The sequence below is a fragment of the Vigna unguiculata genome, chromosome 4, assembly GCF_004118075.2.
Source record: "Vigna unguiculata cultivar IT97K-499-35 chromosome 4, ASM411807v1, whole genome shotgun sequence".
In the NCBI taxonomy this organism is placed as follows: domain Eukaryota; kingdom Viridiplantae; phylum Streptophyta; class Magnoliopsida; order Fabales; family Fabaceae; genus Vigna; species Vigna unguiculata.
The window spans coordinates 18,865,658-18,937,746 of NC_040282.1; the positions used below are offsets into that span (position 1 = coordinate 18,865,658).

The window sequence follows — 72,089 nt, forward strand, 5'->3', positions numbered from 1 at the left end:
TTTATTTATTTATTTTTATATTTATATTGTCGTATTTTTTTATTTATTTAAAAATTTTGATTTTATATTTTTAAATAAAAAATATCTAATCTTATCCAAATCCAATTAAGTGAATTAAGATTTAGATTTTCAAAATCCAAAAAATTATTCGATCCAAATTCAACTAAATGAATTAGGTTTGAAATATAAAAAAATACTATTAGTTTGAATTTGGTATAAATCTATTTAATTGACTTAAAACAATATGGATTTGGATTGTATGGATTTCATCTCAAACTTTGACTTTTTTTTTTTAAGTCTTTTTTATTAAAATCTTTTTTTTTTGTATTCATTCAATTTAAACTTTTATACACTTATGATTTTATTGTGTCAATTCTTTTAAGCGACTAACAAATTATTAGATGAAAATCGTACGATATTATTTAAAACTTTGAATTCCTTGAAACTGTGATGTATTATTTATTTTTTATAAAAAAACAAAATATTTAAAATTTTCATCCTTTTAATAAGTTTTAAAATATTAGTTCTGTGAATTCAATATCTTACGCATATTTTTTTTTACATTTGCACAATAATAATATGTTACAACTTCATTTGTATCTATTTAAAATATAATCCTATAAAAAAAATCTTTGAAATGGGATTAAAATGTTAAACTTTTGACAAGTATTTATCCTATCAAATTTTACTAAATTTATATTTCATTAAAAATTTGAAAATTATTTATTTCTTAAATGAGTAAAATAACATAAAATTCACTTAAATCTTTCTAAATTATATAATATTAGATTTGTTTATATATATATATATTATTAAATTTAAAATATTGCACTTTAAAATTATATAAGATTAGATTTATATATATATATATATATATATATATATATATATATATATATATATTTGTTTAGTCCAGGCATTTATTTTTCTATATATTTCTTCTATATAACAAAATTTATTTATTTATCTTATTTATGTATTTAATCTATTTATATTTCTATCGATCTATTTACTACTATAAATAAATATAAAAGAGACAAATTAATGCAAATCTTTAATTAAAAATATGTCAGAATCTTCGGTCTCCTCTCAATTTTCTTTTATTTAATTTAAACTTTCATATTCTAATATTCTAAGGTGTAATTTCATTATTTTTTGGTCAAAATAATTTCAGTAGTTTTAAATCACTATATATTTTTAATGAAATTTAAAATGTTTTTTTGATATACTTTTTTATACATTTTTGTATTCCTAAAACGATGATCTTTTGAAAATTATACATCAGAGCCGCCACCGATCTCTATTACAGTAAACATTATCTACACCTTCCATTACAATTACCTGCCATAACCTAACCCACTCCCCACCTGACAATACCACCCCTCCCCAAACCCACAATTGGACCACCCCCTATATCTAATATCTCCAAACCAGCAACCCCCCACAAGATGCTGACAAAACTTGGCTGGCTAAGACCGCCAGGTATACCATGATAGGCGATGACCTCTACAAACATGGATACAGCCAACCGTTTCTCAAATGTGTCACTGCAGAACAAACGCAGTATATCATTAAAGAGCTACATGAAGGCCTTTGCGGCTACCATTCCAATGCACACACTATGGCCACTAGAATCCTTTGAGTCAGTTACTTCTGGCCGACTATAGAAGCAGACTACCAGGACTACGTCAGAAAGTGCAAACCATGCCAAAAACATGGCAACCTCATCCACCAGAAACAAGAACAACTCCATTCCATACTATCCCCATGGCCCTTTGCTAAATGGGGAATGGATATCCTCGGCCCCTTCTCCCCCAGCAAGGGGCAGGTGAAATTCCTGATAGTAGCCGTTGATTATTTCACCAAATGGATAGAAGCCAAACCACTGACCACTATCACAGCCCAGCAAGTCCAGCAGTTTGTGTGGAAAGATATTATATGCAGATATGGTGTTCCACATACCATCATCACCGATAATGGCCGACAATTTAAAGATTAGGAGCTAGCCAAGTTCTACACCGGTCTGGGCATCAAACACATAACAAGTTCCGTAGAGCACCCACAAACAAATGGACAGGCAGAGGCGGCCAACAAAGTGATCCTAGTAGAACTCCGCAAAAGATTAGATAGTGCTAAAGGCCGATTGCCCAAAGAACTGGTAGAAGTGCTATGGGCTTACCGGTGCACCCCTCAGTCATCGACAAACGAACTTACGGTGCAGACGCCATGATACCGGTCGAAATTGGCAAACCATCTTTGCGCCAAGAACTATACGACCCAACCCGTAACCATCAAAACATGGCTACTCATCTAGACCTCCTACCCGAACTTAGAGAAAAAGCCCAGATACGCAACTTAGCCGCCAAACAAAGAGCTGCCAAAAAGTATAACGCAAACCTATGTCCACGATCATTCGTAAGCGGAGACTTAGTATGGAGAATGGCCAGCAGTGCAAGAAAGAAGGATGGCAAGTTCTCCGCCAATTGGGACGACCCATACCGCATACATGAAGACGCAGGAGGAGGAGCATATCGCCTGAAGCATTTATCTGGGGAAGAAATACCCAATACGTGGAATGTGTCCCACCTTAAGTTTTACTTTAGTTAAACATGTATTGTATCTCATAAAAACACTTGCAACCCTGGATATACTCTTTTTCCTCACCTGGTCTTTTTTCCCTAAGGAGGGTTTTGGCTAGGGAGGTTTTAACGAGGCACCCCAGATTCAATGAATAATACAAAAGGTTCCCAACTTTACGACTACTCTTTATTTAACTTCTCATCATTCGTTTAAGTTCCCCACCCTTACCACAAGTAAGCGGCCTAGGTCGAACACCCTTAATTCGTGGTTAATTCGTTTAAGTTCCCCACCCTTACCACAAGTAAGCGGCCTGGGTCGTCCCTTAATTCGTGGTTAATTTGTTTAAGTTCCCCACCCTTACCACAAGTAAGCGGCCTGGGTCGAACACCCTTAATTCGTGGTTAATTCGTTTAAGTTCCCCACCCTTACCACAAGTAAGCGGCCTGGGTCATCCCTTAATTCGTGGTTAATTTGTTTAAGTTCCCCACCCTTACCACAAGTAAGTGGCCTGGGTCGAACATCCTTTATTCGTGGTTAATTCGCGACCTGGGTCAAACACCCTTAATTTGTAGTTAATTCGTTTAAGTTCCCCACCCTTCCATGTTCCCAGCCTTTTTCTCTCCTCCTCCCAACTCTCCCTTTCCTTCTTCCAAGCGGCTCTCTTCTCCTCGAACTTGTCGACCTTTCCCTGTAACTCCTCCAATTTTTCCCTACCTCCCTCCTTTATTTCCCGTCGATACAGAGGGCCAACACGACAGCTCAGTATCAACGCCTTACTTCCAAACTCGACCATCGTCCTCACAATATGATCCGCCTCTATACCATCAATAGAGTTGATGATGGTATCTGGGAGGTTGATCGCAATATCCTTTCTGACAGATATCTCCGGCAGCTCAATCAAGTCGGACTCCGGTCCCTTCACCCCGCTGACCCATTCCGCCCCACTAACCGACCCCACCCCGAGTAATGTCGCACTTACCTTCTTCACACCCTTCCCCTTGCCAGGTTGAGGCAGCAACTCGACCTTCCTCTTGGTCCCGTCGTGCACGTGTACCTCGACCAACGATTCCTGCAGGTTGGGAACATCAGTCTTCCCGGCTGCCTTGGCCTTAGCAGCCATTTCTTTCCTCAACATCTGGAAGAGCGCCAAATTCTTCTTTCCCGATTGCGCCATGTGCCCTACAATAACATATCAAAGCCCGGTTAAAACAACTTAGAATCATTAACACAATTTAAGTAATAAACAGATACCTTCAATATCAATAATTGGGTGCACCGAATTATAAACTCTAACTAGACCCTTAGTGGGCAACTTATCAGTAAACTTCATCAAGGTCTCGACCACCTCCTTATCCCCAGTGACAACTCGTTGGTGCCCATATCCTTATACCAATAGGGGGTTCCCGTCCAGCTAAACAGGAACTTCGTACTCCGATCTGCGTTCAAGAAATGGGACTCGCCCTCTTCCTTCACCACAACTTTAAAGTATCCGTCCTTAAAATTCTTGAAGGACTGAGAGAATGTGTCCAATCTGTTGATGCTGGGACGACTTATCAGAGATAGCCAAGTAGTCGGTTGGCGGGGCCTAGTATCGTAGAAGTATAGAAATGCATAAGGAGAAGGCTGCAGATATAGGGATTGGCACAAAACGTGGAAGGCTTGCATATAAGCCCAACTATTGGGGTGCAGCTGTGTAGGTACAACGTTCAGCGCATGCAACACACCCATGGTGAAGTCGTCCAGCGGCAACCGCACATGTAGTTGAGAGAAGTGGCACATGTACATATAGAAGAACTTTTCGGTTCCCCCTTCTTGCCCATGGCATATGCAGTCGATGGCGCTCACCCGTTCCAAGGAAACAATACCCCCGCTTACACCTTTCGCGATAACATGTGTACAATTTAGCTAGGAGTTCAACATACGAGACCACTGAAATAAGGACGACTGATTACGAACGTCAGCAGCCATCCACCCGTAGCCGCCCTTGGCCAGCCAATTACTCTCCGCTAACTCCTCCGGAGGGTCTTCTCGAACCTCAGTCACCATCTCCATAGTGATTCTGCCTACCATACCCCCAGAACTGGTGCTCTCCTCTTCAACATGTCTACCTCTACTCCTCCTAGACTCTATACTCTCACTACTAGATGTAGACAACGACACGCTATCACTACTAGACATATCTTTTCTTTTTTCTGGAAAGATGACGGCTGGAATTAGGAACAAGTCGGACACGAAAACGCACACAAGATCTCTAATTGGAAATTCTTGCGAATGAACCAACAAACCCTTACTCGTTGTAAAATCCACATTTATAGGCCAGAATCCCAAACGGTAAAACCCCTTCCCGCCAAAATAACAACCCATACCAATCGACACAATCATTCCAAAAGACATGAGTGTTAAAAATGATGGCGCAAAAAACCCCTTTGATTTGACCCCTGACATCCCTTCACCTGCCATAAACCCTTTCTCACCTTTAGCCTTAACATTGTTCATCACACTTAAAGGCTGGGGGACTGGTGTACCACACCTAGCCGGTCCCACTAGCATATTAACACATATCACCCTTGACCGACACCTATGTCAGTCAAGGTTGGGAGACTAGTGTACCACACCAAGCCAACTTAACAAAATAATAATAAAACGATCACCATACCTATACACCAAAGCATTCAAGTAACCGGCCTAGGCTGGGCCGACCTAAGCCTAGCCGGCCTAAACCGGTAACATAAACATCCAGAGGAATAACCTGCCTAAGACAGCATATGAACAACACCAACCGTCAAGGGAAGTAGTCGGTTTAGGCCGACTACCTTAGTACACTTAGCAAAAACCCCCCCTTATATTCAATAAGTCCACAGTAATCAATCTAAGGGCCTGGGTTAGGGTTAGGCCCACTTACAGCCCAAACTAGGGCCCAAGCTAAGGCCCGACCCATGGCATAACCACACAATTAATACTCTATAAATACACGTGGACCCTAGTAATTAAAGGTACACATTCATTACTCCATTAATCACCTGATTTGACTTTTTGAGAGCTTTAATTGACTTGTGCTTCGGAGTCCCTTCTGCAGGTAACCCTTCCTAGGTCCAAGCAAACATGTATCAACTGGGAAAAGACCAACTAAAGAGATAGCGGACTGCATAGGTAAGGTGACGCTCATGCCTAACTTATCTTGTTTGTTATCTGCAGGAACACAAGATAATATATCATGTTTTATTTTTGTATAATTTTATATGTATAGAATCTTCTAAGATTACAAGATAATACATCATATTTTGTTTTGTTTAGTTTTATATGTATAGAATCTTGGAAGATTACGAAATAATATATCGTGTTTTATTTTTGTTTAATTTGGTATGTATAGAATCTTGGAAGATTACGAGATAATATATCATGTTTTATTTTTAATTAATTTTATATACATAGAATCTTCGATGATTACAATATAATATATCATGTTTTATTTTGTTTAATTTTATATGTATAGAATCTTTGAAGATTACGAGATATTATATAATGTTTTATTTTTTATTAACTTTATTTACATAGAATCTTCGATGATTACAAGATAATATATCATGTTTTATTTTGTTTAATTTTATATGTATAGAATCTTGGAAGATTACGAGATAATATATTAATTTTTCATTTGTTTAATTTATATGTGTAGAATCTTTGAAGATTACGAGATAATATATCATGCTTTATTTTTCTTTAATTTTATATGTATAGAATCCTGGAAGATTACGAGATAATATATCATGTTTTTTTTTTTTTTAATTTTATATGTATAGAATCTTTGAAGATTACAAGATAATATATCATGTTTTATTTTTGTTGAATTTTATATGTATAGAATTTTTGAAGATTATGAGATAATATATCATGTTTTATTTTTATATGTATGGAATCTTGGACAATTACAAAATAATATATCATGCTTTATTTTGTTTAATTTTATATATATAGAATTTTTGAAGTATATGAGATAATAGAATCTTCTGATTGAAGTATATTACTATACTGATACGTAATATATTTTTCATATTATAAAACTAGACTTAAAAAAAACAATATGAATTTAAAAAAATAGATATTATTTATCATTTTAATTAATTTTCTTTTTGAAAGTTAGATTCTTGATAGGAGCGAAGCACTATGATAGAAACATTAACATAAGACACTTAAGACATTTAATGTTCAAAGTCACTTAGAAATATTCTCATATGATTATGTTTGCAATTTTAATTCACGAAATGTCAATTAAATACTTTTTTTTGATGATTTATCCATCTATTTTTGTACTTTTAGAAATTAAATGAAACATAAAAGGTTTTCACCATCTTCTATTCGAGTTGAAAGCCATGATTCCAAAAGTTATTTTATTATTAACTATATCAATTATACATAGTTCATATTCTCTTGTCTAATGTGTGAATATATATAGTTATTCTATATCTTGTTGTAAGATTTCATGTTTCTACTATTGTAACGATCCATATTTGTTTTTTCTAATACTAAAGAGAAAAGTGATTTTAATGTTGTAGCAATCACATATGAGTTATTGGACAACAAGGGTAACATTTTGGAAGTTGAAAAGTTACACTAATGAATGTGTTGTTCTATTAAAAGATAATTCTCAAAATCTTCTCATCAACTTTACTAATGCAACTGAATCAGGTTATTCTCATGAAAACAAATGAGGTTGAAAAGTATATTTTCTCAAGGTGATTTTAGGGTTTTTACATTTTTTAAATTTTTAATAAACATGATGATAATTTTTTATTTTTAATAGTCTTTGTCAGTCATTTTCTTTCTTTTTTTTCTATTTGTATTTTGAGTTGATATTGTATTTATGAGTTCATTTTGAAGAAAAAGAATTATGTTCATAGAAAAAAATTGTGAAATTGGTCCCTTGTATCGTAATGCCAAAAAATTTATTTTTAAGTTTGTTGCAGAGATGTTTATCATTAAAAAGGTTTTAGAAACTTTAGAATTAAATAATATTAACGATATGCTTGTCTTACCACTACAAAAAAAGTTAATATTTGTGACAGTTAAAATTACAAATTTTAGCGGTTAAAAACTGTCACAAATAAAATTTCTGACGTTTAAAAAACCGTCAAAATTACGCATGTCAAAAATAGATTTTGACAAAAAAAATCTAACTGCTGGTATTGCTGTCAAAAATGAAAAAGAAATTACTAGCAGTAAAAAACCGCTACAAAATTTACTTTTTTTTTTTATATTTTATCATATTTTGACAGTTAAAAACTGACACAAAATATATCAGATTTTGACGATTAAAAACTGCCACAAAATATATATCACATTTTTTACAGTTAAAAACCGCTACAAAATATATCACATTTTGACGGTTAAAAACCACCACAAATTAGATAATATAAATTAGGTACATTTAAGCTCATCTTTCAAGCATAAGTATAAAGTGTGAATAAAGAACTTGATACAAGCTAATGAAATGAAATGATAACTTTCTTTGCTATATATGTCTATAAACAGTAGATAATGTTTAATCAACATAAAAAAAAGGCCACATGCATTTAAATTTGAAGTATTTTCCTATTCACATACTGTTGGTTCATCGATTTCGCATCTCTACAAAAGCATATATACTGCGATATTTATGAAGTTCTCTGTAAAGGTATTCATCAGTGGCCTCAAGACAAGCAATCCTTTCCTTAAGACATCATCTGCATAAATAAATTGCTTTCGGTTTTCGTTACAAATGATGATAGTATATTATCATACAGAGCTAATACGTATGGTATGAATACTATATGATATATAATATAACCAATAGATATATAGTATATCGGTGACAAGTAGAGAGACACTATTGTAAAACAAATTTACACTTCAATCAATAACCCTAAAATCTTCATCTAAGTGAAATAATTCCAAATACAACCTCTTTGGCTATGTAAATCACCATGCAACTTTCACTTTTCAATAAGAATGAAACAATCTATTACTTTGTTTTTCCATTATATTTTTTCTTACCTTTCCTCCTTAATCCTTTTCTAAGCTTGACGAGATTTTATAAATTATGGATATAGGAAAATTAACCATCACCAATTAGAATTCTCATTCAATATTTTACTGTATATATATAAGATTTACCTGCACTTGTAATTGTAGTGACTTCAAATATTCAATTGTTTCATCTAACATTGAAGCTTTGAAGCTTTGTCAGACTATCAAATTCAGAAAACAAATAAAATTGAAAGAGCTATTAGAAGGCAAGTAAAACAAAAATAATGTCATGCAAAAAAAACAGGAAAAATAAGTACTGGGAAAAATAAGTACCAAATTGAGCTTTGCTGAAAGGTATTCTTCACCCATATCCTCATCTGAAGAGTCATTGGTGGTAGAAACAGAGTGGAGCTTGTGCATTTGTTCAAATGTAATTGTGAAAATGGCATAAAATACATATTAAATACTAAACAAAGAGTGTGTATTTTTTCGTAATACTCTAAACCAAGAGTGTATAAATCTAAGAATTCCCCTATCATATGTCCTGTTGCTCCCACCACATTGATAAAAACACTAATTGATAAGAATTTGTTGTAAAACTATATAACCTATCATGAATCAAAAACAAAGTAAACAATATAATTCAACTAGTATATCTACAACTGGAATATTCAACTCCTCACAGATAACCTTCTGAATCTTTAGATCCTTATCGTCAACAATATAATGCCACCTTGCATAGCCATGCCTTAACAGAAAATAATCAAGTTAATAGAAGTTACACCATTGCAGCACAACAAAATATCTTTTCCCAAACCAAATTCTTGTCTTACAAATCGTCAAATGAAATGGAAATACCAATACAAATTTATGGTATTCAAGCCTGAAAAACTCTTTCATGGTTTAATAACATGGAACTTGGAACATCTTTCCCAGTAAATTGTTTAAACTCGGAGAGAGACAAAGGCAGGGAAAATTATCTGTTAGAACTTTCTTTAACACGGCTTGCAGCAGCACTAAATCATGAACCTCCTTCCATATCTTTCTACCTTTCAAACGTGGATGGAGTGGTAAGATATCATCTGAAAAAAGTTATGTTCCAGGATTTTCTAATGTAAACTTCACCTGTCATTCCACATTCAAAGATAAAGAACACTTTCATCACCTACAGGTAATACTAACTTCCAAAACATAAACTCATTTTTAAACTGACACGAGATATCATATAAATAATGCCCGAATAGTATCTAAACACAAGCAATACATATACACTATTTTTACCATGATCTGCCACTATTTTAGAATTCATATGGGTTCAAGATCAGTAGCACTAAAAACAATCATAACATTAAATTATGAAAAAAGTAAATGGAAAATGTCAGATTAATACTCCTCGATTTCTTCATAACTCTTGTGTTTCATCCTAGAAGCAAACTCTTTCCAATCAAAATCACTAAAACCAAACATGTAATTGATTCGCCAAATCAGATTAACAACAAATATTTGTATGTAATAAGAACTTATTTTAAAAACATCTCTTAAGGTTGATATAACCTCAAAACATGTGGCCTTAGTAATATAATCATCTTTGTTATAAGTTTTATCCTGCAACACAAAGTAAAATTTGATAAGAGAATAGATCATTTCACAAAAATGTATCAGTTTAACAGAAAAAGAATGAAAGAATGAGGACATGTCATTGAGTGATGATATTTGTAGAAATCCATTGATGTAGACATTCAAATATAAGAGTAACTCTTGACACATCTAACAACATCAGATAAGAAGCATTACAAATATTGAATCGAGACTGATATTATTTTACCTTCTAATTTGCACTTCAAAGATCCCGTTGTGCTATTCGAAGAGCTTCGTGAAGAGTATTTTGTGACCTCTCAAAGTTAAGCCTGTCCTCTCTCTCCTTAACAAGAGATTCTACGGCTGCCTAGTGTTTTCAAAGATAATAAGTATAAATTATTATCAAATATAACCTTTCCCTACCATTTTGCTCCAAAGATTCACCCATTAAATTCTGCTGACTTGACTTGAAAATCTCACTTTTCTCTCTGATTCTTCCTTCACTAATTTGTCCTATAAAGAAGTACAATGTTGTCTCATTTCAACAATAATTGAGTTTAGTTCATCTTCCTTCATTTTGAGTAACAACTCTACAGTTAAATGAATCAAACTGCATTAGTCTAGGAACTTGATAATGGTTTTTCAAACAAAGAATAGAAAGCAACATAAATATAAAAATTGCCAAACCTTAACATCTGTCTCTCCAATTGGCATAAACTCCTCATAAATGTAGGATCCTTCACGCCTTACTCTTCTCACGTCTGTGTGAAATTCACTGGACCTATTTCCAACATAAGATAATGTTATACCCAAAATAGAGACCTGCATGATTTTAGACTAACTTCAATATTATTTTATATTAACTATAAAATATTATATTTTTAATATGAGAAAACAAATAATTAAACAAAATATAGTTAACACAAAAATTAAATATATTGACTTAATAAAAAGTTTGAATACTTAATAAAAAGAATTTATTTAAGATTCAAGTAAAAGTACTTAAATTTACTAGAAGTTTAAACTTAATTAATTCTTTAAAAGTTAATAATTTTCATTGTTTTTATTTATTGTGGCTTAAATATGTTTGTTTTACTCTTTCTTTTATATGTGATATTATTTAAAAAATTAGAGATCGAGAAACACAACTTTCATTATTAGAATCAGACTTCCCCAAAAACATGACTCTGCTACCAAGTCACAGTTTCTCTTTTGGATTGTATGATAAAAATCTTTTGGCTCTAGCTTACCCTTCTGTTGTTGGTTGTGTGCTTTGTATGTGTGGTTCTCTCTTTTGTGATGATCATCAACTTGTTGATGTGAGCAGATGCGAGGAACACCTGTAGCCAACAAGGAGGCGATGGTTCCACTGCTTAGCCATATGGGCTTGATCTTACTATTTTGGGCTTATCATTTAGGGCTAAGGCCCATGTATTGTTTTCTCTTAGGATTTATTTAAGTTGTTATTACTCTCTTACCTTACCTTGTATCCGGCATCATGGTGTGCCTGTGTTATTATCCTTTAAGTACTTGGGTTAGCTGTAGGAGTGACATTATACTCCGTGGACCTTGCTTCTTTTATTATATTGTGTGACATTTCCGTTAATTAGCTTTATTAATTAAATGGGGTGTTACATTTATGGTATCAGAGCGGTCATTCCTTAGGTTTGTGGACTTGGATGTCTGTTTAGCTTTCTCTGTGTGTTTCTGAGCACTCTTACTTAAATTCTTGTCTTATTAAACCTAACCAAGTGATTTCCTGTGTGCCAGTGAACGATGGCACCATCTTGTAGGACTCCGCAATCCTCCCAAGGCGATATGTGTAACGTCCTAGCCGGAAATTACTTATTAAAATAAAACAAAAATAAAATTTAATAAAACAACCTCATTTATCATTCAAATATTTCCTAAAACGCGGGAAATATTTAAAACCTTAAGTTCAACGCGCCAAAATAGATAAAATAATTCGCATTAATATCATTAAAATATCCAGGTTCTTGGAGATTGCCCTTCAGGATCAAAGATAAACCTGCAAAATACATCAAAGAGTTTCAACACAACTATATTATCCACAGTGAAACAAAAAGGAAAACAACCCCTAGTAATTAGAATAGAAAAAGAGTGTCCCTGAAATCCCTTAGGATTTGCATGATAGGACAAACAAACAAGCAGATGATTAAAGTCGGGTTCATGTTTTGCCCATGTTGTTGCTGCCTTTTCTATCATTTTTCTTCACCCCACTGCTTATGCCATTGCTCCTTAATGTATAAGTCTTCCCTAGGCATTAAGACAAAAGGGGAGGGGTTAGTAAGTGTTACCAATGAAAATGCAAAATCATGATGTGAATGGGAACAACAATTTAACGCATTATCATCCCCTTTAAGGATTTCATCTTAACCATGCATGTCAGGGGTATGAGGACAGACTCCTTCTCGTGTTTCTCTCTTTGTTCTTCTTCTTCTTCTTCTTCCTTTTCTTGTCGCTCTTTCTTCTTTTTCTCTCTTAGCTCATTCTCTTTTATTTCTATTAGCCCTTTCTTCCTTTGTTCCCTCTCCAAATTTTCCACTTGTCTTGCTTTTTCCAACATCTTAAATCGTTGGAGTCTCATTTGTACTCTCACCTCTATTGCTCTAACTCTTTCTTTGAGCTCTTCCTTTTGTTGTTCTATTTCTCTCATCTCTAGTTCTTTTCTCTCTTTTAACTCTCTCTCTTGTCTTGCTTTTTTCCCACATTTTCTTTAGTGTTCTTTCCGCATTTTCTCTCTCCCTTTGTGCTTGTTGTCCTTGTTTGACTTCGAGCTTTTTTCTAACACTCCTATTCACCTCTTTCAAGTACACAATGTAATCTTGTAGTTCCTAAAGAGTCATGTACTTGGTGTTCCAATTAGGACATTGATAATTTTCGTGTCCATAACCTTCACACTTGGTGCACCTAATAGGGCTTGTTTTGTCTTTTGTCAATGATCTTCTATCTTCATGTTGCTCCCTTCTAAGATTCCCAAGTTTTCTATTCAACTTGATAATTCTGGACACAATGAAGTTGATATCTTCTATCAAGGTCAAACGTGTATGGAATATTCTGGAGTGCTCAAAATTCCTAATTCTTGCAGTGAAAGAGAGGAAACAAGAACTAACACAACACAGTAAGTGGTTAGCAAAAGAAATGTAGATAAAGTTATCAAATGGGCCTCACCACTCCTTACATCCTCATTGTCAGTTTGGCTCATAATAGTGATGCTCAATAGTATATATCATAAAGCAAAGCCAGTAAATGGAAAAATGTGTTACAAGTGATTACTATCAATCAATGGCTAATATTATTTGTTTTCACAACTAGGATCTATTTCAGCTTTGAAGTTCCCTTAAATGCACAAAAGAGTTTCAACTCATCAATTTTAAATGTGATAGGTACTTAGATTTTTCCAAAATAACATCATGCTATCATAGCATTTTATTTTTCAGAACATAATTTATTTTTCAAAAATGAAATTGAATTTGATAAGTAGTAGTATCAGGCAACAAAGGTTAAGAAATGAAATTGAATTAACAGTAGGCAAAACTCACATTAATTTTGCTGAGAAAAAGTTCCTTTAAAGTTATAGGCTAGAACTTCATGGCATCATAAATTCCTATCTCTGCATGAAACAATTTAAAGTTAGAATCATTTAAAGTTAGGTTCAATTATGAGTCCTAGATTCTAAGCATTTGAGCTATATGGTTCGATCTAAGCATAATTTCTATCAGCTTTTAATGGTATAACTCTGTTCCTGCAGAGAACAAATAAGATGAGTTAGGCACAAGTATCACCTTACCCATAGTCCACCATGATAAAGGATTATCTTGCTTCCTTTTAGAGTTATGAATATGGTGAAGTTGTTTAAGAAAGCTTTTTGAAAATTCCCACTAGACATTAAGATAGCATGCTATCTAGATGTGAAGGTTCATTTCACAAGCTCATGAAAGGAAGAAGAGAGTTGGATCTAAGCTTAAACACACATGGCAATAACAACACTTAAAGAGGAAAATGAAAGAAGAAACAATAAAAATGGAAAGCATAGAAGATGAAGAATGGAAGAAACACGCCACTCATAGGGGGGATCTAAGCCAACCAAGCCCTAGAGATAAGTGATGGTGCCGCCACTTGCAAGCAAGATAAGGCAAAGGTGAGTTCACTTCTAGGAAGGAGAGCTCACAAAAATTGGTGGTTGAATGCACAAAGTTTATAACAAAATGATCAACCCTTTTACAAGACAAAGAGCACCCTTTAAATAGGAGTTCATAGGGGTCCTTTAGCAAATACAAAAACATGAAAAAGGATTAACTAACAAACCCTAAACCTAATGTGAGAGTGAGTCTTGGCCAAGTGAAGGGAGATGATTGGTGGAGGCATTCCCATGAGGATTCTAGGCCAAAAGAGGAAGGAGACCAAGTGACCTTCTAAGGCATAAACCACAAAGGCAAAAGGAGACAAGGTACATGTCTACTTTTGCTTTTGCTTTATGCTTTTTGCTTTCCTCTCTCTTCCACTTCATCCAAGTGCTCCAATTACCAAGTGCCACCTAGCCATGCTCTACTTTCTCTTAATTACCTACAAAACAAGACAAACAAGGATTAGCATGTTGGTTTAAGTTCATCTAATCTTGGTCAAAGGTCAACTTTGGATCAAACTCAACAAGTCAACCAAAATAAGTCAACTAGAAACTAACTTAGGAAATTAAAACTAAAGTAATGCAAAACAAAAATAAAGGTGATGGAATAGAAAACTTCCCTCTAAACATGCTTCTAGTGATCCTTCTTGAGGGAGCTTCTAAGGAGGTGGTGGTGGTGGTCATGCCTTCATCATCCTCCCCTTCTTGGAGAGAATTCGACCACGAATTCTTCAACCCTACATCAAAAGGAGAAAGGTCACAAACATTAAATGAGTTACTTATGTTGTAGCTTGGGGGTATGTCTAACTTATAAGCATTGTTGTTAATTCTCCTAATGACTTGAAAAAGGCATCCCCTCTAGGGAGGAGCTTAGACTTCCTTTGAGTAGGGAATCTCTCCTTTCTCAAGTGAAGCCAAACCCAATCTCCCTCTTGAAAGATGACTTACTTTCTTCCCTTATTACCATCCTCTTGTTGTTTTTTAACTCTCCTCTCAATGATTTCCTTGACTTGTGAATGCAAGTCTTGGATGTACTTGGCTTTGGCATCACCATCTTGGCAAGTCCATGCCTCATGTGTGGGTAGGGGAAGGAGGTCTAATGGAGTTAGGGGATTGAACCCATACACAACCTCAAAAGGGGAATGAGAAGTAGTGGAATGCACAACCCTATTTTAGGCAAACTCTATGTGGGGAAGAAGTTCCTCCCACTCTCTAATGCTTTGCACTATCATACATCTTAGCATTTGCCCTAGGGTTCTATTAACCACCTCGGTTTGGCCATCATTTTGGGGATGGCAAGTGGTGGAGAAAAGAAGCTTGGTGCCAAGTTTACCCCACAAGGTTCTCCAAAAATGGCTTAGGAACTTGGAGTCCCTATCACTTACAATGGACCTAGGTAGGCCATGTAGTCTTAACAATTCCTTGAAAAAAAGATTTGCAATATAAGTTGCATCATCAATCTTATGGCAAGGAATGAAATGGGCCATCTTAGAGAACCTATCCACCACTACAAAAATGGAATCCCTACCTTTTTTGGTTTTTGGGAGGCCTAAGACAAAATCCATAGATATGTCAACCCAAGGCTTGGAAGGGATAGGCAAGGGAGTGTAAAGACCATGGGGTTGGACTCTAGACTTGGCTTTCATGCATGCTATGCAACTTTTGTAATGCCTATCTACATGCTTCCTCATGTGAGGCCAATAGAAGTGTTCTTTCAAGACTTCCAAAGTCTTGTTTGGCCCAAAATGCCCCATTAATCCTCCCTCATGTGCCTCTTTAATGAGTGAGACTCTTAAGGAACCTTGGGGAATGCAAAGTCTCTTACCTTTGAAAAGATATTGATTGAAAAGGTAAAAGTCTTTGTAAGCCCCTTAGTGGCACTCACTAAGAATTGAGGAGAAATCAACATCCCTTAGATACAATTCCTTAATATGATCAAAACTAAGAAATTTAGTTTCAAGAATTGAAAGGATGGAATGCCTTCTTGAAAGTGCATCTGCCACAATGTTAGCCTTTCCTTGCCTATGTTTGATCACATATGGGAATTGCTCTAAGAACTCTACCCACCTAGCATGTCTCTTGTTTAACTTGCCTTGGCTTTTCAAAAATTTGAGTGACTCATGGTCACTATGTATCACAAACTCCTTTGAAAGAAGATAGTGTTGCCAAGTTTGCAAAGTTCTCACAAGAGCATAAAGCTCTTTGTCATAGGTGAAGTAGTTGATGTGACTCCCATTGAGTTTCTCATTAAAATAGGCTATGGGGTGCCCTTCTTGGAGAAGCACGACCCCAATGCCTACATTGGATGCATCACACTCAATTTTAAAAGTTTTGGAGAAGTTAGGGAGGGCTAAGAGTGGTGCATTGATCAATTTTTGTTTTAAAGTTTCAAAAGCCTTTTCTTGATCTTTGCCCCACTTAAAGACCACACCTTTCTTGACCAATTCATTGAGAGGGGTGGCTATGGTGCTAAAGTTTGGCACAAACCTCCTATAAAAACTAGCCAACCCATGGAAAGACCTAAGCTCACTTACATTCTTTGGGGGAGGCCAATCCTTGATGGCCATCACTTTTTCTTGGTCCACATGGACCCCATGTTGATTTATTTTGAAACCTAGGAAGATCACATGATCCATGCCAAACACACATTTCTCCATGTTAGCATAGAAGGATACCTTCCTTAAGGTCTCTAACACACTCCTTAAATGATGCAAGTGGTCATCTTGAGACATACTATAAATGAGAATGTCATCAAAGTACACCACAACAAACTTCCCTAAGAACTCTCTAAGAACATGGTGCATGAGTCTCATGAATGTACTAGGTGCATTGGTCAAGCCAAAAGGCATGACTAACCACTCATATAACCCAAACTTAGTCTTGAAAGAGGTTTTCCATTCATCACCTTCTTTGATTCTAATTTGATTGTACCCACTCTTCAAGTCTATTTTGGAAAATATGGTTGCACCATGTAACTCATTAATCAAATCATCTAATCTAGGAATAGGATGCCTATACTTGATGGTTATGTTGTTGATAGCCCTAATATCTATGCACATTTTCCATGTTCCATCCTTTTTGGGGACAAGAATCACGGGCATTGCATAAGGACTCATGCTATGTTGCACCCACCCCTTTTCTAACAACTCATTCACTTGTTTTTGAATTTCTTTAGCCTCCTCGGGACTAGTCCTATAGGCTGGCCTATTAGGCAAAGATGAGCCTTGTATGAAATCAATTTGGTGTTCTATACCTCTTAGGGGTGGGAGACCCTTTGGAGGTTCTTGAAAAACATCTTTGAACTCATCTAAGACTAATGACAAGTCTAAGGGACATCTAGAGTGAGGGTTTTGGAAGGAGGGGGAAGATTCACTAGGATAAGCTAGGAAGATGGGTTTTTGGGCAAGCATTACCTTCTTCACCCCTTTGAGGGTGATCATGCTCTTCTTGGACTCATTGCCATGCCCTTGCGCCTTCTCTTCTTTTCTTTTCTTTATCATTTGCAATTGGTCCTCATTGACTTCTCTTGGTGAAAGAGGTAGTAATGTGATCTTTTTGCCTTGGAAGCTAAAGGTAAATTTGTTGGCATGGCCATCATGACAAGCTTTCCTATCAAATTGCCATGGCCTTCCAAATAAAATGTGGGTTGCTTCCATGGGCACTAAGTCACATAATACCTCATCTTTGTAGTTTCCAATGGAGAAGTTAATAAGGACTTGTTTGTCCATTTTAATCTCACCTTCCTCACTAAGCAGAGAAAGCTTATAGGGCTTGGCATGAGGGATGGTTTTCAAGCCAAGCTTGTCCACAACCCTTGTGCTAGCCACATTAACACAACTTCCACTATCAATTATGAGGGAGCAAGTTTTGTTGTTGATTTGGCACCTTGAGTGAAAAATATTTTCTCTTTTGTTGGAAGCTAGACTCACAGAGCTTTCTTTTGATATAAAGAACGTTACTTTTGGACCACTGAGCTAGCTGCAGTATTTTTTTCAAAAACGCACACGTTGCTGCCAGCACTATTTTTATGTGGACCATTCAAAGATAGCTACAGAAGACAAGGTTAGAACACGAAAACACCATATTCAAGGACAACCAAAACTCTACATACCAAATGATGAAGGATTATCTTGTTTCCTTTTAGAGTTATGAATATGGTGAAGTTGTTTAAGAAAGCTTTTTGAAAATTCCCACTAGACATTAAGATAGCATGCTATCTAGATGTGAAGGTTCATTTCTCAAGCTCATGAAAGGAAGAAAAGAGTTGGATTCAAGCTTAAACACACACGACAATAACAACACTTAAAGAGCAAAATGAAAGAAGAAACAATAAAAATGGAAAGCATAGAAGATGAAGAATGGAAGAAGCACGCCACTCATAGGGGGGATCTAAGCCAACCAAGCCCTAGAGATAAGTGATGGTGCCGCCACTTGCAAGCAAGATAAGGCAAAGGTGAGTTCACTTCTAGGAAGGAGAGCTCACAAAAATTGGTGGTTGAATGCACAAAGTTTATAACAAAATGATCAACCCTTTTACAAGACAAGGAGCACCCTTTAAATAGGAGTTCATAGGGGTCCTTTAGCAAATACAAAAACATGAAAAAGGATTAACTAACAAACCCTAAACCTAATGTGAGGGTGAGTCTTGGCCAAGTGAAGGGAGATGATTGGTGGAGGCATTCCCATGAGGATTCTAGGCCAAAAGAGGAAGGAGACCAAGTGACCTTCTAAGGCATAAACCACAAAGGCAAAAGGAGACAAGGTACATGTCTACTTTTACTTTTGCTTTATGCTTTTTGCTTTCCTCTCTCTTCCACTTCATCCAAGTGCTCCAATTACCAAGTGCCACCTAGCCATGCTCTACTTTCTCTTAATTACCTACAAAACAAGATAAACAAGGATTAGCATGTTGGTTTAAGTTCATCTAATCTTGGTCAAAGGTCAACTTTGGATCAAACTCAACAAGTCAACCAAAATAAGTCAACTAGAAACCAACTTAGGAAATTCAAACTAAAGTAATGCAAAACAAAGATAAAGGTGATGAAATAGAAGACTCCCCTCTAGACATGCTTCTAGTGATCCTTCTTGAGGGAGCTTGTAAGGAGGTGGTGGTGGTGGTCACGCCGTCATCACGCCATCTCCTCAATAGGCATCTTCCCGGTTTGCATATGTCGCTTATATCTGCTTGGACCCGGGAGGGGTTACCTGTAGAAGGGACTCCGAAGCTCAAGTCAGCGAAATCTCTCAGAAAGTCAAATTTGGTGATTAGGGAAGTAATGAATGCGTACCTTTAATTTGTGGGGTCCATGCATATTTATAGATCATTAATTATGTCTGGCCACGTCATGGGCTGGGCCCTTGCTTGGGCTGTAGGTGGGCCTGGGCCTTAGCCCAGACCCCTAGTTCGATTATTGGGGACTTGTGACTTTTATTAGAGCGTTCTGTTTTTTTCTAAGTCCTTGGTTGTTTTCATAGACTTGTCGGCCTAAGCCGGTTACCCTTTAACGGCTTAGGCCACTATTATTGTTTTCAGCTTGTTTTATGAATGTTGCTTCTTAGTGGTTTAGTCCAGGTACCTTAGCATGTATATGGTGTTTGCTATTATTCGGCTTAGGCCGACTATGTGCGGTACAAACTCCTTGAGAAAACCAAGGCTAAAGATACACAGTGATCCCATTTCCTCTTAAATCATTCTGATTCAATCACTTACGAATCCAAAAGTAGAAGAAAACCAATGTCACCTCTTAAACAAATGAAATGGAGAAGATAATGATAGAATGTTAAGGTTAGGGTTTGAAAAATGCCAATTGGATGAGGTGTGGGGGTGCTTAGGGACAAAAAAATTAAAGATGGAGAAGAGAATGATAGAAGCTTTATCTCTCTCGATGACGAGGAAGGCCCTATCTCTCAACGGTGATGAGAAGATGATGAAGGATTATCTTGTTTCCTTTTAAGATTATGAATATGGTGAAGATTTTTTTTAAGAAAACTCAAGGAAATCTCCACTAGGCATTAAGATAGCAAGTTATCTAGATGTGAAGGTTCCTTTCCAAGAGTTCAATAAGAGAAGAGCTAGATTAGGGTGCTTAAAACAAAAATAACAATAGAAACACCAAAAACGAAAATGCAATGAAAGAAGAAGAACAATAAAAATGGAAGAGAAGAGAGTAGTGGTTATGGAAGTAGAGCACGCCACTCATAGAGGGAGAAAGCCAAACCAAGCTCTAGAGATGAGTGTATAGTGTCGCCACTTGCATAAGCTAGATAAGGCAACAGTTCTTCTACTCCTTTGGAGGAGGGATAGCTCACGAAAAAGTGGTTGAAAACAAGAGCTTCCCTTAAATAAATAGTCTTAAGGGTCTCTAAGAAAAATACAAAAGATGGAAAGGGCCAACTAGAAAAGCAAGGAAAACCCTAATTCTATAAGCATTTTCAAGCTAGGCACAAAATGAGATGGTGGTGTGTCTTCCCATGAGGATTCTGGGCCAAAGATTCAAGGAAGAGACAAAAGTGTCTCCAAATCTTGCAAAGGAGCATAAAGATCAAAAGAGACAAAAGGTACAATGTCTACTTTTGCTTTCTGCTTTTTGCTTTTGCTTTACTCTCTCCTCCACATCATTCATGCTCTCCAATCACCATGCACCACCTATCATGTTTCCTTCTACTAAATTAACCTACAAAACAACGTTAAATAAGGATTAGCATGTTGGCTTAAGTTTAATTAATTTTGGTCAATGAGTCAACTCTAGTCAAAGGTCATCAAGGCAACCAAAATTAAGTCAACTAAGTCAACTTAGGGAAATCACAAAATTAAGATGGAAAATAAAGAAAGAGACATATAAGAAGGATCCTCCCTTTTAGTCATGCTTCTAGTAATTCTCCTTGGGGGAGTCTCCTTGGTTCTTTGGGTGGTCAATCCTTCATCAGAAGATATGTCTCTCGGCAGTGGTGGTTAAAGAAGTAAAAATGGAGTGACACGTTACTTAGGAACACTATGAAAAAGTGAAAAATTAAAGGAACTAAAGTTTGGTGGTTCAATGCCAAGTTAACTGATAACCGTGAAGTTTTTTAAAATTGTAATGTTTTGCAGTTCACTTAAGTTAATAATATAAACAATTCAGTTTTTATTAGTTTTTTATCGTACAATTAACTGTCGTTTAGTATAGTTAAACTAACTTTACCCAACCATAAGTATAACATTTATATTAAAATTATATTTGGTCTCAGTTTGGAGAGCAACAAAATTGCTCAAATTTTCAAAAGAATTAGTACTAAATGGAACAAAAATAACAAATACCAAGACCAAATTGAGTATAAAAGCTAATCTTGACACTTGACATTGACCCTGACATGTGACACTATACTAGTTTAACACGTGAACATTTTTTTAACTAAAAACTAAAAAAAATTAAAAATTAAAAATTAGAAAAAAATCACAAAATGACATGTAGGAGTCATTGTTCACCATCCATTAATGATTTAAACAGTGTTAGATAAAATGATCAAATTGAACAAAATTGATGAATATTATGACCAAATGAAAAAAAAAAATATTAGGACCTAATTGAAAAAACTAAACAAAAATTATGATCAAACTAGTATTTAAGCTTAATTTTTATATAAATGTTATATTGATATTTTTATTAAAATTCACATTTTTATTAATATTTTTAACTTAGAGTTAGAGTTGGTTTAAAATTAAAATGAAAATTTTAAAAGTGAAAAATACCACCATTGGTTTAAAATTTTAGGAGGTTAAAAAACAAATAAAGTAGTACAATCAATTAATATAATGTTGTATGACACTTTTATATGATTTTTAATATTTTATGTGATTTTTAATATTTTATGTGATTTTTAATCTCTTAAAATTTTAAAAAGTGGTGTTATTCTCCACTTTAATATTTTATGTGATTTTTAATCTCTTAAAATTTTAAAAAGTGGTGTTATTCTCCACTTTTAAAATTTTTGTTCTAACTTTGAACCAGCTATAATCATAAATAAAAATTATTTAATAAAAATGTGAATTTTAATAAATATAATTAGTATAGCATTTATATAAAAATTAAATTTGATCTCAATTTGGAGAGAGACAAATTTGCTCAATTTAAAAAGAAAAAATTTGAACTAAACTAAACACAAATAACGAATATCAAGATCAAATTGAATATAAAAAGTTCATCCTAACACATGACATTGATATTAACATGTGGCATGATACTAGCTTGACACAACATTTTTATAAAATAAAAAAGATTAATTTAAAAAAAATCAAAAATAAAAAAAAAACTACAAAATGACATGTGATCATCACTGTTCACCATCCGTTAATTATTTAAACAACGCTAGTAAAAAAGACCAAATTGAACAAAATTGATGAATATTGTGATTAAATTAAATAAAAAATATATTAAGACCAAATTAAAAAATCAAAGAAAAAATAATCTTATGCATTTATTATTAAAGTTTAATTACTCTTTTGGTCTCTATTTTCGTCCAAAAATATCACGTTGATCCTCTAGTTTTTTTTAGTCTCAATTTGGTCCCAAATTTTAAAATTTGATGGAATTTGGTCTTTTCATTAAATCTATTAAAGCAAAATTGACACTAGGATTGTTAATTACACCATCAAAGCAAACCATCATTATTAACAACTTCAATTTTAGTGAAAAATCATTTATCTGTTTCAAGAAACACTATTAAAAATTCTCACGCAATGATGAGGTTGCTCCGTCGCGGATTCCCCGGAAAGACTCTCCAATTGGTGTTCTACCGATTGAAACTCACAGAATGCGAGGGAAATGCAGCAGAATACTCGAATATGGTGTTTAACGCTCCAATCTCACTGGTTTGAAAACCTCATCTAAGGTGAAAGGTGAGCTGACGAATGGGAGGAGTAATCTCAACCAATCTCTCATTCATCAAAGCTAAGCTTACAAAAGAATGCCTTGCCTTTTATAGATGAAGGCAACTGGAAATCAACAAAAACAGAAACGTCGTTTAACAAGATGTCCTAACGGCTAAGGGTTGTGGAAGAAACGTGAAACCCTAACGGTGTGAACCCTAGCAGAGAAAAGAACCAGAGTTGTGTGATGTAGGGAGAAAGGGATGCTCGCGTGAGGCAAGAAAGGGATGTGAAAGAAACCCTATCAACAACATGTTGCGTGATGAAGGGAGGGAACTCTAGCAGCATGTTTTAAAGAGTTGGGTTGGCTTTGTGAATGAAGAGGAAGCACTCCTGAATGCTGGTCACGCGGACTAGAATTTGGACTGCCACTTTCCAAGCCCAAAATGAAGGCTGAAAGCATTGTGCTTTCCACGCGAGAAAGGTATTGTTGGAAGGTGGTGCACGCGTGGACGAATTGGAAGAAATTGGGTCGTGGTAGTTCCAACATTATGGCCCAACAAAGCATGCTTATTACACACCAATATCCATGATGCACTAATGCAAAAATATGGGCTGCACTTGAAAATAAACCAATTAGACAAACAATTATTTAACAAAAGAAATAAAAATAAATAAAAGAATTAAAAGAAATGGGCCTAGCCAATGGCCCAAGCTATGAGCCTTAATGGGGTCACATCATCCATTCCCCCTTGAAGAGGATATGTCCTCAGATCAAAAGGATTGTGAAAGGCTCACAACAACTAAATTGTAGGTTCCACCAGGATCAAACACATATCTACAATAGTCATCAAATAAAATTGCATAAAAATCATAAGGACCATGTAGTATATTGGGCTGTGAAATATGTGAAAATGGGCTTAAGAAATTGGAAAAGGATGGTATTAGGCCCACTTCACAAAAATAGTGTCTTACACTTTGAATTAGATGATTTTTGAAAAAAAATTAGAGTCAAAGTGTGTTTTGGCACAATATGTTGAGGAGGATGAAATAAGTGAATGAGGTGGAGAACAAAATGTTTGAGAGGAAAACAAAACAAAAGATTTAATGTAAAAGTGAGAAGAGTTAAAATATGGGAGAACTCCCTTTGGAAACTGGATATTCATGGAAGGAATTGGTGAAGGATGATACACCAAATCCTTAACCATGAATGCCGTTTTTTCTTCTGAAATATTCTTTAACTCTACCACTTGTGATTGGATTTCAAGCTCACTCTCTTGTCTTATTTTCTCTCTTTCTTCTAATTCTTTTCTCTCATTCTCTTCTTTGGCTTTTCTAACACTCTCCTCTTTTGCCTTTTCTTCTTCATCTCTTTTCTTCTTTTCATTTTCTTATATTCATCTTACTCTCTTTTCTTTTTCTCGGCACAATACTTCTCGAGCTTTTCTTTTACTCTTTGCATATCAAGCTCTCGAAACCTTTCAAGCTTCTCTCGTGCTCTCTTTTGTTTTTCTCTCTCTCATTGTTCACTCAAGAGCAAGTCCAAATTGTTCTTCAAATCTTTTTTTAGTTTAGAAAACTTAGCAAGATTTTGAATGAATGCTTCACCTATGTCAATGAAGTCTTCTATCCTAGACTATTGCTCTTTAGTTATCCTAAACGAAGGGGGAATGAAATGTTTCCACATGCATGCTTTTAATTTAGAAAATATGTTGATGCATGATTTTCTCCCCTTTTTCACTTTATACTGCCTCTCTTGCCACCACTCAAATGCACGTCCTACAACCTAGAAGTAACATGCCTAAGAATGTCAAATTCACTATATTTACTAAACAATGATTGCACCAATTTCTCTATATCCCATATCCAATCTCTAAATGATATTGATCATATATCTTCCCCATAGAATGGAATGTCACTATGAATGGTATGATGCAACTAATTACTATTATGCCTACTTAAATGCACACTACTATCCTACCTAAATGCACACGGCTATAAGAAAGAAAACTCATTTTCAAATAAGTTGAAAACACTTTTGCAAAACAACTTTTTTTCACAAGATACTTGAAGAATTCCTAAAGAGAAAAAAGAAGGAAAGTGATCTAGAAATACTCCCAGGAAAAGGAGGTGAGTCTCTTGGACAAGCTCAAAAATCAAGCCTTTCCTAGCCAGAGATCTCTAAACACTTTCACAAAATTTCTCAATAAAAATTCTAAACAAAACATAGTGTAACACCCCATTTAATTAATAGTGTAATTAAAGAAGCGTCACACTAGAAATATATCTTAGCGCAATCCTAGAGTTTAAACCCACTCCTTACAACGTAAGGCATACCACGGTGCCACAGGAAACCAGACATAAAGTTAAAGGAAACATAAAGAGGTCACAAGTCAACGAAATACATGGGCCGTGGCCCTAAGAAAAACCCAACAAAATAAAACACCAACTCCAGCCCAGATGGGCTATGCAGCCGAGTCACCGTTCCCTTGTTGACCGCGAGAACCTCTCGCTTCTACTCACATCAATAAATTGATGATCATCGCAAAAGAGAAGTACCACACACAAGACAATCAAACAAACAAAGGGTAAGCTAGAGCCAAAATCATTTCATCAATAAAGTCAGATATATACATATTTACAATCCATTATACATACATTAAACAAGCATGTTACGACCTTCCAAGCAATACACTATGACTCGACTTGACTCATCCAGATACATATGACTTGGTCAGATTCAGCGAATGCTTACGCTTGTAGTGGATACCTATGCTCACCCCCGAGCTATGTGTTACAAGTGTTATAATGAAAACGCTACAGAAGAGTTAGTGGAAAGCTACAACGAGTTCGGAAATAACTTACATGGAGTGGAGAAGTTGAAGTTCGCTCGGAGAGGGTGACAGCTAACCCTAATAGGGCTTTGAAACAGAAGGACAGAGTTTAGGTACAAATTGGCAAAAGTGAGGCTGACAAGGGAACCCTGGCAGCTTTAGGGCCTTAGCACCCTATGGGCCACTCTTTAGGCCCAACAGATTAAGGCCAGCCCTCACTCATTAGGGCAGAAAAGAAAATTGGGCCTTACACATAGCTTGATTGTGGAAATTTTTTTTAAAGTGTGTGGACAGATTAAAAATCTAAATACCAAAAGAAGATCAACTAGGTGTTAAACGCATGGCACCTAGATATCACGGTGACCTAAAACATAAAAGCAAACATACAATTCACACAAAACATGATGAAGAATTATCTTGTTCCTTTTTAAGATTATTGAATATGGTGTGAGTTGATTAAGAAAGCTAAGTAAAATCCCCACTAGACATTAAGATAGAAGCTATCTAGATGTGAAGGTTCCTTTCACAAAACTCAAGAGAAGAAGATGATGGATTGATTCAAAATGAAAAGGAAATGGAAAGCACATAAACCATAGAAAACCAAGAACAATTAAAGGAAGAAGAAAACACAAAATGGAAAGGAAAGAAATGGTAAAAATGTGAGAAGCACGCCACTACAAGGCTAGGCTAGAAGCCATGGCAACCTTGAAGATGAGTGGATGTGTGTCGCCACTTGCTATCTTGTTTCCTTTTAAGATTATTGAATATGGTGTGAGTTGATTAAGAAAGCTAAGTGAAATCCCCACTGGACATTAAGATAGCATGCTATCTAGTTGTGAAGGTTCCTTTCACAAAGCTCAAGAGAAGAATATGATGGGTTGATTCAAAACAAAAAGGAAATAGAAGGCACATAAACCATAGAAAACCAAAAACAATTAAAGGAAGAAGAAAACATAAAATGGAAAGGAAAGAAATGGTAAAAATGTGAGGAGCACGCCACTACAAGGCTAGGCTAGAAGCCATGGCAACCTTGAAGATGAGTGGATGTGTGTCGCCACTTGCTATGCAAGATAAGGCTTAAAAGTATTCACTCCATAGGGAGGAAACTCTCACAAATGGTTGAGACACAAGAGTGTTTTTACTTCAAAATCTTCAACCCTTGTACAAGTGTTAGAGGTCCCCTTCAATAGACAAGTCTAGGGGCTCCTTAGCAAAACAACTAAGTTAAAGGATTACAAAAGAAACCTAGCATGTTCTAGAAAGTAGGTCATCTTAGGGTGCACATGGGTGAATTTTCGTCCAAGCCATCTAGGTGGCAAGTCTTCATGGCCAAGGCTCCCAAAGGAAGGTTCTAGAACATTCTAGAAGACTTGGTGTCCAAGGCATGTGGGCCTCCCCTTTCTAGATGCTTCTAGAAAGTCTTATTCCTTCTCTCTCTTCCTTAGGACGCCAAGTGTCTCCTATGTGGTCCTCTTCCTTTCTTATTCCTACAAAAGCAAATTAAGGAATTTATTAGCATGTTGGTTTAAGGTTAAGCTAATCTTTTGAGTCAACAAGTCAACCCAAAGTCAAGGTCAACAAGTCAACTCAAAAATAGTCAACCAAGCCAACTTAAAGGAATTTTAAACTAAAGAAAATAAAAGTAAAGGAAGGGATCAAGGAACTCCCTTTCTTCTAAGCATGTGCCATGGGCCATCATCCTTGGTAGGGATCAATCCTTTATCATTCTCCCCTTGTTGGAGAGAGTTTGACCTCAAATTCTTGAAGTCTTTGTTGATGGAGCTTGACTTGAGTTGATGAGAACTTTCTTCATCTTTAATGATTTCATCCCTATTCTTGGAGATGCCCTCTTTCTTTTTAATGCCACTCTCATTTTCTTGCTTGTGTTTTTGTTCATCTCTCTTTGTTTGGGAAGAGAATGAAGAGTGGTGTTGCACCTCTTGCTTTGAAAAACTCTTTTTGTAGGCAAGTAACTCCTTGGTGAATGCTTGCCCCTTTTCTTTTTCTTTTTCATCTTTTATTTTATTTTTGTCCTCATTTTCTTGTGGAGGTGGGAGAGGTAGGATTGTGAACTTCTTTCCTAGGGAGGAGAAAACATAAGTGTTTGCATGGCCATCATAAACAACTTTTCTATCAAATTGCCATGGCCTACCTAGCAAAATATGGTTGGCTTCCATAGGCATAATGTCACATAATACCTCATCCTTAAAATTGCCAATTGAAAAGTTAATGAGGACTTGTTTAGTTACTTTTATTTCTTCTTCCTTAAGCCATGATAGGTTGTAGGGTTTGACATGAGGAATGGTTTTCAAGCCAAACTTGTCCACCACCCTTGGGCTAGCCATATTTACACAACTTCCACTATCTATGATGAAGTGACATATCTTGTCATTGATAAGGCACCCTACATGAAAAAGGTTTTGTCTTTGAGAAGGATCAAGTTCTTTGGGAACTTGCCCTAGTTGGCGCCTTACCATTAACAATCCACTTTCAAAGGGTTTAGTCCTTTCAATTGAAGAAGAAGTGTGGGAAGAAGTATTTTGGGGGGAAGGGGAAGAAAAATGTTCACTTTCATCATCACTCTTCTTTAAGATCATTGTCCTCTTGATCGGGCAATTCAAAGCAATGTGTTTATACCCCAAACATTTAAAACATTTAATGGAACTTGATCTTTGAGAAGTGGAATGGTGAGTGTGACCACTTGGTAACTTATTTTTACTTGATGGTGCTTGGTGAGACTTAGAAGGAAATTTATCATGTTTCTCTTTAGCTTTTGCCTTCCATGAGTGACTATAGTAGTGGTTGGGTGAGTAACTCTTCCTTGCCCTATTCTTTCTTTTCAAATGAGTTTCAATCCTAAGAGCAAGTGTGAAAACATTTTGAAGAGTGGAGTACTCATACAACTCTACTTGGTCTTGTATGTCTCTCCTAAGACCATTCACAAACCTTTTCATTTTTTCTTTGTTAGTTTCTCTTATTCCAACCCTACGCATTTGAGACTCTAATTCTTTAAAGTACTCACTCACACTCATAGAACCTTGGTGAAGCCTTTGGAGCTTCATAATAAGTTCCTTCCTATAGGAGGGAGGAACAAATCTAGCGCGCATAAGAGTTTTAATGTCCATCCAAGAAGCCGCGGGTGGCCCTTGGTCATAATTCTTACAAACTTTATGCCACCAAGTATTGGCATACTCCAAAAATCCTAAAACTACTAGATCAACTTGTGCTTGATCCTTTACATGATTTTCATTGAAAATTTGATCAACTTTAGCTTCCCAATCAAGGAAGATTTTTGGATCACTTCCACCATAGAACTTAGGAATCTTTGGAGTTTGCTTCTCTTGTGATGGGTTGCGCCTAGAATGCCCACTTTTCCTAGCCTCTCTTTCTTGCTTTTTAGCTTCAAGCATTTGAATGTGCTCTTGGATTCTTAGGTCACTTTGCTCCTTTTCTTTTCTCAATTGTTCAAAGGACTCCTTCCTAGATAACTCCAAATCCCGAAGCAATCTCATCAATGTATTGTTTTTGTTTGGTGTAGGTCCATTTGATGAACTTGCCATGATTCCTACAACAAAACACTCAAATCCGAGACAAAATAAATGAATTAGGGGTTAGGCAACATGAAAACCGAGACCAATTCCAACCCAAAATGTGACCCAAGTGTTTACATCACTCTCCCAAAGTAACAAGGCAAGGCTACACTCAAAGCTCCTCCAAGGAGTGAAGAAAACACTTTGTTCAAAAATCCTTTTCTTGCGTACAAGTGGCTCGGTTCAAACACTCAAGAATTTCAAGAAGACAAACTTACTATGACAAAACCAAGAGTACCTAAAGACAAGCAAGAAAAGCACAAAAACAAGAAATGTTAAACTCTAAAGAAGAAAAGTTTGAGACAAACTTTTAACAAGACTAAAACAAGAAAATCACATTATAAAAATGACATGGAAAATACTTGAACATGCATTCCTAGTCCTAAATCATGCATACACCAAGAAAGATCATAACCAAGTCAAAGAATGAAACTAATTTGCCAATATCACCCATTTCTCAAGCATGAAAACTAGTAGCATAACACTTAGTGACAAACACACTTTTGGTTCATCAAAGAGCCATCTTGCTCTTAGTAAGATTGTAAAAGTGTACCAAAATTTTTCTTCTTTCAAAAACTAGTTTCACAAAATGATAAGAAAGGTGTTTTGGGTGGCTTGAACACTTAGTTCCTCAAGTTTTAGGCCAAAATCAATTTCATGGAGCATACATCAAGCAAGACATAAAGTGAAAGCAAGATTCAAATACTTGGAAAAACAAGAATAAGAAAACTTCAAGCTAACATATGACATATGACTCAAGCAAAAGTTAGGCACATTTAAAGACTTAAACATGTAGCTATCATGCATTTAAACTATTGGAAATGAAGGTCAATCAATAAGCACACAAAGACATGTTATCCAACAACATTAAGGAGTATGAAGAGTAACAAAAACAGTAGCCAAAATTGCCCAACATAACCTGAAAAACGTTGATTCACGGTGATCTAGGCAGCTCTGACCTTTGCTCACTATTTCATTCATAACTCTCTCCACAGAACTCCAAATGCATTGGTTCTTTTTTTGTTAAAAACTATACTAACAGAGCTTTCTTTGGACATCAAGAACGTAATTTTTGAAGCACTGATCAGGTGCAATTTAATCTTTTAAAATCGTGAACAGTTTCTGCCAACATTGTTTTTATGTGGACCATTCAAAGATAGCTACACAAGCCATGGTTAGAACACGAAAACACCATATTCAAGGACAATCAAAGCTCTAGATACCAAATGATGAAGGATTATCTTGTTCCTTTTTAAGATTATTGAATATGGTGTGAGTTGATTAAGAAAGCTAAGTGAAATCCCCACTAGACATTAAGATAGCAAGCTATCTAGATGTGAAGGTTCCTTTCACAAAACTCAAGAGAAGAAGATGATGGATTGATTCAAACGAAAAGGAAATGGAAAGCACATAAACCATAGAAAACCAAGAACAATTAAAGGAAGAAGAAAACACAAAATGGAAAGGAAAGAAATGGTAAAAATGTGAGAAGCACGCCACTACAAGGCTAGGCTAGAAGCCATGGCAACCTTGAAGATGAGTGGATGTGTGTCACCACTTGCTATGCAAGATAAGGCTTAAAAGTGTTCACTCCCTAGGGAGGAAACTCTCACAAATGGTTGAGACACAAGAGTGTTATTACTTCAAAATGTTCAACCCTTTTACATGTCTAGGAGCACCCCTTATATAGAAGAGTTTAGGGGTCTCTAAGCAAATAAAAGATACCTAAGGATGTCTCTACAAAAACCTAACCCTAGCTTCTAGAAACCAGGTCAAATAAGGTTACAAAAATGAGACACCAAAAGAGCCAACTATGGTGTGTGCAAGACTAATTTCGTTCTAGCACAAAAGGAGACAAAGAATGTGTCTCATATGTCTCCAAAAAGTGGCCAAAGTGTGCTAAAAACAAAGGAGACCAAAGGTACATAGGTACACTTGTTTTATGATTTATGCTTTATGCCTTTGCTTTACTCTCTCATCCACATCATTTATGCTCCCCAATCACTATGTGCCACCTAGCATTTCTTTCTTACTCCTAATTAACCTACAAAGTAAATAAACATAGATTAGCATGCTGGGTTAAGTCAAGTCAACTATAGTCAACAAGTCAAACCTAGTCAAAGGTCAACAAGTCAACTAAAGTTAATTCAACTAAGTCAACTTAGGGAATCAAAAATAACAAACACAAATGAAAAGGATGAAGGATTAGTGAACTTCCTTTCTAAACATGCTTAGTCTTCTTAAGCATGTGCCTCCATCCTTGGTTGGGGTCAATCCTTCATCAAAACATAACACAGAACCTCGACATTTAAAACAGAACATAAAAGCTGAAAACATAAAGACTGAAAACATAAACTAGACGAAAATTAAATCTAAGTGATGCAAGTGGCCTTTCGAACCCCTTAATGCTTTACACTACACGGTTAAACTATTACAATTCAATGTTAATGATGGGATTGCTCTAAAGCATTTTTTGACCTAAGCCAAATGAAACAAAAATAGCAAACTGAAAAAGAATTACAACCCAAAGTCTGTGACATCAAAATAGAATCAACACAAACAAAAGAATTATCCTATGTCTTGAGCTGCAGTGTCCTGTGCTATGCTCCCTCTCAATCCAGCCCCCAAAAATGATATTCTCTCAATTATTTTATCTTCCTTGGAGTCCCAGCTCACCCCACAATTTCTCTCGAATAAAGCTCCCACAAGAGATTCACTCACCACTCCTCCTCCAAGAAGAGACTTCACCTGTAACGTCCTAGCCGGAAATTACTTATTAAAATAAATAAGAAAAATAGTTTGAATAAAATAACATCATTTATTATTCATCAATTTCCCAAAAACGCGGGAAATATTTAGAACCTTAAGTTCAACGCGCCAAACCAGATAATATAATTCACGACAATACCGTATTACAAGTATAAATGTCTATAAAACTATTACAATAGATCCATGGTTTGACAAAATAAAATCAGTGAAAATTCCCAAGAGGTCCTCACTCCGTCTCTATGCATCAGCCTGCCCACCTGCATCAACATCTGCTCCAATGTAGCAAGTTACATGATCATCGCCACACACACACAGATAGGGTGAGATCTTTAAATAAAACCAAACAAATATCATATTAAGTACATCATCTCAAAATTATAACCCGCGTTAGTATTTTTTCCCTTTTTCCTTAGTTCTCCATTTCCAACACTTACAATAGACGTCTATCATTTCTATACCCCTTAGGTGAAATCAATGATCGATCTTTGGTGCACGAGTGTCTACTCGCCCCTCCGACTATAGGCCATCACCTAATAGTCCACACGTGGGAATAACTTTACCACAGCATCTCACCGTGACACTAAGTGGAGCTCCACAAAACAAACATAAGTTTGTAGTTGTTCCCAGACTACCAAAGCTCTATCAAAATACACTAAAGAGGGCAATCACCTGAAACCTCGCTGTACGAGCCACAACTTGCACACTCCATTGGACTTCCTAAACCACTAGGCTACAATCTAGAATGGTCACGTGTTACCCTAATACGAGTTGCACTTGTAACTAGGGCCCCCAGCCAAAGCCTCGCATCATGAACATCACCTAAAGTTGTGTAGAAACCCTTACTCGCGCACCATCACGGGACAAAAACTGCCTAGCGCGCATCTCACATCGCTAGGCAGAATCTGGGTCTATACCGCCTGGCAGAAATCACACACTGTCAGGCGCCAAGCGCCAAACATGAGTGTTGTTGCACCGTCACCGCCTAGCGGACCCTAAGCCTGCCGCCAGGCGCCTCGAACCCTCCAGAGCCTCTACTACACCTCTTCCGCCTAGCGGAACCTACACTACCACCAGGCGCCTCGCTCGTATAGGGACCACTGCCACTGTTTTTGAATTCTACCGCCTGATGGCTCACACCACGCTGTCAGGCGCCATACCAGTAGCGTAAAGCTACTGGTTTTTTGCACTTTAAACAGATCCCCAAGTGATCCCAATCATACAACACACCAAATTATAGAACAATTATGGCACTCCAAGCATGGTTCTATCGCTAGATTATCATCCACACAACTAATCATGCAAATACAAATTTTCAATATAGCACATATCCCTTACATATCCAAATAGTGAAGCATGCAATATAGACCACTTCCAAGTGTCAATCTCCTTCATACAAGCATATTCCCAACAACCAAAATTACACATTCTACTGCACATTCATCATTTTACTATTAGTCCAATCCAAAGTCATCAAATTAGCCTCACCTAATATCTTAATTACCGATTTCACATAAATACAGTCCTTATCATATTTCCATATACAACCTTATTAGTTCAGTGCAAATCTCCCTATTGTCACATTAGCATACATTCTGGATTATGGTTTATCACATACCGTCGACATTTAATGACAGCCACTACCTTGTATTTCCCTCCCTTACATACATTCGAATTGTCTAGCATAACACCTAAAATGTGTAATCACAACAGAAACACAAAGTAACCGGCAAACTGAGGTGTCGCCTAGCAGCAACCCCACACACCGCCAGGCGATGCTTATGAAAATAGGTTATGCCCAGACTGCTTTCGCACCAGTCATGACCCAAGTATCCCAATTTCAACACACACCATCATATTGTCATAAATTCTATTGCAGACATCATACAAAAATCATACTGTATTCATATGAACACTATTTATATACCATGACTCATCTATAAATTACCAATCCAATACTTATTCATCATGAACCCCAACATGAACCTTAAATCCCCAATTTCATGCAATATTCATACATTCAACATATAAATATTACCCGCAGACATTTATACTATAAAATTCATGTTCATGCATATAAATCATCATGGCAACATCACAAAGAACACAAAAATACCAAAACAACCAAAACTGGGCCTCCTTGTTCGCATCGCCTGGCGGATCATCCTTCGCCGCCAGGCGGTTCATGAAGAAAACCCAGAAGATTGGGTATGAAGCTTGTGTCGCCTGGTAGGTCGTGCGTGATCGCTAGGCGGTTTCTTGAAAATTTCAGAAACCTGAATGAAACTTAGATAAAATCGACAAAATGAAATCCCAAACCCTTGACACATCACGATTACATACAATGCAAATTAAACAACCAATAGGAACTCCCCTAACCTGGAATTCTTGCTTAAAATTTGGACAATTGAGTGTTCCACCACTTGCTCGCTAATGCCCTTCTTCAAACTCTCTCCCAATTTAGCCTCTAGTTTGCCTCACCCTCACAACACACTCTCCAATTTCGTTCTGTATCTCCTCTCAAACTGCAGAATAACTCCAGCTCTCAATTCACCCTCCTCTCACTCCTAATTTGCCTCTTTAATTGCACTTTAATTAAAGTTAATTTGGCAAAAACGAAAATGGTTAATGGTGAAGAGTAATTGCCATTCAATGGATGATAATGGATTGTTTTCAGCTTCCATTGGCTACTCCTCCATATAGGGTTTCCCTTACCCTTTCACATTCATGCCAAAAACTAAAATGGGCAAAAATAAAGTTTATTTTGTCCAAGCCAAGGCTTGAACCCATCACTACACAATTGCGATTCAAGTGCATAACCAAATCAACCAAACCATCTTTCATGATAATATTCATACATAACAAATTATATCCTTACTTATCACACTCAACCACATCTAAAAAATATAGAAAATTAAATAACGCGCAAATGGCATACATAAGACTCGAACCCAAGTCCTCTCTCACAATCAAAGTATTCTCAACCACTTGATCTAGTATCTCTCCACATCATAAAGGTTAGTATTTAAGGCCATAAAGGCTTCTCTTACCCGCATTTATTACATAATTATTTATTTAATTATTTAAATTTAGTGGGTCTTACATCACCTACAAGGGTTGTCAAAACAGTGAGAATGCAGGATCCAAAACAGAACCAAGTGCAAATCAACCTACTGCGTGAGAGTACAAATCAGAAACACAATAAAAGCTCAAACGGAAGAATTGGACAACATCAAGTGAAAGATTGAATGACAAACTCAAAGAATAGCCAAGAAAGACAATCAAGAAACCAAGCTAACAAAGGAAGAAGGCACACAAAAGGAACCTAAAGATGTGTCCAGAATAAGATGAACAAAACTAAAAGCAAACACAGACTCAAAAACAAACAAATTGAATCATACATGACAAGATAGGTGCAACTGAAATGAAGATAAAAGAATCAAAACTCAATGAAGCTCCCATACAAGCACAATTAGCAAGTGAAGAAGGCATCAAGAGTATTTGATGGAGTTGTGAAATGCACTATCATTTTCTTTTAATCAACAAGCCATCAAAATTTCTTTTCTAGATTTCTTTTTCTATTTGTATCATATCACAAGGCTATATAATTCACACTTATATCTTGAAATATTCTTGCTACAATTCACAACTTAAAGAATATTTATTTCACTCCAAAACAGCTAGCAACAACATGGTCAAGTTCAAAGCAAATAACTCAACTAAGAAATTGGAAAGACAAACTAGGAAACAGATCAGGCAGTGCATTTAAAATATGATACAATAGAAGCTTCTAAGCAAAGTGAGGCCAAACAAACTATTGCACTCAAGATACACATGAAATCTCAAAAACTCTAAACACTAGGCTAATCATAGACACAAAAATAGTGATATAGCAAATAGAATTGACCAAAACAGATTTAAGCACGAATAAACTGGAATTTGGTAAAATAGTAACAACACATACCAAATTAGCCAGGATTTTTCCAATTAACAAACTAAAATACTTTATCAAACACATATCGGTTGGGTAATTGGAAACAGAAATGGCCAAAACGACTGCACTCAACAACAAAGGCCAAATAGGATGTAGCAAAAGTAATGTGCTATAGCAAATTTGTAGATATAGAATATAACTACTATAACATTCAATGTAGAATGCATCATATTAGCATAGGTTCGACCAATTGATCATTAACATGATTTGAAAACACTCAAAAAACCATTAAACCAGCATTGGAAAGAGTGGAAAGCTAATGGTTGGTGTGTGAACCAATAAACATAGTCAAGAAATTGTACAACACCAAAAATAGTTTTCAATATACTTGGAGCACATGCACAAAATCCATAGTAGAAAAAATGACTCTAACACATAGCTAATGGTCCAAACAACATTGGAATCAAGCATAAAGGCACCACATCAAAGAATAATCACAAAAAACAAGAATTGGTGATGTAGCTTTCAAAGAAAATATACAAATGCATTTTTGAATTCAACTTCAAGGATCAAAATGAATTTACTGCAAACATATGAATATGGCTCGAATTCAAAGCACAATGACCAGCAAAACTGAAGCAGTTTTCACATAGCATAAAAGTCAGAGTGGAACGTAAAAACAACTAATGCAAACAAAACAGCAAAGACTCAGCCTATGTGTGGTCCAAACCAATAAGACTTCCACGTAAACATTGATATCATCACGGTATTGATTCAGAAAAATCAGAACAGGCAAACTTGAATCAATTTCAACAAAGGATTTAACAAAGTGGCACAAATTCAATCGCAGAAATTCAAACTCAAACACAAGCAATAATGAACAAGACATAATCAAAACAGATAAGAAGAAATAATAGAGATGAAACGAAGAATACTCATCTTTGAAGACCTCCGAGAATCGATTGGCTCTGAATACCACTTGATGAGGCTATTCCGTCACGAGATTTGCCGGAAAGCCTCTCCAATCGGTGTTCTACCGATTGAAACTCGCAGAATGCAAGGGAAAGGCAGCGAAATACTCGAATATGGTGTTTAACGCTCGCATCTGACTGGTTTGGAAACCCTAGGAGGAGAAATCCTCAACTAAGGTGAAGGGTGAGTGATGAATGGGGTGAGTAATCTCAACCAATCTCACATTCATCAAAGCTAAGCTTACAAAAGAATGGCTCTCCTTTTATAGATGAAGGCAACCGAAAATCAACAAAAACAGAAACGTTGTCTAACAAGATGTTTTAACAGCTAAGGGTTGTGGAAGAAACGTGAAACCCTAACGGTGTGAACCCTAGTAGAGAAAAGAACTAGAGGTGCATGATGCAGGGAGAAAGGGATGCTCGCGTGAGGCAAGAAAGGGATGTGAAAGAAACCCTATCAGCGGCGTATATGCGTGATGAAGGGAGGGAACTCTAGTAGCATGTATGAAGAGTTGGGCTAGCTTTCTGAATGAAGAGGAAGCATTCCTGGTTGTTGGTCACACAGACTAGAATTTGGGCTTCAACTTTGCAAGCCCAAAATGAAGGCTGAAATCATTGTGTTTCCCACACGAGAAAGGTGTTGTTTGAAGGTGGTGCACACGTGGAAGAACTAGAAGAAATTGGGCAGTGGCAGTTCCAACATTATGGCTTAACAAAGCATGCTTATTACACAGCAATATCCATGATGCACTAATGTAGAAATTTTGGGTTGCACTTGAAAATAACCCAATTAGACAAGCATTTATTTAACAAAAGTAATACAAAAAATTGATGAAGGCGTGACCACCTGTCGCAACCGGAATTGCGACGGGAAGGCGAATCGAAAAAAGAAATGGGTTTAAAAAAGATTTAGGAGTCGCCACCATAATTATTCTGGAAAACTATGGAAAACCATAAAGATAAGACAAGTCTGCGAAAAACCATATTTTGGATTCGGGAGTCGGTTACACGTAAGGAAGGTGTTAGCACCCTATCGCGCCCGCCCAAGGGCGGTACCTTTAATTAAAAAATGCAAAGTTGATGTGGTTTTCAAAATATTAACTTTTCCCAAAAAAAAAAAAAATAAGACAAAAAAAAAACTAAAAAGAAACAAAAATAATATTTTTTTGTTTTTTGGGCCCGACAAGGATTGACCTTGGTCCTACGTATTCTCATTAAAAATGAGAAATCAGGGTTACGTAGTTCTTAAAAAGATATCTTGTTTAAAAACGTTGATGTTTTTGTATTTTGAAATTTTATATATTTTTTGGTGTTTTTGAATTATTTGAAAACATGTGTCATACGATGCGAGTGATCGGGCAGACACTAAAAGGGAGAGAAAATTATTTTAGTATTTTTTAAATTATTTGGAAGAAAGTGTCACACGACGCGGGCGGTCGGACAAACACAATAAAAATGAAAGAGAACCATTTTTTGATTTTTTTCTATATTTTAATTTTTATAATGTTCGAATATAATTGTTTTCTTTTTTTTTAAATAAAATAAATAAAAATAAATAAATAAATAAGTAAATTTATAAAAGGATGAAAATATTTAAGATGGATAAAAGTGGAAAACAAAAAAAGTAAGGGTGCACGAGTAATTGGTGGGGTGCACAAAGCAAATACAACAACAAACCCAAAAACAAAAGACAAAGGCATGGGGTGCAGGAGTATCACATGTGAGAGGTGCGTGAAGTAACAGGTGGGGTGCGTGCAGTAAATAAAGGAATGTGCTAAGGAAACGCAAAGCAGAGGTGTAAGAATTAAAAAAGGGGTGTACACGAAGAAAAGAAAAGAGGAGGGTGGGGTTGAGGTAAAAGAGGGGGTGCGTGTGGTAACTCAAAGCCTGCAGCCCCCCCTTTTTTTCTTTTTTTCCAGAAAACCCTAACAAAAGGGTTCCTCCCCTCACATGGCAGCCGCTTCTCCTTGACACCACCACGACTCCGACCTCTGACCTCTGGGACCGCGCCTGCACCGCCTGACTCACCGGTGACGATGCCGACCACCGTCGCAAGCCCCGCCGGCGACGACGTCGTTATTCGATCCGCCTCGCGTGAGGTACCTCTGCGCCAACATACGGCCAGCTTGCCGGCGGCGTCAATCGACGCCGGAGACGTCGCTCTCGTTCTCGGCAGCGGCAGCGGCGTCCACCACAGACGTTGACGGCGAGAACCCCGAGACGCTCGACCTTCACTCTCCCTCTCTCAGGCTCGAGTCGCGCTGCTCTCGCGACACCTAGGGTCGCTGCGATTTCTGTTCAAAGCTCCGAACCGCCGGCGGCCTCCTACTCCTTTGCCTATCTCTGTGCTATGATTGGATGTGACTGATCGGAGAAAATGAGACTAGAATGGGGTTTTGATCCGATGCAGTATTGGATTGCATGGGTGAGGGTTGTGATTCTGATTTTTGTGCAGGTGGATGAACTTGAAGGTGAGTCAAGACAGATGTTGGCTCGTTCGTGTGCTAGTCGTGTGTTGGTGAAAACGAGTATGTGACAGTGATGATGACAAATGAATGTGATTCTAGTTGTTTGTGGTGTTGTGTTTGGGTTCTGGCTTGGCAGTCTTGCAGGTGAAGGTGATGAGGGAAAGATGATGGTGGCGAGAGAGATTGAGATTGAGGATGAGGTTATTTTCCAGCACTCACCCGGAGAACAGTAACATCCAAACAAGAACATATCTTAACAGATAAAATAAAAATAAAATAAAAGAAATTGTGCTCTGTTCTTTATTGTACCAGTTGCAATGGGAATAAACAAAAGAATAACCATGCTCATTTCAAACCATCCATACATTCATGAACATCAATATCAAATTAACATAAGCTCTAATTCATACACCCATGAACATCGACAACAACATCAAGTCACGGTAACATAAACTAAAGAGGAGTTAAGAACACTTACCGTGAAAATAAAACTTAATGCACTAACAGCTTTGTTTCCGTTTCCAAATTTGACTCCTTCTCTCCCTCACTGATTTCTAGTGCCCTCTCCCCTCTCTGTAGTAATTCAAAAAAAGACCCCTCCTCTCATGAATCTTCCCCTTTTTATTATGTAACCCTCTGCACCTTCCAATTTTGAAATTTGGGACCAGACTGAGAGCAGATGTTGCTTCCTGCTCCTTCAGCCATCATGACCATGCCACAGACCTTTCCCAATACAAAACCATGATAGCATAGCATGCTTGGGTCTGACAAAAGAGAGGCTTTACGTTACCTTTTTCTTTCCCCTTTCCTTTCTCTCTGTTTTTTCTTTTTATTTTTCTTTTTATTTTTTTTTTATTAAACTAGAATGAGAGACGTAAAACAAAAAAAGGAGCTGTAATAATAGAAAGAAAAATAATGTAATAATCAAAATAATAAGCCCAAATAAACAAATAAATAAATAAAACAAAACTAAAATAAAATATATATAAAAAAAATAATAATAATAATAAAATAAATAGATAATTATTTTTCTCAAACCAAAACATATTTTTTCTTTTCTTTTCTTAATTATTTATTTATTTATTCTTCTCAATTGAACTTTAATTAATTAATTAATTAATTAATTATTTTATTTTATCATTGTTACCCAGACGAAATTGGGTGTTGACAGCTACCCCTCTTTACTTAGATTTTACTTGATAGTATGAAATTTTAACTTTCATAGGTTATCAAAGTAAAAGATGAGTAAAGATAAAAACACTAATTTCGTTTGGGTTTTAAAGGAAAAGAGGAAAAAACAAAACAAGCATATACAAGACCAATTCAAAGAAAAGGGTCGTGATCAAAAGAAGAAAACAAACTCGACCATTCTAAAGGAAAGGATCATGATGTGACAAAGAAATCAATGACCATTCCATCGGAGAGGGCCTTGATGTGAAGAAGGAAAATCAATGACCATTCCATCGAAGAGGGCCTTGATGTAAAGAAAGAAAATCAATGACCATTCCATCGGAGAGGGCCTTGATGTAAACATAAGAAAATCAATGACCATTCCATCGGAGAGGGCCTTGATGTAAACATAAGAAAATCAATGACCATTCCATCGGAGAGGGCCTTGATGTAAACATAAGGAAATCAATGACCATTCCATCGGAGAGGGCCTTGATGTAAACATAAGGAAATCAATGACCATTCCATCGGAGAGGGCCTTGATGTAAAGAAAGAAAATCAATGACCATTCCATCGGAGAGGGCCTTGATGTAAAGAAAGAAAATCAATGACCATTCCATCAGAGAGGGCCTTGATGTAAACATAAGAAAATCAATGACCATTCCATCGGAGAGGGCCTTGATGTAAACATAAGAAAATCAATGACCATTCCATCGGAGAGGGCCTTGATGTAAACATAAGAAAACTAAGGGGAGAATGTCCATATATGAAAGGAGAACCCGAAGTTTGATTTTGATGTGTCAGTAAACACTGCTTGAATGCTTAACCGACAAGATTCAATCTTTAGGCAAAAGATGTAATGCGGTGAGGATGCATAAATGCATGGATGCATGGATAAAGTTCATATGAAGCTTTATTTTTTGCCTTTTTATTTACTAATTTTTTTTCCACGACACCCTCCAAAAATGAGTCTACTCTTAGTGAATGTACCCGTGATGCCTCGTTAGTATGCACATACTTTTATTCCCTTCTTTTTTGTTCATTATTCTCTTTACGAACTCAGCGTGACATTCATTGCTTTAAATTTATGGAGAGAAACAAATGGTGTTTATTGAATGAAAAACAAAGTAGAATACAACAAAATTTGGAGACAATGTCAATATCCCCTAGTAGCACTTCCTATCAAGGAATCATCATGTATAAAACTTTTTGACCGCATCAGAATTGACCGGTAACGGTAACTCCTCTCCATCCATCCTTGTGAGAATTAGTGCCCCACCAGAAAATGCTTTCTTCACCACATACGGGCCTTCATAATTTGGAGTCCACTTGCCCCTATGATCCTTTTGTATAGGTAAGATCTTTTTCAAGACTAGCTCGCCTTCAAGGAACTCTCTAGGATGCACCCTCTTGTCGAACGCCTTTTTCATCCTTCTTTGGTATAACTGTCCATGACACACTGCCGCTAGCCTTTTTTCCTCAATGAGATTAAGCTGGTCAAATCGAGCCTGAACCCATTCTACATCTTCCAACTGGGTCTCCATTAACACTCGTAGGGATGGGATTTCTACTTCGAAGGGTAGTACTGCCTCCATTTCGTACACTAGAGAAAAAGGTGTTGCCCTAGTTGATGTACGTAGTGAGGTGCGATACCCATGCAAAGCAAAGGGAAGCATCTCATGCCAGTCTTTATACGTGACCACCATTTTCTGTACAATCTTCTTGATATTCTTATTAGCAGTCTCGACTGCCCCATTCATCTTTGGACGATAAGGAGAAGAATTATGATGCTGAATTTTAAATCCTTCACACAATTCGGCCATCATTTGATTGTTCAGATTGGTGGCATTATCAGTGATTATCTTGCTAGGCAACCCGTACCTACAAATTAACTCTCTCTTTATAAATTTAGTCACAACCTTCCTAGTCACACTAGCGTAGGAAGCAGCTTCCACCCATTTAGTGAAATAATCAATTGCAACTAGAATGAAGCGATGTCCGTTTGAGGCTTTTGGCTCTATAGCCCCGATGACATCTATCCCCCACATTGAAAACGGCCATGGGGCAGACATTAAGTTTAAAGTAGTGGGTGCCGCATTGATATTGTCTGCATACTTCTGACATTTCTCGCACTTTCTCACGTGTGTGCAACAATCATTCTCCATAGTCAACCAAAAGTAACCAGCCCTCAAGATCTTTCTAGCCATCGAGTGTCCATTCATGTGTGTGCCAAAAGTTCCTTCATGAACTTCCTCCAATATTGACTCGGCCTCTTTTGCATCCACACATCGAAGGAGAACCATATCATGATTTCTCTTGTACAACACATTCCCACTCAGGATAAAATTTGCAGCCAACCTTCTCAGTGTCCTTTTATCATTCTCAGATGCTTCTTCGGGGTATTCTCTGGTTTTTATATAGCGTTTAATATCAAAATACCATGGCTTACCGTCTAACTCTTCTTCAATGAAATGGCAATATGCTGGCCCTTCATGACTCTTCATTTGGATCATCGGCATTACCCCATCCTGATTAATCTTGAACATCGATGATAAAGTAGCTAAGGCATCTGCCAATTGGTTATCCTCTCGCGGAATATGGTGGAATTTAATGAAATCAAAATACTCCACCAATTCCATGATATAAGTTTTGTAGGGAATCAACTTGTGATCCCTAGTTTCCCATTCTCCCCTTAGTTGATGGATAACCAACGCTGAATCTCCATATACATTCAAAAATTTTGCCTTTGACTCAATCGCGGCTTGGATGCCCATAGCGCATGCTTCGTATTCAGCGATATTGTTTGTGCAATTAAAACACAACCTTGTTGTCATTGGAATGTATTGGTTTTCTGGAGATATTAGTATTGCCCCTATACCATGTCCCATGACGTTAGAAGCCCCGTCGAATAATAACGTCCATTTCTTTATGTTCTCATCTTCTTGGTCATCTTCAAACAAGGTCATGATGTCCTCATCCAGAAATTCGGGTTGCATCGACTGATAATCGTTAACGGGTTGTTGGGCCAGATATTCAGCCAAAGCACTACCCTTGATGGACTTCTGAGTGACATACACAATGTCGTATTCTGACAATAGCATTTGCCACCGGGCTATCCTTCCAGTGAGAGCGGGCTTTTCAAAAATATACTTGATAGGGTCAGTCTTGGATATCAACCAGGTAGAATGACTCAACATGTGTTGTCTTAGACGATGGGCAGCCCATGCCAATGCGCAACAAGTTCGCTCTAAAAACGAGTATCGCTGTTCACATTCCATGAACTTCTTGCTCAGGTAGTATATGGCATGCTCTCTTTTTCCAGTTTTGTCATGTTGACCCAACACACAACCCATTGACTCATCAAGTACCGTCAAATACATAAGGAGTGGCTTCCCCGGTTCGGGCGGGCGTAACACAGGAGGATCTTGTAGATATTGTTTGATTTTATCAAAAGCAGTCTGACAGTCTTCATTCCACTCAACAACCTGGTTTTTACGCAATAGCTTGAATATTGGTTCACAAGTGGCGGTTAACTGGGAGATGAACCTAGCAATGTAGTTCAGTCTGCCCAAGAAACCCCGTACCTCCTTTTCTGTACTGGGAGCAGGCATTTCGATTATCGCACGCATCTTGTCGGGATCGACTTCTATCCCCTTTTGACTGACAACAAAACCCAACAACTTTCCAGATCTCACACCGAATGTGCATTTTGCTGGGTTTAGTTTAAGTTTAAATTTCCTCAATCTCTCAAATAATTTCCTTAGGTTGAGGATGTGTTCTTCTTCTGACTCAGACTTGGCGATCATGTCATCTACATAAACCTCGATTTCTTTGTGCATCATATCATGAAAAAGTGCCACCATGGCCCTTTGATAGGTGGCCCCAACCAACATTCTTAAGCCCGAAAGACATCACCTTATAGCAAAATGTCCCCCACAATGTGATAAACGTGGTCTTTTCCATATCTTCAGGTGCCATCTTAATCTGATTATATCCCGAGAAGCCATCCATAAACGAAAATAGCGAGAACTTGGCTGTATTATCCACTAATGTATCGATGTGCGGTAATGGGAAGTTGTCTTTTGGGCTCGCCCGGTTCAAATCTCTATAGTCAATGCACATCCGAACCTTCCCATCCTTCTTGGGCACGGGTACAATATTTGCCACCCATTGAGGGTATTTTGCCACAGCTAGAAATCTAGCGTCAAATTGCTTTTGCACTTCTTCTTTAATCTTTAATGACATTTCTGGTTTCATCCTTCTTAGCTTTTGTCTGACTGGAGGGCATTCCGGTTTGAGTGGAAGCTTATGTTGTACTATATCAGTATCTAAACCAGGCATATCATTGTACGACCAAGCGAACACATCCCTAAACTCCTTTAGCAGCACACACAATTCTTCTTTCACTTCTTTCTTCATACTCGTGCCAATTTTCACTTCTTTCTTTTCATCCCCCTCACTTAGGTCAAGCACTTCAACATCTTCTTGATGGGGTTTTATTTCCCTAGATTCTTGTTCCACTAATCTCATTAGTTCAGGGGAGGGTTCGGAGTCACCTTCATAATCATCTTCCATATTATTGACAGGGTGCTCGAAGTTAGGGACATCGACATTGTTATTTTCAAAACATTCATTATCATATCTGCATTATTTGAGTTTATAAAAAAAGATAAATAAACAAACAAACAGTGAAAAATGCAAACAAAGATAACAAAGGTAGCAAACACAAATTGATTATCACGCTGAGCATAAAGGAAAAGGTGTCATCCTGTTAAGTCATGAATCCTAAAGCTCCGGGTAAAGCAATAGGATAAATTAAAAATATTACATTTTAACCAAATTAAACATCACGGGTAGATCCAAAGTCTCCCAATTGTTGAGTAGCGCATTTGGAGCACAAGGCTGCACAAAAACCAAGCTTTCAGGTTCATCTTCATCTCTGACAGCTGCTATCTGACTAGTGTTGATCCATCCCGCGCTGCGAAAGCTATCTCTGATGTCACAGATGCGAATCTTTCCTAACCCCAGTCCTTTTCCTTGGATTCGAGCCACACCGCGCTCTCTCCTTTCTTCCGCCAGCCTCCTCTTATCCTCTCTAGTAGGCTTGTATCCAAGGCCGTATTTATTCTTTTTCTCGGTGACTTCTAAAGGATACATCAATCCTTGCTCGTACTTGCCTAGCCCCTTTCCGTACTCATATCCCTCTTTCAACATGACCTTGGCCGTCATAAGGGAAGTACGCGACAAGTGTGGGTTCATTGGAAAGGGCTCCACATAGGCATTTCCCACAATTTCCAAAGATTGGAAGGTTGTCTCGAGGGCTTCCTCTGCTGCTTCAATATAGCGAGAAGATGAAGGCCCACTTACTAAAATATCTTCCTCCCCTTAAACAATCACTAATTTGTCACCCATGACATATTTTAACTTTTGGTGCAAGGTTGAAGGTACTACGCCCGCTGAGTGAATCCAAGGACGACCCAACAAGCAACTGTATGCTGGAAGGATGTCCATCACTTGGAAAGTTATTTGAAAGACACATGGCCCTATTTGGATCGGCAATTCTACCTCTCCCATTACTTCTCTTTTACTCCCATCGAAAGCTCTCACTATCATTGCACTTGGTTTCATGTGAATACCTTCACACGGTAGCTTTCCCAATGTTGTTTTTGGCATCACATTCAGGGAAGATCCATTATCGATCAATACACGTGCTATGACATGATCCAAGCATTTTACAGAGACATGGAGGGCCTTGTTGTGTCCCCTCCCTTCAGTAGGTATCTCTTCATCGGTAAACGTCAGGTAGTTGTTAGCAGTGATATTGTTAACAATTCCCTTAAAACTGTCCAGAGAAATATTTTGCTCCACATGCGCTCCATTGAGTATCTTCATTAACAACTTTCTATGAGAGGTTGAATGCATGAGTAGTTCTAAAAGTGAGATTCGAGCAGGCAGGCGATTCAACTGTTCGACCACTTTATACTCGCTTTGTTGTATGAACTTCAAGAACTCGCAAGCCTCCTCATCAGATACTTCTTTCCCATCATCTTTTCTTAGACCCTCGTCGGTTTGGATGGTTTTCCCTTTCAAGAGTTCCTTAGCCTTTTTGGTATTCGCCGATTCATTATTGCCAACTCCATCTTTCATCAAGTTTGGAGGCGTAAAGATTCGACCACTTCTTGTAATTCCACCGATGCCTGATATATTTTTCACCACTGACTCACCACTGCTAGGTTGACCACCTACCCGTTGTTCCTCACCTAACACGTATGCACCATATTTCCATGGGACAGCTTTCTCACTTTTGTAGGGAAATGGGGAGGGTGTTTGGATAATAATAGATTGTCTTTCTTGAATTGTCGGGGTAGAGGTGGATCTAGTGAAATGAATCACCAATGGCTCTGGCAAAGTCACACCGGGTTCCGCACCATCTTGTGCAAATACTTCATCCTCCATGTGTCCGTGACATACTTGCACAAAGTTTCTGTCTATAAGATTTTGTAGAACATCCTCGAACTCTGTGCATTCATCGATAGAATGTTTAGCACTCGGATGGAATCCACACTTTTTACTCAGGTTATATTCTCCTTTTAACAAACCCAATTTTAATAGTGTCTCAAAAACAAACCGCTTGGAGCTTCGAATTTCATTCACATCCGTCACCAGTCGGTGTTTCTTAACCTCAATGGCATTTGTCGAAGGGTTCCCAAGACCAGAAAGGGGATTAGCCTCAACACTAGGTTTGTCTTCATGGAACTTTATCCATCCTGAGTTGATTAAAGCTTCCACCTTGTGTTTAAGAGACACACAATTCTCAATAGAGTGACCAACTCCCCCTCCGTGATAATCACATTTGGCATTTGGATCATAATTCTTGGGGAACGGAGGTTGCACAGGCTTCATCGGACAAATAGCCACCAAACGCTTTTGGAAGAGATGAGGCAACAATTCCGTATATGACATAGGAATAGGAGTGAAATGAACGAAGTTCCTCTCTTGATTCCTCCTTAGATTAGCGTTTTGTCCCGCGTTTCTGTTGAAATTCGAGTTAGGTTCGGTTTTCCAAGCACTGTTTGGAGCACGTTGTGGTTGATAAAGATTCGACGGTTGATAAAACCCTTGTTGCTGAGGTCGTGTTTGATGAACAGACATTGCATTGGCCACATAAGGAGGTTGGTTCAAGTGTGGTCGATAATTAATCGTAGGAGCCCGACTTTCCCACACAGGCATCACTGAGGCCGCTTGTACTTATGCTTCTTTCTTCTTTCCGGGAATAAAATTAGGTTTCTTAGGAGTTGCAGCCGCGAATGGGCCATATGCAATCTTTCCGCTTTTTAACCCGATTTCTATTCTTTCCCCTATGATGATGATATCAGCGAAATTGGAAGACACATTCCCCAATACATGCTCATAAAATGGTGATTGCAGCGTGTTTACAAACGTCGCCACCATCTCCTTATCAAGTAGAGGTGGCTCAACCTGAGCAGCCAACTCTCTCCACCGTTGTGCATATTCCTTGAAGGACTCAGTATCCTTCTTGGCCATGTTTTGCAATTGCAATCTATCTGGCGCACTATCTGTGTTGTATTTATACTGTTTCACAAAGGCGTCGGCCAAATCCATCCAGGAATGAATTCGAGATGGCTCCAAGTGTGTATACCAATTCAATGCTACCCCAGCCAAACTATCTTGGAAACAATGTATTAGCAATTTTTCATCATAGGCATAAGCAGCCATCTTTCTACTGTACATTGTCAGATGGCTTTTAGGGCATGTGGTGCCGTGATACTTTTCAAATTCTGGGACCTTAAACTTGTGTGGTATCATCACACCAGGAACCAGGCTTAATCTCGCCACATCACCGAACCCATAGCTTCCACTAGGGATGGCAACGGGGCGGGGCGGGCACGGGTTTCGCTATCCTATACCCATCCCCGTAAAAAAAATTCATCCCCATCCCCATACCCAAACCCAACAGGTATTAAACTTTTGACCCATCCCCATCCCCACCGGGTAACGGGTATAATCTCGTACCCATACCCATACCCATTTTCTTACTACTTCAATATTAATTTTAATTAATTTTTATAAAATAATAAAATTTTTATGATAAAGGAAACATAATATTATCAAATATTCAATATTAGAATGATGATTGTTTCTTCCATATCAAATACTTTAAAATAAATTATAATTGTTTACATTTTATATAATAATACCAAATAAAATTTCATTAGAACTAAAACAATTATTAAATTTGCAAATATTAATGAAACATAATTGATAAAATTTAAAAATATTTTTTTTAAAATATAAAAGAAAAACAAATATTCAAATTAAAATATATTTTAAATGTTTGTTTACTTCAATCTTTTAAATTCTAATAAATCTTTTTTTTATACACTAATAAAAGTTATAATACATCATTTGATCAAAATGATACAAAGAACATAATTGATATTTTAAATGTTTGTTTACTTCAATCTTTTAAATTCTAATAAATATCTTTTTTATACACTAATAAAAGTTATAATACATCATTTGATCAAAATGATACAAAGAACAAATAATAATCATAATAAAAGTTTAAAATAAATTATAATTGTTTACATTTTAGATTATAATACCAAATAAAGTTTCATGAGAACCAACACATTTATTAAATTTACAAACATTAATGAAACCTAGTTGATAATATTTAAAAATATTTTTTTAAAAGTATAAGCAAAAAACAAATATTCAAATTAAAATATATTTTAAATGTTTGTTTATTTCAATCTTTTAAATTCTAATGAATATCTTTTTTATATACTAATAAAAGTTATAATACATCATTTGATCAAAATGATACAAAGAACAAATAATAATCATAATAAAAGTTTAAAATAAATTATAATTATTTACATTTTAGATTATAATACCATAAAAAATTTTATGAGAACCAACACATTTATTAAATTTGCAAACATTAATGAAACCTAGTTGATGAAATTTAAAAATACTTTTAAAAAAATATAAAAGGAAACAAATATTAAAATTAAAATATATTTTAAATGTTTGTTTACTTCAATATTTTAAATTCTAATGAATCTCTTTTTTATACACTAATAAAAGTTATAATACATTACTTAATCAAAATGATACAAAGAACAAATAATAATCATAATAATAAAATTTTAACATAGATCTTGTATCTTTTGAACTTCAATTATGTTGGATGGTGATAAAAAAATATTAATGACAATTACATTAAATTTTTATATTGTAGTAAATAAAAGTTATTTATATAATTATAGTGAAAAAATTACAGTATGATTGATAATGAGTTAAAAAATAAAAAATAATTAAATAAAATATATCGAAATAGTATTATACATAATGAAAATAAACAAGAAATAAAATATTAAAAAATTAAAAAATGTTTACAAGCAATTTGAGAGACTATTGAAAGAAATCGCACAAAAGAAAACAAATGTATAATTAAGGATATGATAAGCTGAAAAATATCTTAGAGATCTAAGAAAACTTTTCAAATATCAACATATATACTCGGTATTTTAGAAATAACAAAAAATGTTTTAGTGAAATAAAAAAGTTATTCAAATGAAACAAAAACTAATAATAAGAATAATAAGTAAATGATTTTTTTTATATTACCTAGTAAACGAAATGTTTGTGCTATTAAATACTTAAATTGAGAGTATTAAACATTTTCATGTGAAAGAAAAATATACATTAAATAAAAATATTAAAAAATAATAGAAATATTCAAATGTGAGACATAAAATTTTTCAATTAACATACATATTTTTGAATATAATTACATAAAGATTATGATAAGATGAAAAATATAATTGAAATGTAAAATTAGTTTAATGACAAACCAAATAATTAGAATAAATAAAAAATAATATATATATATATATATATATATGTGGTTATTTAATTAATTAGGAATATTTTAATAATTTAAACGGGGACGGGTAATATGGCGGGGATATGTACATCCCCATACCCATCCCCATACCCAATTGAAAAAGTCGGGGATTCCCCATACCCATACCCATACCCAGTCAATGCGGGGATTCCCCGTCAAAACGGGGACGGGTTCGGGCAATACCCACAGGGATGGGTTTATTTGCCATCTCTAGCTTCCACCACCCTCAATGGCACGAATCCTTTCCTCAAGAATTTCAAGCTTACTCTTAGCCCCATCAACAACAGTGGATATTGCTTGGACTGTAGCGTGTGGTGCAGCTTTAGTCGCAGCATCTGCATCGATGAATGTTTTCGGAGGCTGGGGCGCCACAGTCATCCTCGGTCCTGTGAATGTGACTGTCTCATTCATCTCTGCTCCTATCACGGGTGTCGAAGCTAACATCGGCCCTTGAGTACCGTTCGATAGTGTGTTGTTAGCTGCAGGAAAAGAGAAAGAAGTTTGTTCTGCATCTGAATATTCTCCAACTGGAGGAGTGTATCCCGGAGGCAAGCCGTACATTGGGAACGGAACTGACGCGCCTAGAGGCGTACCATAAGAATGAGCATTCTCCTCGACCCTAGCGGATGAGGCCTCCCCTGAAGCCTTCAGTGACTTCAAAACCTCTAGGATTTGGCCCACTTGATCCTTTAGCTCGTTAATGTCAGCCTTCACAGCTTCATGGGCTTCTTCCCAATCTTCCATGCTTCTGTGGTTAGCTCGTGTGCGATAAGGGTGTCGTGGAAATTTTGCCGTCGTATTTGATTTTGCTCTATTATTTCGTTAAATGAAATGAATTATGAAGAATGAAAAGAAATAAAATGAATGCAAAACATTTATTCTAGTCGGAAATTTTAAAGCTGTGAGAACGTTAAGGTAAATATATCATAGAAATTAACACGAAACTGATACAACCCAACCATTAACAAGTCTTCTACATTGATTAAACAAGAAAAGAAATAAAACCTATTCCCTACCCCTGACTATCATGCTCTTCATCTCCCTCATCAACTTCTTGCAATGATTAAAGAAGGCTTCAATCTCCCTTGGCGGATTGAAGATCGGTAGTGCAGCCTCTGCTTCAGCTAATAATCGTGGGATTTCTTCAATTGCTCCATTCGCCAAGGCAGCTAGCTGTGAGAAACATCTCTTCCAATGTTCTATAGTCGTTTCCTGCTCGGCCGTGTACTCATTCATCCGACTGATCACCTCTCGATGTTCCTTTTCCAATTCAGCTCTATGCCAACGCTCCTCGTCCATCTTCACCTCATAGGTCGACACCACCTCTCTCATTTGTTGTTCAACCTCACTAATTCTCATTTGAGCATTGTGCAACCGTCTTAGTGCTTCAATTTTCTCTCTCTTAAATTCTTCACACAACTGATCCCTTTGGCGCTTAGATGCTGCTGCTGCATCTCTCTCTCGGTCCTTTGATTTTAATGCGGTGCTTGCTGCGGCCAAATCCTGTTTCACTCTGAAAGCATGATCTCGTTCTTCTCTTTGTTGCCTAAGAATCCCTTCATACGCTTTTGTCATTTCCTCATTATCACGCCTCAGATCCACATACTCATGTCGGAGACTTTGAAGCTCGTTAATTAATTTGGCATTTTTTAATTTCATCTTCTCGATCTCTTCTTTTAGCCCTTTCACCTCCTCAGACTCAACAGGTTCCAATCGCTCCGGAGCAGGGGAGTCCGATTTGAAAGGTAACTTGATCATATTAACCCTTTCCAGAATCCATCGTCGGTAAGATATTTTCCCGTCCATTACCCATGGCCTTGGGTCTTTTTCTGCACGCAAAACCTCACCCCAGGCACTCCTAACTCGTCGAATTAGATCTTGAGAAATTCCTTCTTCATAATAAGTCCATATGGCGACCAAAGATTCTGGAGTTGGAGAGCTCTTAATTGGACACCCAAACTGTCGTTGCGCCAGAACAGGGTTATAATTCACACAACTTCTGGTACCTATCAGAGGGACGTTAGGGAAATCCCCACAAGAAATGACATGCGACTTGGGCAGCCCAGGGACACACCATCTAATCTTTCCCCCATCCAAACCTGCACAGAATTGGGCCCATTCTTTCGCCCCTCGAATTTCAACGCCGCCATGTGGCAATTCCCAAATCTAACATTCAGCATTTACTGTACCCAAGCGGACTCGGGATATAAACCATACATACAATATAGGTACACAGCATAACATCTTCTTCCTCTTGAGTGCGTAGCACAAATTCAAACCCCCGTACACATCAGCTAGAACCGCAGTGACTGGACTTTCTGAATGAATCTTGTAAGCAACAAACACATCGATGGTCGCTTGATCAATAAAATTCTCCATGTTAGGGAAGAGCACGACTCCATATAGTGTGAGAGCCAACACATCCATGAACGTCTCCCCTATCTCTTTCTCAGCCAAACGACACAAGTGCCCTTCTAAATACCCTTGGGGGATCCCCCTCGAGTTGCCCTTGGAGGCCATTTTACTCTCTAGCTCAGCAGGGTGTACCTTCAAGATTCCTGCCAACGTAGAGATAGATGCTCGTTGCTCAGAATATCCGTAAGGGACTTTATCTTCCACCGACAAACCCAAAATCTGCTCGAACTCTTCTACTACTGGTGCCAACTGAAAATCCTGGAAGGTGAAACATCTGAGCGGCGGATCATAATATTGGGCCAAAGCGGTGACTGCCGACGCTTGGACTTCCACATTCAACAACCTCAATAAGTTCCCATACCGCTTCTTGAAAGCGTTCCTCTGTATAGTCTTCATTTGTTGCACTATTTCCCTTAAACCATTCAGATTGCTATCTATAACCCTGATAGGTAACTTCTTCTTCAAGGCATCCGACCCTAAATTCCCTCCGACTTGAAATCCCATGTTAATTTCTTCTGTTTCTTTTTTTTTCACAAACTCAATCACAGCCTTAAAATTTCTGACCTAGAACCACAAGAAATGTTATGGCATGGCATGACAAAGTACATGTTATGCATGAACAAATAATCACAATGCATGTATGATGATGCCGTGAAAGAAAGTACAGACACATGACTTCATTGCTAATTCAAATAAAGCGAGAAAAATAAGATGAGAATTAAGGTAATGCACATGTCTCCCCTTGTGCCTTATCAGAGGTTCGATGCCTAATGGTCCTAAAGTAAAATATATGCGCTCACCAGGATAGTTCCCTAATACTTAAGGATCAAGGTCACTAGAGCTATGGCCTACTTCTAGGCATTTCCCACAACAGTTGGTAGACAACAAGATGTGGGAGTACCAACGAAGTAAACAAACTCTAGCTGGGGTTCTCACAATGACCACTTGGGAAGTTCATCCACTGTGGCACTGCTACACAATCCCCTCTAACTCTAAGTTACACAGACCCGGGTATAGGGCCCCGCTCATGATATGCACAAAGTGTGTGTGTGTGGAGGGAGGATGATGCATACCATAACCCCCACCTGCAAAACAACCAGAAAACTTCCCAGGCGGATATATAACAAAATATGCGAAACAATTTACACACAATCATTCCAAGAGATAGATATAAATAAATTAAAATAGAGACAAGAATATACAAATAAAAAAAGAGACAAAAATAAAAATAAAAATAATAATGAAATAAAAGAAAGGGGAAAAAAAGAAATAAGAGAAAATAAATAAATAAAAAGAAAGAAAAAAGGAAAACCACATTTAGTCCGCATATCTAATTAAATAGCTTGACTCTCTAACGTCCCCAGTGGAGTCGCCAGCTGTCGCAACCGGAATTGCGACGGGAAGGCGAATCGAAAAAAGAAATGGGTTTAAAAAAGATTTAGGAGTCGCCACCATAATTATTCTGGAAAACTATGGAAAACCATAAAGATAAGACAAGTCTGCGAAAAACCATATTTTGGATTCGGGAGTCGGTTACACGTAGGGAAGGTGTTAGCACCCTATCGCGCCCGCCCAAGGGCGGTACCTTTAATTAAAAAATGCAAAGTTGATGTGGTTTTCAAAATATTAACTTTTCCCAAAAAAAAAAATAAGACAAAAAAAAAACTAAAAAGAAACAAAAATAATATTTTTTTGTTTTTTGGGCCCGACAAGGATTGACCTTGGTCCTACGTATTCTCATTAAAAATGAGAAATCAGGGTTACGTAGTTCTTAAAAAGATATCTTGTTTAAAAACGTTGATGTTTTTGTATTTTGAAATTTTATATATTTTTTGGTGTTTTTGAATTATTTGAAAACATGTGTCATACGATGCGAGTGATCGGGCAGACACTAAAAGGGAGAGAAAATTATTTTAGTATTTTTTAAATTATTTGGAAGAAAGTGTTACACGACGCGGGCGGTCGGACAGACACAATAAAAATGAAAGAGAACCATTTTTTGATTTTTTTCTATATTTTAATTTTTATAATGTTCGAATATAATTGTTTTCTTTTTTTTTAAATAAAATAAATAAAAATAAATAAATAAATAAGTAAATTTATAAAAGGATGAAAATATTTAAGATGGATAAAAGTGGAAAACAAAAAAAGTAAGGGTGCACGAGTAATTGGTGGGGTGCACAAAGCAAATACAACAACAAACCCAAAAACAAAAGACAAAGGCATGGGGTGCAGGAGTATCACATGTGAGAGGTGCGTGAAGTAACAGGTGGGGTGCGTGCAGTAAATAAAGGAATGTGCTAAGGAAACGCAAAGCAGAGGTGTAAGAATTAAAAAAGGGGTGTACACGAAGAAAAGAAAAGAGGAGGGTGGGGTTGAGGTAAAAGAGGGGGTGCGTGTGGTAACTCAAAGCCTGCAGCCCCCCCTTTTTTTCTTTTTTTCCAGAAAACCCTAACAAAAGGGTTCCTCCCCTCACATGGCAGCCGCTTCTCCTTGACACCACCACGACTCCGACCTTTGACCTTTGGGACCGCGCCTGCACCGCCTGACTCACCGGTGACGATGCCGACCACCGTCGCAAGCCCCGCCGGCGACGACGTCGTTATTCGATCCGCCTCGCGTGAGGTACCTCTGCGCCAACATACGGCCAACTTGCCGGCGGCGTCAATCGACGCCGGAGACGTCGCTCTCGTTCTCGGCAGCGGCAGCGGCGTCCACCACAGACGTTGACGGCGAGAACCCCGAGACGCTCGACCTTCACTCTCCCTCTCTCAGGCTCGAGTCGCGCTGCTCTCGCGACACCCAGGGTCGCAGCGATTTCCGTTCAAAGCTCCGAACCGCCGGCGGCCTCCTACTCCTTTGCCTATCTCTGTGCTATGATTGGATGTGACTGATCGGAGAAAATGAGACTAGAATGGGGTTTTGATCCGATGCAGTATTGGATTGCATGGGTGAGGGCTGTGATTCTGATTTTTGTGCATGTGGATGAACTTGAAGGTGAGTCAAGACAGATGTTGGCTCGTTCGTGTGCTAGTTGTGTGTTGGTGAAAACGAGTATGTGACAGTGATGATGACAAATGAATGTGATTCTGGTTGTTTGTGGTGTTGTGTTTGGGTTCTGGCTTGGCAGTCTTGCAGGTGAAGGTGATGAGGGAAAGATGATGGTGGCGAGAGAGATTGAGATTGAGGATGAGGTTATTTTCCAGCACTCACCCGGACAACAGTAACATCCAAACAAGAACATATCTTAACAGATAAAATAAAAATAAAATAAAAGAAATTGTGCTCTGTTCTTTATTGTACCAGTTGCAATGGGAATAAACAAAAGAATAACCATGCTCATTTCAAACCATCCATACATTCATGAACATAATATCAAATTAACATAAGCTCTAATTCATACACCCATGAACATCAACAACAACATCAAGTCACGGTAACATAAACTAAAGAGGAGTTAAGAACACTTACCGTGAAAATAAAACTTAATGCACTAACAGCTTTGTTTCCGTTTCCAAATTTGACTCCTTCTCTCCCTCACTGATTTCTAATGCCCTCTCCCCTCTCTGTAGTAATTCAAAAAAAGACCCCTCCTCTCATGAATCTTCCCCTTTTTATTATGTAACCCTCTGCACCTTCCAATTTTGAAATTTGGGACCAGACTGAGAGCAGATGTTGCTTCCTGCTCCTTCAGCCATCATGACCATGCCACAGACCTTTCCCAATACAAAACCATGATAGCATAGCATGCTTGGGTCTGACAAAAGAGAGGCTTTACGTTACCTTTTTCTTTCCCCTTTCCCTTCTCTCTGTTTTTTCTTTTTTTTTTCTTTTTATTTTTTTTTATTAAACTAGAATGAGAGACGTAAAACAAAAAAAGGAGCTGTAATAATAGAAAGAAAAATAATGTAATAATCAAAATAATAAGTCCAAATAAACAAATAAATAAATAAAACAACATGCTAATCCTTGTTTGTCTTGTTTTATAGGTAATTAAGAGAAAGTAGAGCATGGCTAGGTGGCACTTGATAATTGGAGCACTTGGATGAAGTAGAAGAGAGAGGAAAGCAAAAAAAGCATAAAGCAAAAGCAAAAGTAGACATGTACCTTGTCTCCTTTTACCTTTGTGGTTTGTGCCTTAGAAGGTCACTTGGTCTCCTTCCTCTTTTGGCCTAGAATCCTCATGGGAATGCCTCCACCAATCATCTCCCTTCACTTGTCCAAGACTCACTCTCACATTAGGTTTAGGGTTTGCTAGTTAATCCTTTTTCATGTTGTTGTATTTGCTAAAGGACCCCTATGAACTCCTATTTAAAGGGTGTTCCTTGTCTTGTAAAAGGGTTGATCATTTTGTTATAAACCTTGTGCATTCAACCACCACTTTTCGTGAGCTCTCCTTCCTAGAAGTGAACTCACCTTTGCCTTATTTTGCTTGCAAGTGGCAGCACCATCACTCATCTCTAGGGTTTGGTTAGCTTAGATCCCCCCTATGAGTGGCGTGCTTTTTCCATTCTTCATCTTTTATGCTTTCCATTTTTATTGTTTCTTCTTTCATTTTTCTCTTTAAGTGTTGTTATTGTAGTGTGTGTTTAAGCTTGAATCCAACTCTCTTATTCCTTTGATGAGCTTGAGAAATGAACCTTCACATCTAGATAGCATGCTATCTTAATGTCCAGTGGGAATTTTCAAAAACCTTTCTTAAACAACTTCACCATATTCATAACTCTAAAAGGAAACAACATAATCCTTCATCATTTGGTATCTAGAGCCTACGTTATCTTCAATATGGTGTTTTTCATGTGCTAACCTTGTCTTGTTGTAGCTATCTTGTTATGGTTCAAATCCACTTCCATGACACACAAAAACAGTGCTCGCAGAAAATGTTACGATTTTAAAACATTAAATTGCACCAGCTCAACGGCCCAAAAATTACGTTTGTGGTGTCAAAAGAAAGCTCCTTGAGTCTAGTTTCCAGAAGAAAAAGAACCAACACATTTAGAGTTTTGATGAGAAAGTTATGATTAAATTAGTAAGCAAAGGTCAGATTTGCCATGAATACGGGAATCAACGTTTTCAGGTTATGTTGTAGAAGTTTGGCTACGGTTTTTGCAACTCTTTAAACTTCTAAATGTGGTTGGATAACATGTCATTGGGTGCTTAGTCTTTGAGCCTCAAATCCATGAGTTTAAATGCATGATAGCTACATGTTTGTGTCTTTGTGTATGTCATGTTGAGTCTTTATATGTGCCTAACTTTTGATTGAGTCATATGTCATATGCTTCTTTGAGTTTTCTTGTTCTTGTTTCTAAGTATTTGAGTTATTGCATGAGATCTACGCCTTTTGTTATTGTATGCTCCTTGAAATTGATTTTGACCTAATTTTTTTTGGTAACTAAGTGTTCAAGACACCCTAAAATATCCTTCTCATCATCCTAAGTACCTAGTTTTGAAAGGAAAAATTATTTTCATGACCAAAAACAGTTTGGCCGAGAGCTAATGTGTTGCTTGGTGAATCCATTTGGCCATTTTTACTAGGTGTTATGCTACCAAATTTTATACTTGGATTTTGGGTGATATTGGCAAATTAGTTCCATGCTTTAACTTGGTTCTGATCTTTCTTGGTGTATGCATAATTTGAGGTATAATCTTGGCTTGTTCAAATGCTTTCCATAGAGTCTTTAAAAGTGATTTTCATTGCTTTAGTCTTGTTCAAGTTTTGTCTTTAAAACAAAATTTCCTTAGAAGTTAAACTTTCTTGTTTTAGAGCTTTGCTTGGTTGTCTTTAGGTGATCCTTGTTTTGTCTTAGTTGTTTTCATTTCCTTGTTTTCCTAGAGTGTTGTGGTCGAGCCACTTGCTTTGCTTTTGAAAGGTTTTCATCTCTTTTAAGGTGTTTTCACTTGTTTGGAAGGATTTTTGAGTGCTACCTTGCTTGTGTGCTTTGGGAGTGTGATAAAAAAACACTTGGGTGCTTGTGAAGACCACACTTGGTATCGGGTTTGGCTTGTTTTATTATCTAACATCTTGCTTGTCTCGGTTTTTGGTGATTTTTGGTGTAAGAACATGAATATGGATCCAATCTTGGAGGTAAAAGAGGAGGAAGAATCAGCTTCACCTTATTCCTCTCCCATGGTGACTCCAATGGCCCAAGAAAGTGAACAAATCACCTTTGCCAACATCCTACGTGAGATGGAAGTAAGTAGAAGGGAAACTTTTGATCAATTGAGGGTGGATAGGAGACAAAGTGAGATCTTCCTACAAGAGCACATCCAAAGACTTGAGTTTAGAGAAGATGAGAGGAGAAGGAGGAGGTCCTCTTCCGAGGACTCTGGCCATGGTGGAAGAAGAAGAAGGCACGACCATGATCGTGGTGGAAGGCGCAATCAACTCCCACAAAGACAACCTCCACCAATCAAGATTCCAAAGTTCAAGGGGGAAAATGATCCAAACCTCTACATTGAATGGGAGCAAAAAGTGGACCAAATATTTAATATTCAATTAGTTAGTGATCAAGAGAAATTAGACTTAGTAGTTTTAGAATTTGAGAATTATGCCATGACATGGTGACATCAATTGTGTATGGACAATATTAACCAAGAGCCACCCGCGGCCTCTTGGATGGACATAAAAACTTTGATGCGCGCTAGATTTGTTCCTTCCTACTATAGGAGGGAGACTCTTTTGAAGCTCCAAAGGCTTCAACAAGGGTCCATGTGTGTGAATGAGTATTTTAAAATGATGGAGTCCATGCTTCTCAAAGTAGGACTCCAATTTGACAGTGAAGAAGAAAAGGTAGCTAGCTTTGTGAGTGGTCTTAGAAGAGAAGTTCAAGATGTAGTTGAGTTGTATGAGTACTCTACTCTTGACAAAATTTTACACTTGGCCTTAAAAGTTGAAAGTCAATTGAAAAAGAAACAAGAGGCCAAGAGGAGTACTCCTTACAATGACTACTACTCTAGGACTTGGAAAGGAAAAGAAAGAAAAGATGAGAAACCTCCTTCCAAAGACCACCCACCTAGGACCAATTCGTCTAGAACCTCCCATGAAAGTGCAAACTCTTCCCAAGGTTCAAGAACTAGTTCCATACAATGTTTTAAGTGTTTGGACTATGGTCACATTGCTTCAAATTGCCCAACAAAAAGGAACACTATCTTGAACCCTAAAGGAGAGGTTGAAAGTGAACATTCTTCTCCCCCCTCCCCAAAAAGTTCTTCCCCCCACACTTCTTCTTAATCTTCAAGTGAGGATGAAATCAAACCTAATGAAGGAGGTTTGTTGGTGGTTAGGCGCATGTTAGGCCAAGTGTCTAAAGAATTTGAAAACCTAAGAGAGAATATTTTTCACTCAAGGTGCCAAATCAACAACAAAACTTGCTCCCTCATAATTGATAGTGGAAGTTGTGTCAATGTGGCTAGCACAAGGGTTGTGGACAAGCTTGGCTTGAAAACCATCCCTCATGCCAAGCGCTATAAGCTCTCTTGGCTTAGTGAGGACGGTGAGATCAAAATGGACAAACAAGTCCTTATTAACTTCTCCATTGGAAACTACAAAGATGAGGTGTTATGTGACTAGGTGCCTGTGGAAGCAACTCACATTTTACTAGGAAGGCCATGGCAATTTGATAGAAAAGCTTTTCATGATGGCCATGCCAACAAGTTTTCCTTTAGTTTCCAAGGCAAAAAGATTATATTACTATCTCTTTCACCAAGAGAAGTCAATGAGGACCAAATTCAAATGTTAAAGAAAAGAAAAGGAGAGAAGGTGCAAAGGAAGGCGCAAGGGCATGGCAATGAGTCCAAGAAGAGCATGATCACCCTCAAAGGGGTGAAAAAGGTAATGCTTGCCCAAAAACCTATCTTCTTAGCTTATCCTAGTGAATCTTCCCCCTCCTTCCAAAATCCTCACTCTAGATGTCCCCTAGACTTGTCATTAGTCTTAGATGAGTTCAAAGATATTTTTCAAGAACCTCCAAAGGGCCTTCCACCCCTAAGAGGTATAGAACACCAAATTGATTTTATACAAGGCTCGTCTTTGCCTAATAGGCCAACCTATAGGACTAGTTCCGAGGAGGCTAAGGAAATTCAAAAACAAGTGAATGAGTTGTTAGAAAAGGGGTGGGTGCAACATAACATGAGTCCTTGTGCAATGCTTGTGATTCTTGTCCCCAAAAAGGATGGAACATGGAGAATGTGCATAGATTGTAGGGCTATCAACAACATAACCATCAAGTATAGGCATCCCATTCCTAGATTAGATGATTTGATTGATGAGTTACATGGTGCAACCATATTTTCCAAAATAGACTTGAAGAGTGGGTACAATCAAATTAGAATCAAAGAAGGTGATGAATGGAAAACCTCTTTCAAGACTAAGTTTGGGTTATATGAGTGGTTAGTCATGCCTTTTGGCTTGACCAATGCACCTAGTACATTCATGAGACTCATGCACCATGTTCTTAGAGAGTTCTTAGGGAAGTTTGTTGTGGTGTACTTTGATGACATTCTCATTTATAGTATGTCTCAAGATGACCACTTGCATCATTTAAGGAGTGTGTTAGAGACCTTGAGGAAGGCATCCTTGTATGCTAACATGGAGAAATGTGTGTTTGGGATGGATCATATGATCTTCCTAGGTTTCAAAATAAATCAACATGGGGTCCATGTGGACCAAGAAAAGGTGATGGCCGTCAAGGATTGGCCTCCCCCAAAGAATGTGAGTGAGCTTAGCTCCTTCTAAGGGTTGGCTAGTTTTTATAGAATATTTGTGCCAAACTTTAGCACCATATCCGCCCCTCTCAATGAATTGGCGAAGAAAGGTGTGGTCTATAAGTGGGGCAAAGATCAAGAAAAGGCTTTTGAAACTTTGAAACAAAAATTGATCAGTGCACCACTCTTAGCCCTCCCTAACTTCTCCAAAACTTTTGAAATTGAGTGTGATGCATCCAATGTAGGCATTGGGGTCGTGCTTCTCAAGGAAGGACACCCCATAGCCTATTTTAGTGAGAAACTCAAGGGATGTCACATAACTACTCCACCTATGACAAAGACCTTTATGCTCTTGTGAGGACTTTGCAAACTTGGCAACACTATCTTCTTTCAAAGGAGTTTGTGATACATAGTGACCATGAGTCACTCAAATTTTTGAAAAGCCAAGGCAAGTTAAACAAGAGACATGCTAGGTAGGTAGAGTTCTCAGAGCAATTCCCCTATGTGATCAAACATAAGCAAGGAAAGGCTAATATTATGGCGGATGCACTTTCAAGAAGGCATTCCCTCCTTTCCATTCTTGAAACTAAATTTCTTAGTTTTGATCATATTAAGGAATTGTATCCCAAGGATGTTGATTTCTCCCCCATTCTTAGTGAGTGTCACCAAGGGACTTACAAAGGCTTTTACCTTCTCAATCAATATCTTTTCAAAGGTAAGAGACTTTGCATTCCCCAAGGTTCTTTAAGAGCCTCACTCATTAGAGAGGCATATGAGGGAGGTTTAATGGGGCATTTTGGGCCAAAGAAGACTTTAGAAGTCTTAAAGGAACACTTCTATTGGCCTCACATGAGGAAGCATGTAGATAGGCATTGCAAGAGTTGCATAGCATGCATGAAAGCCAAGTCTAGAGTCCAACCCCATGGTCTTTATACTCCCTTGCCTATTCCTTCCAAGCCTTGGGTTGACATCTCTATGGATTTTGTCTTAGGCCTCCCAAGGACAAAAAAAGGTAGGGATTCCATTTTTGTGGTGGTGGATAAGTTCTTTAAGATGGCTCATTTCATTCCTTGCTATAAGATTGATGATGCAACTTATATTGCAAATCTTTTCTTCAAGGAAGTGGTAAGACTACATGGCCTACCTAGGTCCATTGTTAGTGATAGGGACTCAAAGTTCCTAAGCCATTTTTGGAGAACTTTGTGGGGTAAACTTGGCACCAAGCTTCTTTTCTCCACCACTTGCCACCCCCAAAGTGATTGCCAAACTGAGGTGGTTAATAGAACCCTAGGGAAAATGTTGAGATGTATGATAGTGCAAAACATTAGAGAGTGGGAGGAACTTGTTCCCCACATAGAGTTTGCCTACAATAGGGTTGTGCATTCCACTACTTCTCATTCCCCTTTTGAGGTTGTGTATGGGTTCAATCCCCTAACTCCTTTAGACCTCCTTCCCATACCCACTCATGAGGCATGGACCTGCCAAGATAGTGAGGCCAAAGCCAATTACATCCAAGGCTTGCATTCGCAAGTCAAGAAAACCATTGAGAGGAGAGTTAAGAAACAACAAGAGGATGGTAATAAGGGAAGAAAGGAAGTCATCTTCCAAGAGGGAGATTGGGTATGGCTTCACTTGAGAAAGGAGAGATTCCCTACTCAAAGGAAGTCTAAACTTCTCCCTAGGGGGGATGGCCCCTTTCAAGTCATTAGCAGGATTAACAACAATGCTTATGAGTTAGACTTACCCCCAAGCTACAACATAAGTAACTCATTCAATGTTTGAGACCTTTCTCCTTTTGATGTAGGGTTTAAAAATTCGTGGTCGAATTCTCTCCAAGAATGGGAGGATGAGGAAGGCGTGACTACCTCCTTAGAAGCTCCCTCAAGAAGGATCACTAGAAGTATGTCTAGAGGGGAGTCTTCTATTCCATCACCTTTATCTTTGTTTTGCATTACTTTAGTTTGAATTCCATAAGTTGGTTTCTAGTTGACTTATTTTGGTTCACTTGTTGACTTTGATCCAAAGTTGACCTTTGACCAAGATTACATTAACTTAAACCAACATGCTAATCCTTGTTTGTCTTGTTTTGTAGGTATGTAAGAGAAAGTAGAGCATGGTTAGGTGGCACTTGGTAATTGGAGCACTTGGATCAAGTGGAAGAGAGAGGAAAGCAAAAAAGCATAAAGCAAAAGCAAAAGTAGACATGTACCTTGTCTCCTTTTGCCTTTGTGGTTTATGCCTTTGAAGGTCACTTGGTCTCCTTCCTCTTTTGGCCTAGAATCCTCATGGGAATGCCTCCACCAATCATCTCCCTTCACTTGGCCAAGACTCACTCTCACATTAGGTTTAGGGTTTATTAGTTAATCCTTTTTCATGTTGTTGTATTTGCTAAAGGACCCCTATGAATTCCTATTTAAAGGGTGCTCCTTGTCTTGTAAAAGGGTTGATCATTTTGTTATAAACTTTGTGCATTCAACCACCAATTTTCGTGAGCTCTCCTTCCTAGAAGTGAGCTCACATTTGCCTTATCTTGCTTGCAAGTGGCGGCACCATCACTCATCTCTAGGGTTTAGTTGGCTTAGATCCCCCCTATGAGTGGCATGCTTCTTCCATTCTTCATCTTCTATGCTTTCCATTTTTATTGTTTCTTCTTTCATTTTACTCTTTAAGTGTTGTTATTGCCGTGTGTGTTTAAGCTTGAATCGAACTCTCTTCTTCCTTTCATGAGCTTGAGAAATGAACCTTCACATCTAGATAGCATGTTATCTTAATGTCCAGTGGGAATTTTCAAAAAGCTTTCTTAAACAACTTCATCATATTCATAACTCTAAAAGGAAACAATATAATCTTTCATCATTTGGTATCTAGAGTTTTTTGTCCTTAAATATGGTGTTTTCATGTTTTAACCTTGTTTTATATATATATATATATATATATATATATATATATATATATATATATATATATATATATATATATGCTAAAGACGTAATCCCATTTTAAATTGGCATGGGAACTCTGAAGTCAATAGATTTTCTAGCTTCAAATATTATATTCCAGGTAACACATGGCATTTAAAATAACGACTCTTTATTGTACGAGATACCTAATTAGTAAATGGTAATGCTATTTTAACTACGTAGGGACCCCTTTATTATCGTGGACCATAAATTTTCTATTTATATTTAAGGGATATGGCATTTGAAATAATGACTCTGCTAAACGACACACCGAATTAATACATGTACACATGTATCTGTACCGAAAAGCCAATTTACTGGAAAAATATAATTAATAAATAGATTCTACAAATGCATTTTAAATTTTATACTACGGATAAATATTTCTATCCGTAACAAATTTATCGATAAATTTGTAATTTTAGATAAAAAAAATTTTAATGAATCATTAATAAACTTTATTTATAAAATTTGTTGATTTATAAAATTATTTTTGTGATGTTTTTGTTGATAATAAATCTATTGAGGTTTTGTTCTTTTTGTAAATTTTGTTTGTAAAATGAACCGTCAAATATTTTGTATTCAGCTTTAATTGTTTTTTAGTAAAATTGTTGATAATTAATTTTGTTTTTAATTTGTCAATAAATATGTTGGTAATTAATGTTTTTTAAAAGTTGTGTACAAATTTATTAATGATTCAAATTTTTAAATTTTATTAGTAAAATTAATGAATAATTAATTTTATTTTACAATTCATTTGTAAGTTTGTTGGTAATTAATTTTTTTTAAAATTCGTTGATGAATTTGTTAATAATTAATTTTTTTAAAATTTTATCGATAAAGTCTATCAATAATTTAATTTTTTGAGATTCGTTGGTAAATAATTTTTAATCAATCAATAAAATGGACGTCAAATTTCTCATCAACTAACAAAACATTTCTTATAAATTAATTGGAGATTGATGAGACGAAGAAAAGAAAAAAGAGGAAGAATAGGAGGAGGGGAAACAAAGAGGAGTTGGAGGCGGTTGTGGTGAAGAAATCAAATCACAATATTTACTAACAAATTTTGGTCATCAATAATTGTCAACGAATTTTTTCTATCCATCGATTAAAATTTTTCGACTAATTTTTTGTTGTCGCTCTTTTGTCAATAATTTTGATTTATTGAAGGAACTTTATGTAGTGTATTGTAGGAAATGTTAACTTAGAGAGATAATGTATTATAGAGTTGAAAGTGTTTATATTCATCTTTCAAAGTTTGTGTGGTAAATCAAATTGAGCAATTTATATTTCATCCCATTTAATAGTTGTTGTCACCCTTATTTGGCCAGAAACCAAGTTGCGCGATGATCACGAATTGAAATAGATTTTGTTGTTCACAAATAGATGAAGTACAATATTTTATGAACAAATGATAATTTTTGTTTGAAGGATATATATATATATATATATATATATATATATATATATATATATATATATATATATATATATATATATATATATATATATTTGTCTAGATAGAATCGTTAGGGTCACACTCAAAATTGAGCTACATCCAGTTTGTTAAGGCAACCTTAGCCTGATAGCCTGATACTCCATTATACCAAAAGTTTAACAAAATCCTACAAGATTACACCTTTGAAAACATGAAACTACACCAAGACCCTTGAATCCCTAAAAAATCTAAACAAAGCTCAACAAGACTCTCATTTGCAGACCTGAAATCACCACAAGCAACACCCAGAAACTTAAGAGAAACTAAACATTGGTGATGATTCTCCCTAGCCAACCAAACCACTTTCTTTAAGTTTCTTACACTAAGCAAAACGCTCCAAGATTGCAAAAAACACTTTACGAACAGTTGTAGATTTGTATAGTTTAGAGAGAGAGAGAATGTTTCAAAGTATTCACACTGATTTCACTCTCAATATGACAATTGTTACAAATCTCTCTAAGAAAAATCAGGCTTTATAGTATGTATGTTAACATATTCAACATGTTGATTTATTTGTTTAATCTATTGATTTCACTTGACTTGAGTGAAATTAGTTGATTCAATAATAATTTAGTTGATTGAAAGTGTTAATAACACAACTATAGCAACTACCTAATTAACATGTTAAAAACCCATTTAACAAACTAAAAGATTGAAACCACACACAAGACACATATTCTATGTCAAATTATCTTCATGTTGAGCTTCAATCTTCAAGCTTAAATCTTCAATCTTCAAGCTTCAATATCTTCACATGATAGACAAATTAAGCACACAACGGCTTGATCAACACAACATTTCCTCAAGTTTTCATCAATCTATCAAGTGTTCATTGTAATATCCCGTCAGAATATTACGGATTTTAAACAATAAATAAGAAATATTATGTCAGCCTTATTTAATAATGCATCATTTCCCAAAATGCGATAAATTTAAAACATTTTATTACTTCCAATTAAAATCCAAAATCCATAGTTTATAAGACTTGAAATAATATAAAAGCCTCTCATAAGAGTTTACTAATTATTTCAAATCCATAAAATAATAATCTCCCAAGCTATCCCCGCTCCGTCGCTAAGCTTCACCAAAACCACCTACAACAACATCATCTACTCTTGTGTACCGCATACACGATCATCGCCAACCACAAGCAGATAGGGTGAGCTTAACAAAATAAACATATAAATATACATACACAAATAAAACACCTTTATATTTATATATTATACAACCACACCAAAAGAATCCCCTCATTTGATTCCAAATCAAACATGGCCACAACCATCTTAATCGTGTTCTACATCTTCTAATGACTACTTCAAGGTGTCTTTTTGCCATACCTATCGGCCACAACCGACATGCGGGAAACCATTGCTACGAATCTAACACCGTAATGCCAGGTGGAGTTCTCAAATACAAACATAGTTCGCAACGTCCCAAGACTACCAAACTCGTCAGTCAACTTATGAGAAGGGCAATCTATCTAGACCCATCCATACTAGCCACAACCAGCACACTCACACCAGCAACACTCGCCAACCCAAGCTCAACTCAAGGGTTCCTCGTGTTCATCCGCCATCCCGAGCTCAACTCGAGGGATGCCATTTTGAGCTCAACTCGAGGAATGCCACGTGTTTAACCCCTATCCCGAGCTGAACTCAAGGGATACGTTCCGAGCTCAACTCAAGGAACACCAGCAACCCACCTTTAAAGTATCCTAAAAGCCTTGTAGATCACACATGCAAAACTAGTAACCCAAGGCTGCAGCAGCAAAATTGCCTAGCGGGGGACACCTAACGCCGGGCGTAGCCGCTTCCAGACTACTTGGCGAGTGACGCGTAACGCCAGGCGCCAAGCGCCTCAGAGCACCCACTGCTTCTAGATACCGCTTAGCGGAACCCTCATGTCCGCCAGGCACCACACGTTCAATGCCTCCCTAGAATTGTCACTTTTGCCTGGCGGTTCCCACCAAATCGTCAGGCGTTATACCAGAACAGCCACGGTTCTGATTTTTCCTACAATTTTATTCAAATGCTAGCCCTCCATCGAGTCCTTGCACATTTCTAGAAAATCAATTCTCTTAATAGTTATGTTATTGCCACTCTCTATCCTCTATGGCTCCCAATTGTCATTATATCCTCAAGTTAACTTACTCAATATCAATTGAATCACTAACATGTCATTAGTTCTGAGTTTTCCCCCAAGTATACCAACTCACACCCTTAGGTTTATTACTTTCCTCTAAGCAGTTTTATACCAGTCCCAACTCTTTACTATAATTTGTTTTGCCACTATTCAATTATCCTTTCAAGCTCATTTAACATTATTCTACTACTAGGCAAGTTAGTTACTTTCTGGGTATATTTGGTATCCCCTCGTAATCCCTAAGCCTCACCCTCTTCTCTTTTATCTTTCCACCCAATCTCCCTTATCGATATTGGTTTTAGTCACAAATTTGGAAGGTACTAAAGTTCCATATTCTTCCTATCTCAACTCTATCCTCCACTTAAAACATTTCTAATTCTCCAATTATCCTATTCCAATTCCATTCCCTTCCCTCATTGTGTAAGACCCGTAGAATTTAATTAATTAAATAAATAAATAATTAATTAATGTGGATGGGAAGAGCATTTATGACATTAAATTCTGATTGGTATGACGTGGAAAAGTACTAGCTCTAATGGTTAAGAGTACTTTGATTATGTGTGAGAGGACTTGGGTCCAAGTCCTATGTATGCCTATTTTGTGTTATTATTTGTTATTGTTTTAAATATATGTTAATCATGCTGTGGAATAATGTGATATTTGGATTATATTAGTTAGAATGAAATCTAAATTGGTTGAATGGTTTGGCATTGAGTTGGCATTGCATGGTTGTGGGTTCAAACCTTGGAGAACCCAAATTAGACTTTATTTTTGCTAAATCTTAGTTTGGGCTGAATGTGAAGAGTTGATGGAAAACCTATATGAATGGGCAGCTAGGAATCCTGGAAGGGGCTGAAAAACATACCATAAAAGATCATTGAATGGTCCTAAACATTACCATTAAGCTTATTTTTCGTTTTTGGTAATTAAACAAGCATTAAGGGCAATAATAAAAGGCTAATTGTGAGAGAGATGAGGCTTTTGGAGTCTGAACATTAGAGGTATTGAGTGATGCACGAATTCAGAGAGAAATAGTGAGTAGGGAGTGGAATTGAAGGGCTGGACAGTGGGAGAGCTTAGAGGAATTGTTGGAACTCAAGGAAAGCACTCAAGCACTATATTTTAAGCGAAGGAATTCCACTTTAGGGGAGTTTTACTCGCAAATTTGATGTTTGAGTATGAACTGTTTAAATGATGCCATAAACTATATGCATGTTTTCCTTGCTTTGTTGCATTTTCGTAATTCTAGAAATTTTCCAGAAACCGCCTGGCGTGCTGTTTATAGCTGGCAGGCAGCACATGTATTTTAATGTGGTTCTGGGTTCCTAGGAAGGAACCGCCTGGCGGCACTATCCCGGCCGCCAGGCGATGCATGGCCCTTACCCAATTATGGGTTCTTCTGGATGAAGGGCTTGGCGGTATTGGTTGAATCGCTAGGTGACGCGAGTCTATGACTCGATTTTTGCTGTTCTGAACGTTTTGGCATGATTCTGATTGGGTAAAAGTCACGGGTTAATACCTAGGGAATGATCTGACATCGTGATTTGTTGAATTCAGTATAATTAATGGAGAAAATTAATGGAATATTATGAAGGTAAATTTTAGGGTTGAAATTGGGAATTTCTCATATTGGGTAAATTAAGTGAGCAAATATAAGAAATTTTGTATTTTTGGGGGTTTAGGAGGAGTGTTCATCTTAATTACATAATGGACGTGAATTGAATGGAAAGATTAGGGAACAAAAATGAGTGTTTGGTGTTTCAGATTCGCATTGGGTGAGGGAGTTTTGGGAAACTGCCAGAAAGCATGCACTGCCTGGCGGTACAGGGCTTGCCGCAAAGCGCCAGCGCAAGGCTGGCATTTCTGCGTGGTTTGAGGTGTAGTTCGGTTTTAGAGGTTTTTGATAGGTAGTGGATTTTGGAAAAAAAAATAATTGGGGTTGGTAGTGGATAATCATAGAATGAGGGCTGGATGAGGAGGTGAGTTTAAGTGAGAACATTTAGTGTAACTCTTATTAAAGCTTAGTCATGATATATTAGAAATTGGATGACTGGATTAAGAAAGAGTAAGACCAGGTGGGAAAACAGTTCAGGGGAACAAAGAATGCATTTAAAATGAAATGGGAATGACTACTAAGTAAACTGTTTTGATATTAGGGATTCAAGACTTAGCCAAGTTAAGGCATGGTGCAATAAGAATCAAGATTTGGAATAATTACGAGAGTGACTCTGGTATTCAGGCAATTGTGACATTTAGAATTAGGTATTGTGGGCACCTTGTGCTATGGAGAAACGAATGGGGTTTACTTAAGAAAACCAATTTTAAGCACTTAGATAGTTGAACCTAAATCGAAGTTCAAACTGTGGGTAGTAAGTTAAATCAGAGTGTAATCTAGTTAGGATGCTTGGATGTCAGTACAGTGCAGATTACTGGTAGAATGCTTGGCGGCATAGCGGCATCCGCCAGGCGATAGCAAGGAAACAGAGAGGTTCTGGTGCAGATGGCGCCTGGTGGAGGGAAAGGTCCCGCCAGACGATGGTGGAAAAAGTATCCTCTTGGAGCACGTCCGCCTGGCGGTGGGGACTGTTCCGCCGGGCGGTGGTTGTAGAATTTGTGGTTCTTAGGCGCTTGGCGCTTGGCAATACGTGTCCTCCACCAGGTGGTTTGGAAGTTGCTAGCGCCTAGTGGTACCTGTCCCTCGCTAGGCGAATTGGTTGTTGTAAGTCCTAGTTGTTGGATTTTGCAAGCGTGATCTACAAGCCTTTTGGTGATGCTTCAAAGGTGGGAATGCTAGGTTCCTTGAGTTGAGCTCGAAACGTATCCCTTGACCTGAGCTCGGGATAGGGGTTAAGCACATATCATTCCTCGAGTTGAGCTCGGAATGGCATCCCTCGAGTTAAGCTCAGGATGGCGGATGAACACGAGGAACCCTTGAGTTGAGCTCGGGTTGGCGAGTGTTGCCGATGTGAGTGTGCTGGTTGTGGCCAGTACGATGCGAACTATGTTCGTATTTGGGAACTCCACCTAGCGTTACAGTGTATGATCCATAGCAATGGTTCCCGCACGTGCTCTATCGGTTGTGGCCGATAGGTATGGCAGCAAGTCACCTCGGGGTAATCACTAAAAGAGGTAGAACACGAATGATCTGGTTGTGGCCTGTTGATACGAAATAGAGTGAGAGACTTTATTTGGGTGTTTGCATGAATTATATAAATGACTACTTATGTGTATATCAATATGATTGTATGCTGATTTTTGTTAAGCTCACCCTATCTGCTTGTCTTTGGCGATGATCGTGTGTGCGGTACACGTGAGCAGAGGATGTTGGTGCAAGTGGTGCTGGTGATGCTTAGACTCGGAGCGGGGATAGCATGGGAGTCTTTTTACTTGTTATGTTTTGGAAATAAAGTTGTAAACTTTCATGAGACATTTTGTTTATTATTTTGGTTTTATAAACTTTGGTTTTGGAATTATATTTGGTAGTAATAAAGTTTTAAATTTCCCGCATTTTGGGAAATGAGGAATTACGTTAAATACGACTA

General features: G+C 37.2%; 1 long non-coding RNA gene and 1 pseudogene across 1 annotated transcript; both read right to left on the reverse strand.

Moving 5' to 3' along the window:
* Window positions 1-8,090: 8,090 nt before the first annotated feature.
* On the reverse strand, window positions 8,091-9,702 carry LOC114180343. Its single transcript, XR_003603674.1, has 3 exons — window positions 8,917-9,702; window positions 8,731-8,804; window positions 8,091-8,300 (listed from the first exon to the last, which is right to left on the reverse strand). It is a non-coding gene; the product is annotated as an uncharacterized LOC114180343 (long non-coding RNA).
* A 32,377-nt stretch (window positions 9,703-42,079) lies between these two features.
* Window positions 42,080-48,782, reverse strand: LOC114180565 (annotated as a pseudogene).
* Window positions 48,783-72,089: the final 23,307 nt, after the last annotated feature.